Raw genomic sequence first — 72,089 nt, 5'->3', positions numbered from 1 at the left:
CATGGCATGGATAATGTCCACCTGAATAAATGCTGTTTTCACTCAGAATATCTGGCTTTGTCCTTTATGCCAATTGGACAGATCTCTGGCCTGTGCTGTTGCCCAAATTGTGCTGGGCACTGTTGAAGGGAGTTCAGGTTAATACAAGCTATAGCAGTGTCAAGGAGCCTGTAACCAATATGGACAATCACAAGCTAGTCATGATCCCATAGTGCCATGGCTCTGTTTCGTCTACCAGTGTAGACATATTCTTACAGTTTAGGCCCTGAGCTGGCATAGATGAGCTAATCCAATGGTTTCACACACATTTATGTTAGTCAAGGTTTTAGTCCACACTAGCAGAGATCGGTACAGGTTAGAGAAAAAGCTTTGTTCTACAGATTTGTTTTCATCATATCTTACCTGGGAGTAAGTAAGTCACACTGCCATTGCTCAGTGTCACATGCAAATGATTTGCATGTAACACTGACAGCAAAAACAACCCTCTAATGGGCTTCCCAGATGGCATTTTTCTCGTGGGGTCTGCTGGGGTTAGGACTGTTTTTTCATTATTCTAGATGTCATTAATCTGTTCCGCTCATTTCAGTCAATCTATTTCATGGTCCTGTTTGGTTTTATTGGGTGTCCTTTTTATGGATTGGGGCAGGAGAAGGAAGATGTACCACAGTTGTGGAGGATTACTGCTAGAAGGGGAATACTTCATGCATATGAGCTAGTCCAGATCAAATATAGTGTTATACCAGTGGGACACACTACTTAATGCCTAAATGTGGTATGTATGAACTTTAAAAAGACATAGCAAAAAATTATTTTTCCTGGGAAATTGTTTGTTTGGTGTTACCATTAGTAACACTGGAGATTATTGTAATTGAAAGGGATGGAAAAATTTTGGCTTGGGCATGTTTTCTCTGGGGACACATCCCTGGTCACTCCTTGTAGAACATTCCATATGAGACAGGGCATGGTCCTGCAGCAGTTGGAGTCTCTGGCTAAGCTCTCCTCAATGGCCTGAACTAATAATATTCAGCTTGTGTATGTCTTTCATATGGATTCTCATTCCCATAACAAGGAAAGAAAGAAGCCATAGCTAAATGTAAAAATTTGGCAGGAATCATCAGTGACTGTACTATCTAAAATTACTTTGAATTCGTTTCTGAAAACAAGTACATTTCAGGTTGACAGTGTCCCTTTAAAATTGTTATTTAGTGTGAACAAAAGCTATTTAGAGAAAAGAAGCAAAAGTCTCATGGATAATGGTATCAACATGGAATCATGGATGATGTCACACTATTGCATCTCTCTCTTGTGTGGTAAGGCTAGCCTTTATTGAATGGAAAACTGTAAATAATAAACATGTGGTAAGCCTCTACAAACAGCACCCTTTTTTTACACTAATCATTTTCAGTTTTCCATGATTTGCAGACTCCTCAAATTTTGTCAGTGGAAAATTCACACATACAGACTGCAGCCTGGTATATGGGCTAGAATGCCAGTCTGATGGCTAAAATTTAAATTAATATTTGAGTTTTATTTTAGTCTATGGTTATAACACAGTCATGTGAACATCCATTTTATGGGCCAAACTGCTTAAATCTTTTCTTCCATTAATAAGTCAGCTGCTGCCCAAAGAGTCTAACCAAATTCAGTGGATTCAGAGTCTATTCCTTAATCTAATTACTAATAAAGGTAGAATGGTCACAAGATTTTTTTACATTGCTCAATTTTACATAGTTTAACATAGTTTTACCAGCCAGATATATAAGTCAAAGGCTGAGAAATCTGCACTGGTTCCAGTGTCTGATACAACTAGGTTAACGGAATGAAGCCGCTGGAGCGCAGCGATGCAGGCAGACTGCTCTGTGCCCAGGAGTCAAATCCATGATCATGTTTGCCCTTGTTGTCAAAGAGAACGGCAGTGACAACAGTGGCTAGAAGGGCCTTTCTAGAAATAAAAACTGTCAGCCAAGCTGGCTCTGCTTTCACCAAGCCCAGAACCAGAAGTGATGTGGAGATGATGTGGAGATGGAAGGGAGGTATCTGGATATGATGCAGTTCAGGTCTGGAAGCAGCTTGTTTTCAGATGTCACTAAACCTAGTTTCACAACCCTTATCTCAGATACACTGCTCTGTGAATTCAGTCAGAATAATTTTGGACTTAAGCTGGCAAGTCTATATGGCTTGGGAACATCTCCATTAGCTTGGGAATCTCTGTAGTGCGACCCATTTCCTGGTACAGATATCCATTCTGACATCTCCCCTCCACACATGCATACCTCCACCAGCACTACAGGAATGAAGGTTGCAATAAGGACATTTAATTGTGGGGTGGGAAAGGAAGTGCTTCATTGTCTTTTAGCACACAGGCTTGGGCTCACCCCAAGTGACAAGAGCTAAAGCGGATTTCTAATGCTCTGCAGGCAGTCCCGCTCTCCTCTTGCCCACATGTAGCAGTGGAAAGAATCTGTCATTTGTAGAGTCATGAGAGTCTGTCATTGTAAAGAGATTTTCTTATGAAGGGCTCTTGAGTTACTGGAGATTTTTACTGTATCTTGAGTGCTTCCAGCAGTTCTGAGATACACATCTTTTAGAGATTTTATTGTAAAATGGAATTCAGACTATCAAAGATAAATACCAGTGGCATCTCATCACTCAACATCTGTCTTCTTTGAGGTTTCTTTCTGTCTGCCCTGGCCACCCTGCTGGAACTGCCCAGTGAACCCTGAAGATCAATAAAAGATCACGCAGTAATAATATACACACTCCCAGCTCAGTATCCTGACAAACAGCTTGTTTGGTCACTGTAGTCTAGATCTTAATATTGTGAATTTTCTGGTTCAAGGGTTGTAATGTGCATTGCACGTACATACATGGGTATTGATTTCACTAACCTGAAGCAGTGAAATCAGGTGTTTGAGATAACACTCTCTTGTAACAAGTGTGCTGTATAGTACTTGGAAAGGAACAAATTCCTCCAGTGGTGACTCAGAGCACCTATGACTTTGGAACGAGTCCAGAGAGATTAGTCTCCTAGCCCGGGTGTCTAAACTTTGGGAGTCTGACCACTCGCCTGCAAATCTGCTCGAAGAATCTCTGTTCCATGAGAGGCCAGAGAGTCCTTCTGGAGCACAGCCATATTCCTCTGGCACCACATCCCTAGTGTTGCAGGACAACCCTGTAAGGCAGACTGACAGAGTAGACAGGCAACCAGTGGACAAGGCCCTTACCGAAACAGCCTTACTGATACCCCATTTCTAGGCACTTGGCCCCTGAGCAGGGAATTCAAAGGAAGGGAAGCTCCTTTCTGCACAAGGGCTTTTTGCTGGACTGCAGTGCAAACGAATAAGGGCTGGTCCTAGTAAAATACTTAACTGTATGGAAACAGAAAAGAAAGCCGAGATGTAACCCAGGAAAAGCCCTAAAATTAGCCCAAAAAACAATGTGATGAATACAATGGAAAGGTTTCCTCCTAAAGCTATATCTGTACAAATTGTGAAAAATGTAAATAGCAATGTCTCTTTATTACAGACTACATAAATATTCTGCTACTGAGGATGCTGTTGAAAGTAGAGTTTACTCTTGGTAAACAAAGAGACCAGATTAGCAGAAGGATTCATAGCCTTTTAGATTTACTAACATATGCAGAAAAAAAGGCAACAGTTTTACAGCACTTCGAATCTTCATAGCACTGTGTAAACATTACCTAGTCATATACCTCAGAAATAGCAGTATCTTCACAATTCCCCAGCAAGACCTAGCTTTAATCAGGCACCTGCTCTGTGAGAAGGCTGGCTTCCCTATCTGTCCAGCCTTTGGCTCTACTACAAGGTGGCTGGATATGGCTGTGCTCTTCTGTCAGTCACACTAGGAGAGAAAGTCACAGCAGACAAACCACTATATAGCTGTTGGGCTGTTAACCACTATTATTTTTTCTAGGCTGGTGAAATGATCCAGAGCCCACATTCAGTTCCCTAAGCTATCTAATACCCTTTGCATAGCCATTGCAAAACTGGTCTCAAACTATACCATAAACTTCCACCATTATCACCCATTAAAATTCTTCCTTACTTAGAGAATGTTTAAACGTGTTATTATATCATGGCTGATATAATCATGGCTGACAATGTGGGTGGGGAAATGAATAAGACTTTTTTGGTCCATTTACTTCTTCCAGTGCCCAAAAGCTTTGCCAAAAATGCAAGAAAGGAAGCAATCACTCAAACAATCCAATAAATAATTTCTTCATGTGGGTGATCTCACAATACAGCAACCACAGAAACTATAATAGTTACTTAAAGGAACTTTTCCACCCCAGATAAATGATGTTATCCCACAAGAAATGTTTGTCTAGCAGAAACAGTCAGTAAGCTAAGACAGTTACATTAACTGCGGTTTATTAGATGGTATTATAAAGCTCCTTCAAGAACCAGGAATTTGAAGGCATTGGTCTACATACAAGAATATCATTAAAAGCCTGGACACAGTCCCCCCTACCACCCACCTAAGCTAGGAGTGTGGTCACCATAGGTTACTTCTCTAGTGATGTATACAGACCCCATGCAATGTGAATCACCCTGAGGGTGCCTATCTTTCTCCATTGACTAAAGAAGGCAGATAGCTAGGTCAGCTAAGCTCACCTAGAAGTCTTCAGAGGATTGCCTAAGATTAAAGAAAATTAGTTCTGTCCTATACCTGTTTGGTATATTCACTGTTCCCCTGGAAAATATAATGAAACTGCACATAGGTTTTTATACAATGAACTCAGCCCCCCCATTTTCATCCATTAATAACCTTCCTTTTTCTGTTTCAGGATCTTCTTTAAGACAAATCAGTCCCTTTAAACTTTTCACTGAGTGGAGACTTTTCCTCTATCCTGCCTGTGTACTACGGGCTGATGACTGATGCATCTGTCTCTTTTACCTATAAGTTAACACCACTAAGTTCTCTGGGCAAAAACAGTTTCTCTCTCATATGCTCAACACAGACTCCTGAAGAGTAAGCAGAACTGCTCTGAATGGAAGGAGAAGACTACAGCGTCCTTGTTTATACTAGTACAGATTTCTTTATACTGCTGTACTGCCTTATACAAAGTGTTCTCCAAACTTCAGCTGACTGTCTAAGGACAACAGGCAGTGAGATGCCGCAACAAGTAGTAAGATGCATTGTCCCTGTGGTTCCCCATGTGCACGTGAAAGAAGTGGATTACTGAGAGAGACATAAACAGATAGGGTAGGAACCGTGAAGATGAATCATGGCAGTCAGAAGAAGATACTTCTAAAAATATCATCTCCTTGGCCATCTCCACAGGCCAAAAAGAAAGGGCAAAAGAAGGGAATGGATATGAAAATGTGAGCTTTCTTACATGCTTGTGTGCTTTCTTATCCCCTGCAAACAACATTTGAACTAATGGCTCATATTCAGAGTAATAAGAGAGACTTGGATTTTGAGGAGTGCTGAGTATTTGCATTGCCCATGGACAGTAAGCTTTGAAAATCTGATAAATTTGATAAATCCTAGGTGAATAAACTGGCATCTGAATTAGTACTCCATGCACAGAACTTCTGGAGAACAGCTATGGGAGAAACTTCTGGACAAGCAGAAGTAACTAGTAAAACTTCTTTTCACATTCTTTGAGCAAAGGCAAGTGCTTAAAATTTTACATTTTGCTTCTTTCTTTGACAGCCCTGGAGTAAATTTTTTACAAGTTTTTAGGCCAAGTAATTTTTTTTGCTCTTTAGTTTTGCTTAAGGGTTTTTGCAGCTCTTATAGCTATAGCATTATCATTGAAAACAGTTGAAAAAGAACTATTTATGAGATGCAGAATACTGTCAATAGTGCGTATTCCAAAAATACTACACAGATCCATAAAATGCTATGCAGTAATAGCACATAGTAAATAGTCCCAGAAATGCCAACATGCACACGCACATACATGGCTATAAAGAACATATACATACAAAATGAAATTTAAAGTACTAGCAGCATTTGCTGAACAGATACACAGTAATGAATAATGTTGCCTTAGTGTTAAGATTAACACCTATTATATTATGAAAGTGACCGTCTTCCCAAGAGATCTGTTATTGCAGGCATTCTGTTTATAGAGCAAGCCTTTTTGTTTCCTTCCAACCATTAGCTTTTTGTCTGGACATTTCCAGGGACAGAATTCCAAAATTCCCTGCCTTACAGTACCCTGAGTACCAGCTGCGCTTGTTAGACAAGTCAGAGGGAGATCCAGCAGCTCTATGCTTTGGAAATTGGTGATACATTGTTTGTTTTACTTAATGACAGGTAATACCAGGAAAGCATCAAGATGTCCCTGGGTACATTAGACCTTTTGGTTTCATCTGCGAGACTGAGTGGCTTTTTAAAGTCTAGGGATTGCTCTCTTTCTTTCTTGCACTTCTCAGCAAATGCAATCTAGCTGTTCAGCAGTCACCCATCCTCGAGACATTTTGGGGTGGCTATAGCACACAGTGATAGTTGCTGTGGCTCCCATGCTCCTGCATTCTCCTAGGATACTGGACTTCCTATTGCAGAGCCTCCTTCCCACACAGTCCCTACATACTCAGCAAATCTGCTACTCTATCATTTTATGAGAAGAAATTAAATTAACTAGGAGGAGGGATATGAGAATTTAGACCACCTTCTCCCCTCTGCCAGAATGGAGAAGCCACACTGATACCAGCATTCCAGTGGTGGCAAAGGGGAAGCAAAGCAGAGGGCCAGTGCAACTAGGTAGGGTCGAGTCCCACCAGGGCAATCCTATGACATAATATAGAAGACATACATTTCAATCTTGTTCTCATGAACAAGACCTTCTTCATCTTGAAAGCAAGGATGTTTAAATTAAGCTGGGTTTCTTTAAACTTGTGAGCAGCTGGGCTTTGGTCTGTGCATCAAATAGTTTGAAGCTAAGAGTTACAATTAGCATCTTCAATAGTAGATATTTTCTCTTAACACATCTTCCATGGTGACTGATATGTTGCCTTTGTTTTTCTAGACAAACTTTCCCCATCAAATCAAACCAACATATTCAGAGAGGATATATCCACCTAGCTGTGTGCAGGATGATACCTATATATCACTAGAGCTCAGCTCCAGGCAGTAGCACTGCTGACTGCTAGTGTGGAGTTCTAGGTAGATTCACCAAGAGACCTTTGATAAATCACAGAAGTCTGATTGAGGCATATCAGAGCTGAGGACAAAAGCCATTAGATGTTTTGTCATCTACACAGTGCAGACTTCCAGAGCAAATTAATTTGGAGTATAACTGCTGTCAAAACAGCTTTTCTGTTTCATTAAGTTTTTTCCCACCACTAGTTAAGTAGCATTCACAAAGTCAGCCACATATTCTGACACAAACTCATAGTCAAACTGCTCCCACAAGCAGACAAAAGGGTGAGCTAAGTGTGCCTATGCTCCAGTCCAGCTCCTTTGCTCTTATGATCCTTGACCTTCTTTAACATCAGAGTTGCATCCTGAGAGAAATCAGAGAAGTATCACTAGATGTTTGCCCTGTTCTTACACTTACATCTGCTTTTGGCCACTGAATGAGACAGATATCAGGTAGATGGATCTTGGATATGGTCTAATACAACCATTCTTATAGTCTCTAATAAAAGAAGATTGAAGAGCAGCCAGGGATTCCAGGAGGTACCGCTGTTCTCAGAGAAGGCATTCAGACACTACAGCACTGGGAAGCCATCCAAAACTCTAAGGTAGATAGATGGCAATAAACTACAGAGATAAACAGATGGCTCCCAAGCAGAAAAAAAGGGTTTACAGCAACAAATACTAAGAGTCTTAAGCCATTTTATGAACTTCTCTCAAAATACCAGAACCAACTATTATATGTCTGGGCTTCTTAAACATTAGAACTATTTTTTTTAAGTTGATTTATACAAGCCAAAAAAAGTTATGCAATTTTCAGTTAAAACTTGCAGACCACAGAAATAGCATCCAAAATTTTTCCTAATAATCCTTTCTGGCTAAGGGATTTTTAGGCCAAGTTCCTGCCCTCAATACTTTTATATAGCCCAGTTATAGTTCTGCAACTCTTTCAGTGCAGTTGAGAGCAGCAGCTGAAGCCAAAGTGAATCAGGGCTGCTGTGGTCCTATCCTCTTCTCTTGTCCTGGAGGAGGGCAGCCACTTTGTTCTGTCCTCCTCTACCACCTTGGCACCGGCATTTGTGCAAGCAGGAGATGAGTTTCTTCAGGAAACTGATTTGGCTGAAGACTAAAAACTTCTTTCTCTTGCTGGGCTATTTTTCAGTCAGATCAGCTCCTTGAAATTCTCCAGGTAGTTTGGAGATGGGAAAGTGCAATCACATGATCAGGGACAGGAGGAAACTTTTGAAGCTTCAGTTTAGCTGCATATTAGCTGCCAAGGAAGTCTTTGATGCTAGCAAAAGTATAAGGAGACCCTGGTTCTGCAGGGCTTTAGAAGATGCAATTTGCAGGTTTAATTGAGACCTTTAATTTGATTCCTCAGCTCTCAGAAAAGGCCATCCTGGTACAAATGGATCAACCTGAAAACTGTCTGTTCCCAGGGATGGTTTACATTCTTTCAGTGATTTGCCCACTGTGAGAGAAACATTGAAGTTTTGTCTGGCCCATACCTTGGGGCAGAGTGTTCCTCCTCCTTTTAAGTCCCAGTGATGTTCTTTCTATGGTTCCTGTATAGGACTCTGCTTCCATTCATTGCTAATTTTTAACGGAAGTTCACATTTTTATCAAGCAGGATTTCTGAAGTCCGTCCCCACCCCCCCTGCCCTTGGTTCTCCCCATGCTGATAGTCAGAGATGGCATCTCTCAAGTAAAGAATACCTGACTCAGAATTCACTGGAAATCACTGTTTCCTAATATTCTCAGCACAGATAGAGACATCATACATGTAAGGTTACTTCCAATATGAGAGAAGGGATATTTTAACATTTCTTCCCTCACCACACCAGTAAAAGAAGCAGTGATAGCCTCAGCCTCAGGGAAGGGGGAAGGAAGGGTGTACAGCCTGCAAGCCACAACCACTGGCATCAGCCAATGTATATGGGACTTTAGCATCTCCTCTTAAGTCTACTCTTGTTTGCAGTTCTCAGAAATAGAAAGAGAATCAAATATCTTCTAGTAAAAATTATTTAAGTTCTATTCCTATGATCTACTTCTTAATGATTACTGTCTTAGATTGATAAAACAGGCATTTTTGCTGCTTGCTTGATAAATCAGCTACTAAACCCCACAACTACTGGATGAAAGGTTTTAATACAAATATCATTTAAACCTAATAAGCCCCTCTGATTTTCAATCAATTTTATGATAAAAAATATATATTGCAGGTAATTCAATGTGGCAAAACAAGAAATGTAATCTCCCATGGAGATCCAACAGCATTTTAAGTGTAGCTGCTTCCCAGAGTAAAACATTCTACTGTCATGACAAGCTGCAAAGGCAAAAAAAATGAAGATCATTTTTTCCTTCAGAAGAGTCTACACATAAAAGTTGCTATAATATTTACTGCTACTGCTCTATAGGTTTAATCCTTCCTCTTTGAAAACCAGTGGGTATGGGAATGGTCCTTGAAAGCAAATGTTTCCTCTGCCTTGTAAAGCTCACCATTTCATGAAGAACTTCATGTAATGGAAGTTGTCAGGGTTACTAACACAGGACCGCTTATGTGAATACTATGACAATTCCCAATAGGGCAGTGATATTGAGTGTATCCGAAAGGCTCTAGGCACTCCCCAGAAGCCAGAACTGTCTCACCGACCTCATAAAACTGATGCAAAGTTCTTTGCTTTCTTGGCAAATTTTTCACACCTGGCAGTCTGTCCTAAGATGCAAGGGCACAACATGATACTTGTTAGCACTCCTTTAAGCTTGACAACTGAAACATTTCCACTGTGCTTTAATGGATATGTGCCAATACAGCCTAACACTCCCATCACAGGAGGAACCAGGTAAACACCTGAGCATCACCCAAAACCCACCCCTGTCTCAAGTGTTACCCCCTCCAACTCAACAAGACCACAGAAGGCAACTACATTCTCTGTCCATAGGTGAACACAGATCAGTGTAGCCTCTCACTAAGTGGGCAAAGAGTATCTATAAATATGTATAAATTTGTAGGACTATCCAGCCATTGAGATCTTGAACGTACCTCTCCAGTTCAAATGGCATCCCAGTTGGCCTTGTTTGGATTGTGCTGATGTACTCTCTGTAGGGCACCAAAGGAGAGTCCTCTGACAATTCCTGTCCCTGCTTTGACATTGATGCTTCTTTATAAAAGCTGGTGATGAAAAGGGGAGAATTCACCTGTATGACCTCCATATCCCCTTACAAAACAGTGGCATGTACCCCTTGTACACCAGACTTTCCATATTCAGGTTGCTTAAACTGGTGCTAAGCTCTTCTGGTAGCCCTTACACCACCTGAAAGCTAGGTTAAAATTTGGAGCAAAGGGTGAGTCCTTACACTTTGTCCAGGATGTCAGGACAGATCAGTTGATTCACAAAGCCTGGGGACTGATTCATTATTGCTTGCCACAGAGCCACTTCCCTAAAACCCAGGCCTGAGTGCAGATTCTTGTACCTCTGTGGAGCAAACCCACTGATTACAGACCGTGAAAGATCTGGCTGAACAGATCAGTTTGCAATGTGAGGGCAACTGGAATTTCTTCAAGTCCATGATACTGAATCACCTCAACGTTATGTCCCATGAAGAGGAGTTTCCATTGACCAGCTTAGTTAAGCCTCCAGCTGGATGCCTGCACAAAGAAGGGGGTGTAGCTCTGCTCCTCTTGTACTCCCTCTGCTCTCCTTGTACTCAGGATGGTACAGAAAGGGACTGCAAATGCTCGAGTTTTTATAGCAGTTGTTACTGAGTGCTAGAATTTCTCAATAAAATTTTTAATATACTAGAACTCAAGCAAAAAAGGCAATTTGCTTATTAAGTACATATTTGCTGTGCTGTACTAGACACTTTGGTAGGACTGTGCATACTAGTGTTTTCAAATGAAACTTAAAATAGTGGGACCTGGGAACCAAATTCTCTTAAACCCCACTGAAAACCTCTGCCTCAGTGCTCTGAAGAACAGCTTTTATTGCATAGTTGTATTTTGAGTCAAAATTGTAGAATTTTAGGAGCTTGGGTGTCTGGCTTGAGACCTACCACAAATGAAACTGACCTCATCATAACCCTTAAAGAAGCCAACAGCCCAACAGTCTATGTGAGAAACTGCCACAAATATTTTGGCAACATGCACCAGTCTGAAAGTCAGCCTTTTAGGGCTGACCCAGCATGAAGACTGAACCACATGCCAAGCTGTAACTCCTCCTCTTCCTTCTAAAACTGCAACTAATTTTTTTTTTTTAAATCCACAATCCAGTGCCTTAAGTTCAGTACTCTATGTTAACAAAGTCTTGACCTACAGAGTGCTAATTTTCTCAGGGACCGCCAAAAGAGAAAACTTTTTCTAGAAAAGCCAGATCCAGTAAATCAAGAAGTTAGTCACTGCAGCACCTAGAATGGAATAAAAAGGGTCTGGAATGGAATTCAGAACCCTCTGTTAGGGCCTAGATCCTACCTACAGACTGAGGTAGCATAGAATGGAGAGAGCACAAATATAGTCCATTATGAAATGTTTTAGTCAGGTATGAAAAATCCCATCCTTCAGTGTCTTTGTCTTTTCTGGGTCCACAGTCCTGAATCTTCTGCTAAGCCAGATCTCTGCTCTGTTTTTCAAAGACTAGAAAGACTCTCTAATTTACAGTGTTATGCAGAAGAAACTGCAGTGGCATCTGCCCCCTTTTCTTTTGGAATTGCACAGAACAGAAGAGACTCAGAATGCCACATGAAAAGAACTGAATCAAATATTTTTTTTCCCAGCAGACTGCCCTGATACCACGATTTAAGTTACATTTTCTCTTCTCTCTCTACCCTACAGCGAAATTCTGCCACTGTACAGAAAAAAATGTAAGGAAGAGGTTAGAAATATCCCATAAGTGTCCTTAATCATTAGGACATTCATATGGGGCAATGGAGCCATCAACTCTCTTCCCTTGCTTCTCTTTGGGCTAGAGAACCAGACTCACACTCTTTCTTTCGCGCACACTCTGTTCTCACGGCTGAGACAGGAAAAATGATAGCCAAGTAGGTAGAACTCCATGAATAGAAAAGAGATTGAAATTTGAATCCAGGTGTGGCTTCATCAGGGAAATCGATGCTTTTGCTTCCTCTTCTTCTTCAGCACATGTACGATCTGACATAGCTTCATCCACACAGCTTTTCACAATGTCTTTATTCAGTTCGAGGCCACAACTATCACTCTCCTGCACTGTGTTCTCAGTTACTAAGACCAAAACCATTATGTGAGGGATGGGGGAGGAGGTTCTACTGCATTTGCTTCTACAAGGATGGAGGCCATAGCAGCTGGTGGTTGCAATTAGGTGGTGCTTAAGCTCAGCTCTGGTATGAGCTAAACTGGTTAGCCTTGTAAATTCTGGGCATGCTGCACTAGGCACACTGAAAATTTTAAATTAAAAATCTAAGCTGCCTTTGGAGGTTAGGCACCTCCTAATCAGCCACGGTGTTGAATCACAGATTTGAACACAGGCATTTAAATTCTCTTTACATCCTCCTTTAAGTACCTTAAGTCCTACTTTAGGTCTGGTCAGCAAGACCAGCAAGAGAACTCTCTAAGGAACAGGCATTAATTTCATGTTCCCAGTGTTAGTTTCATTAGTTTTTGACAAAAGAGTGGCTTATTTTTTTGGCTTCTTTGAAGATTTCTCCTGACACTTTTATGTCTAACAGTCTTTGTGATCACTGCTACTAAATGCTACTTAATGAAAGGCTTGAAATTTGGGGAAATTTAACCCAGGAATATTTTCACTATTATCCTTACCTTGAAACTGATATCATAGCCTCAAAAATACAAGAAAATAATTAAAACCTAACTGCTCTTTTCAACAGACCATACAGAAGATCTAATGTGAAGAACTGGTAACAGAGAAGTGCTAGGTAAAAGCAAGGACTTAACACCTCATTTATTAGAATCTCGGAAATGCCTGGAATTTATTGCAGAGAAGACTTCTTTTCACCATAATTATGTGAAAGACCAGAATAAAATTGAGTTAAATGAGGCAAATATATAAATAAGAGAGGCTAGAGTTTGTGGTAGCATTACTTACTATCTTAATTATATATTTCCTCTAGAATGCTTCTTTTTTCCCTCCCTGGGACAGATGGAGTAAATTAATCTTAAATGCAGCATAAAATCTATTCCAGATCCTCTCATATGCCAGTGCTTAAACGTAACTAACTAGAATAATAAAAGTCAGAGACGGAAAAGATGTATTAGCTGACCACCTAAAATTTTACATGCAGAAATGTATCAATTTAACTAAATCTATTTCTAAATATCTAAGGAGGTCTGGTTATATCTTAAATCAGTTCAACAGTGGCTAAACTCAATTTATTTGACTTTGAGATCACACTTAAAAGTGAGTGGGAGTGACTTCCTTTTAAACAGAGTTGCACTGATTAAATAAGTGCATGTGTGTAGACTAAGAATCAGAGAGACAGCAGGGTCATTCAATGCTGGTACTACAGAATACTGAATATCTCCTTTGAGGGGGTTCAGTATCCTCCATAGACATTATAGTTGTTTGAGAGCAAATATTTAGCTGTTCCCAGAACAGAGGCCCAAGCTGGGAATCAAGATATACTGAATCCTTGTCTCAGTATTGCCATTCTCTTGCCTTGGGCAAATCACTTAACACACAGTGTCTGAAAATATGTTAAGGCCTCTTACCTGAAAGCGGTGATTCAAATATTAAGAAATTGAGGACCAGATTCTGCCACAGTTATTCTCACAGTCTGGCACAGCACCTTGGTCCCAACCCTAAAAGAAATTGTATGCATTTAATTTTGCACATATGAATAAATTGATTTAGATGGTATCGTCTACCAGTCAGCAATGACGGAAGAGTTTGTTTTTGTAATTTCTGAACACATGCCGGTACAGGACTGATGTGTATCAAGTGCTTTTTATAGCATTTTGTCCAAACTAGCATTTAGTAACTTGCTAAAGGAAAGTGGTAAAAGGGGTTCCAATTAAGGGGGCTTATTCCATACCTAGAGCCTTATTTTTATTGGAATATTTATGTTAAGTGCTCAACATAAACATATATTGCTTTTAAAATGACATGTGTGCAAATCAAGCTGGATATTCAAAATACATTAAACACTAAGCTCCCCATACACCACTAGGATTTTTTCTGATACTTGATGAATAGATAAAGGAACTAGAAAATTTCTTCTGAATATCACTGGATACACACAGTGGACTGACCTTCTGTGATACCAAGAGGCCCCAGGGTTGCACATGAGTCCAGCATCCCTCCCATGGTGGGACAATGGGAATTCGCTGCTTTATCAACTTACCAGTTTCATAATGGGCATTTCTGGTTTTGATGTACACTCCTTGTACCTTCTGTGTGCTAACAAGACCCTTGTAGCTGTTCCCAAGTTGCTCTCTTTCTCTTTAATTTTACAGTGTTCCTACCTACATATAGTTTATTTTAGAGAGCCAACACCATACACTACTAGAGACATCAGTGGCATGAACTACACTCAGCTTGAGCCTGCTAAACAATGTTAGTTGTTGCTATTAATTTGTGTTAGTGTATGCCTATATGTGGCTTACTCTGCCACTAGCAGTATTTAAATGAAGGATATCAATGTCAGACTATGTAGACAGCTAAACCAGCTCAGCAATTCTTTTGACAATGTAAGATTGTCTTGTACAGTGTATTTCTACATTGTGGTCTGGTCTAGTATTTTAGGTTTTAAATACTGAGATTTTCACCATTTGCTTTCTTTCCTGTGAGGTACAAATGAAAAAGGAGGAATAAAATAATTATTTAACTTTTCTTGCTTATGATCACATTCTGGAAGTGGCTGTCTCCTGCAGCTGACAGAAATTAGGTAGTTTTTGGTGATTTTTCAAGAGAAATTCCAATTCCTCAAAGCTGAAATTTTCCACAAAACATTTGTGGAAGAGGCTCCCCAGTTTCCAGGGTAGATTATTCTTCTTTTTTTTTAAATCATCCCATAACATCTCGATTGCAGGGAACACAGGAATACCAGCTTTCAGTTTTATGCTTGGACCTGATTTGGGAGACACATGAATATTGGTCTCAGCTTGGAGACAAGAGCTAACAAATCAGTTCTGCCCCCTTCCCTTAGGATCTGCTAGGGCCCGAATGACTGCATGGATTAACGAATGACTGATGTTTTGGCTGAATGTGGTCTAGGTTCACATCCCTGTGTTGGTGAATATTTATACCAAATGCGAGCGACTGAGAAAACAAGAAGTGCCCACCATCAAATACAAAACAGGTTGGTGTGCAGGAGACGTGCAGAATACAGGAGCCCATCTGCTGCTTTTTACTTCACTCCCTTCTTTTTGAACACAATTGCCCCACCAGTGGTTAAGTCTTGCTACATCAGTATTTCTTCCCTGGAAGCATTCACAAAGCTCTTTTTGCCTCAGGGGAGAATATTTTTTTTCTTCATTATTACAGAAATTCTCACAGGGCTGGAAAGCCATTCCCTGTCCACTTCTGCATGTAATTTCAAAATAATTACATTTAATATAATGAGTAAGTGCCAGGTGATAGGGAGACTACAGAAAGCTCAGCACAGCCCAAGACTTCAAATAAAAAACAGTAACAGCACATATTCCAAAAATGAAAATAGATGGATAGCGAGGACTAGGCACCATGCCTCTTAGCCCTTTTTTCTACTGGAAAGATAACAGTGATATAATGACGTTGCTACTTCCTAAAATGCAATGATACACGAGGAGTTTCTAACATACGACTGGAACAGGGCGCTCCATCAACACGTGTGAGCGAAACAAGGGTGCCCCGAGGTATTTTGCTGGCGAGATGGGGGCATTTGGGGGCCCCCGCGAGGCCGACACTCCCCGTCCCGCCGAGGGCCCCCTCACGGCTCCTAGCGCACCACGCGCGCGACCGCCGCGGCCGTTAACGGCTGGAGGGCGGGGCGCGCGCCACCGCCCTGCCCCGCCCCGCCCCGCCCCGCAGCAGGGCGGCGCGGGGGGCGGGGCGGAGCGTGGCGGGGCGGAGCGGAGCGGGGGGGCGGGCTCGGCGTCGCGGCGGCCGCGCGGGAGAGGCAGCGCCGGCAGCGGCCGCAGGCGGGCATGGAGCCCTGATGCCGCCGCCATGGACAAGAAGGCCGGCGGCGAGGATGACTGCGTGGACTCGGGAGCCGAGACGGGCGGGTGAGTGAGTGCGTCGCCGGGTGGCCGGCGCCCCCCGCGCTGGGCTGCCCCTCGCCTTCCCCTCCCCTGCGGCCGCAGGCTGCACTTGTTGCTGGCGCCCTCCGCCGAGCGGCCCCGCGACGGGGCCGGGCCGGGCCGGGCCGGGGGTGGGGGTGTTGCCTCGCAGGCTTTGTGCCCCGGCGCACAGCGGCCGGCGGTGGGATTTCCCTCCCTGCCTGCCGACCGGGCAGCACCCCTCGCGTTTAGCTTTCTTTCACCCCCCCCCCCCGGCCCATCCAGCCCCTCCGGGGCGGCCGCCGCCTGGGCCCGCGCGATCCCCTGCGGAACAGGGAGGGCTCCTGCCCCGGAGGATCACTGTGCTTGAGAGGCCCCGGCGGTCCGTCCTCTGCTGCGGTCGAGACAGGGAAAAGCTCCCCGTCATCCTCGTTTTACACGTGGGGAGCAAGATGCGAAGGTGCCACGGGTCCTGTGTTTCGAGCATGAGCCCCAAGCCACCTCCCGTGGCCTCACCAGTGCAGCCCGGCACTGTGCTTCGTGGGCTGCTGGCAGGTCCCAGAGCACCATGTGCGGGTCTTGATTCTGCCCCATCCCTCCGTGTCCCTGGATAACTTGTGTTAAGGATGGCTGGAAACGTGCCTGCTCCAGCCTGCCACCATCTTCCATCCGCCCTTGTGGCAGAAACGCCTGGCCAGCATCAAGCAGCCAGGCTGAGTCCTTGGAAGCACTATCAGAGAGCCACAGAGGCAGGTTAGGTTTGTAGTACCCCAAAACTGGATTGCTGCTCTCATGATTCTCACCACAGTGACCTACAAAGTGCCATAAGCTTTGCTGGTATTTTTCTGACCTGTAAGTGATATATAAGAGGCAGGGAGAGTGACAGTTCAACCTGCAAGTGTCATACAAGAGTCAAGGAGAGTTTTATCTGGCTCCAGCTGCCAGAGGTACAGTGTGTTTGTAAGTTGGATGACTTGCCCTAAGATCACAGGGCTGCAAGGATGAGCCATGGGATCCCCAGTTCTGGCCAACTGCAGGTCCCACTTCCAGCCTGTGTCTGTGGTGGAGAGAGGGGAGCTCTTTCCAGCCCATTTTACATGCAGCTGCCACATTGTCCTGTCAGGAACAGCAGTGAGTCTTTGCTCATTCTCCAGTTCCAGAGGGACAAAAGGAGATTGCCTGTTCCCTTTACTGCGTTCTCTCCTAGGTCTTCGTTCTCCATCCCGGCTTTCCCAGCTGTCGTCCTCCTGGCTCCTCGCCTGGTCTTTCTCCCTTGGTCTGCAGTCTGACTGCCCCATGGGCACAAGGGTGTAACATATAGACAGGGTCAGACAGCATTCCTATTCTTTCTTTGACCCCGTCTACCTTGCTACTGTAACAGCACATGCTGAGATTCAGGGTAAAGGGAGTACCCTTATCTCAAACTGATACAAGTAAATAAAAGTACCTACTGTTTGTCAGGGTACTGTGCTCGAGTATGAGACTGAGAGCAAAATAGAACTGTAAAGTTAATTCTTGGTTGCAAAGTGGTGGCACTGTACCCAAACTAAAGTAGCAATGTTATAATCTTTTTTGAAGTTTTATATGAAAATGGAATATTACAGTCTTTTTCATACATCCAGCCATTCGTTCTAATCAAAAAAGTTTTTAAACTGTTCTGTCATCTGCAAAGCTGTGGACCTTTTTTCCTTTCACTGTAAATTATTGCAGTATTGTGGACACACCTAGTGATGAAAGTTTTAAAATGTTTTATGTGACATCAGCATAAAGGAAAAAATCCAGGTCTTTCTAGTCCTTGGGACAACAGTTTTTTAGTTCATCTTTGGGGAATGTGGATAAAATAATCAGTGAATTCATGGCTGGTTGAAAGCTCAAAAAATCCTTGATGGGTCAAGTCACTCTTAATTTGCTGAGTTTATCTGGAATAGAAAAACCTGCATTTTGTTGGGAGGGGCACTTGGAAGGATTTGACCCAGATGGTGACATTAGCCTTTAGACCTTAGTGACCTGCAAGACAGCTGCTTATGTCTGGTGCTGATGAGGTGTTAGAGCTGATGATTTTATGAAGCATCTTTGTCACAGGCTTGACACTAAAAGGTGTAGTTTAGCAGAAGAGGCTGTTTGAGGAATTTTAATCATGACATATGGTAATTAATAACTGCAGTGCTTTTCACTGAAGTTTATTTTGAAGAAAAAAAAAAAACCACCTCTACATTTCAATTATTATTTTTCGTTCTGTTTAGCAGCTATTTTAGTCTGATAAACATAATGCTTATGTCTCTTTCACAATGTTTATATTTCAGTTTTCTCACCAAACCAACTGTTCACAGCACTTGCTTTTTCTTCTTAGTGAAGATCTGCCTTTTATTTAAGTCCAGTAATAACTATTGCTGAACCGAACTGTTTTTCTTGTTCTCCAATTACCCAATGGTTTAAAAAAAAAAAAAAAAAAGAAGAATCGAATGTTCTGAAGTTCAGCCATCATCCAATGAATGTCCTTTGTATTAGGAGAGACAACTGTCAAGGTAATTCAGTAACAGTTTTACATCAAGTGGTCTCTTTCTGTCACTCAATGAACAGTAGCGTATAGTGACTATATAGTAAATCCAGCCACTGCAAGCCATTGTCATCTTGATAATGGTATATAATGATGTGTGAGCTCTTATATGAAATCTGTAGCACTGAAACTGTTTATAGCAACTAGAAAATCTAATACATTAAATGCTCTAAATGGCATATGTCTCTTAAGGTTTTGCTGTGGCTTCCAGCTACAGAGCAGGCAAAACTGTGCTACAGAAAAGATCAGTTACAGTTTTAAACCCTCATTTTATCAATCCATTAGAAGATATCTTCATATTACTGCATTTGCCTCAGTAGATAGGAATGACAAAGAGGCTGCAGAACAAAAATAGTGTATTTTAAGTTACAGAATCCAATAAGAATGGATTGAGGTGTTGTTGTCAAGTACCTAAATAAAGGGAATAACACATATAAGCTAAATAGTTTATATTGACTGTTTATTAATGAGATTTGAAAGAGTTTCACTATCCTTGGTCTTAGAGATTTTGGCTGTACACAGTATATTTTCTTGGGAAATTTATTTTGGGGCTTTTTAGTATAAAAACTTAATTTCATTTGTTACTAAAATCTTATAGCCCAGAACTATGGGCCACAGACAACTTCCTGTGGTAATAATTTAATCAGTGATTTCGTACCATAAAACCTGAACTTCTAGAAAGAAGAATTTGGTCTTTTCTTTTTTCTTTGATTAGAAAGCAAACAGGGAAAAACATGGAAGAAAGAATTTTAAGGGAGGAGGAATATATGTTTAAAGAATTGTAGATAAATTATAATGAAAAAATGCTAGAAATTTAATATTAAACTGCTTAAGAGAATGAGTTGTAGAAATGTGCATTTTCAAGTTTTCTTCTTTTACAAACCATGCAAATTTTATTTCACTATCCGTACTCCAAATAGCAAAACAGTTTTGTGTGTCATTCCTTATCTCTGAGGTGAAATACTCAAACTGACATAAACTAAAAAAAATTTTAGAAGTTGTTAGGCATATAATTTTGAAGCATGGGACAGATTCTTGCTGTCACTGATGTCAGTGGTGAAGTGTGAGTTGAACTCATTGTATTCGCAATTGAGATCCAGAGTGAAGCATAATGAATGTCGAAATCATGTAGTTTCTAAGACATAAAGCCTTACATTTTGATTCCTAAACTGTGTTTGGGTCCAGCTGCCTGTGTTTCAGGATTTTTTCTATAGGAATGCTCTCTGCTATTTATCAAATGTATATGCCTTAACTAAGTGCAACACTTCAGTGAGGTAGCTGTCGTTAATGAAGACTTTGATACATGTGACAATTCCCAGCAGAACCTCACTTGTTCCCTTATAGAGGTATAAAAAACAATGCCTTTAAGAGTTAACGCTTTAATAATTAGCTTACTAGTAATGCCAAAGTTTACCAAGCATCTAATTTTTCCCTTCCTTCCTTAATTGTTTGAAATTATTAAAAGCTAACTTCTAGCTTTCTCTTAAATTATTTGAAATAGCAACTTAAAGAGCTTTTCCACTTGTATTTCAAACAATTCATTAATTTTTTTAGAAGAAGTGGGGAGACACTATTGAAGTACTTTTTTTTTTTTTTCCTGTGTAAGTTAAAACCTCTATATTTAAGTTTCTGTTTGCTGAGTATTTGCCAAATTTTAGGAAGAAGGCAAATTGTAGTATTTATTTGGTAGCCCACAACTGCCAAGGAATAGCTCAACTATATATAGAGATCCATTTCAAAATGAAGGATCAAAAGGTATTTCATGCTTAGGACTCTGTGCACTGTACAGCAGTTAATTTTTAACATATATTAAGCAAATTCCATTTCTGTTTGTTTGTGGTTATTATTTGGGGGGTTTGTTCCATCCCTTTCCCTTCCCCCTGTGGTTATAAATTCCCTAAGTTAATTTCTACAGAGCTTATGTTGATTTCTTGACTGTGCAATAGCTGCCAGTGAGACCCTGGATAAATCACCACAACTATTTCAGCCTGTGCTCACTTATCAGTTAAAAAGGTAAAAAATCCTTTCTTTGTTGCAGTTCTGTAAACTGTGAGATTCTAAAACAGAAAAATACAGTTGTTAATTGAAGTCAAAGTAGCCTATAGAAAAGAGGGTGTATCCACTTAAAAGTATTTAGAGTATTCTAATTCATGTATGTCCTCAGTCAGAATGGGCAGTTTAAAATATCAAACAGCTTTTTTGTTTTGTTGTTGTTTTCTTGCCTTTGTTTCATCCTTCTAGCTGGAAGGGATTCAACGTTTATGACTTTGTCATCTGTGTGATATTCTCTCAGTATGAGACGTCAGTCTCTTGTCACATATTGCATCCATTTATGTGAAACACGGGAATACAAATCACTGCTGCTGAAACCTATTTTAAGGGCTTTTTTTTTTTTTGTAACCTTAGGGTTTCTTCTTTTTTTCTGGGACATTAACTTTCCATATATCCATCACTCTGGACATGTCAAGATATACAAATTGTCTGTGATTTGACAACCAAATAATATAAAATTGAGCTTTTTGTCACAAATTGAGGTTGAGGCACCATTTCTAATCAGATGTAATTGGCAGAGTGTAACTATTTGATTGAACCTCTGGCAGAAGACCTGGTAGTGTGTTGCACTGGGGTTAGTCACTGAAAGCAACATGTAAGTAGGCTTTAAAGCACATTCTGCTGGCCAGGAGATCTGTGCTGATATCTGTGGTGGCTTGGTTCCAGCAGGGAACGAGCTTCACCTCTGCTAGCTGTGGGAAAGTCAGGCATTTGGTATCAGTGAATCATTTAGGCAGCTTCTGCTCTTAATTAAGAGCTCCAGGGCTCTCAGAGGATAGCGAGGGTTGCCAAATATTTTGGATGCCCTGGTGTGTGTTAGCTGAGTCCTGATGCATCCTTCTGGACAATGATGTGTGGCCGAGTAGTGAATGAGGCGCAAAGGCAAGTATACTAACGCATATACCTGCCTGATACATTTGAAAGATTGTAAATGACAATTTAGCATGATGTGATGATGCCGGTGATGATGTCTCTTGCTTGGGGCCTCAAACACTGTTGTTGCTAATAAGCTCCCCAGTATGGTAGCTACAATTGAGGCATGGGAGTCCATTCTCTGATTTAGCTCACTCACTCTACTAGAAATCCAGAACAGCTCATTTTGAGACAAGTTGCTCTAAGTTATTCCATTGCAGTAGTCTTGATTGCAGAAGTAGAAGTGTGATGAAGGTAATGGATTTGCTTTGGATTTATATCAGTGAAACAGATTGTAATCCAACCCACAGGAATATGGTGAGAAGAAACCAGTGACAGAACTACAAACTTAAATCTCCTGACTCACACACTGTGCTTTAACTGCTATAAAACCCTCCCATGTGCCCTGTAGAACACTTTCTTGGGGAGGGAAGGCAAAGAAGCTGTTAAATGCATTATTTCCTAGGTAGAGAAGGCAGGTAAAAAGTGTGACTCCAACAGGTGCCATACCATCAATCCTAGGCAAGCTAAGGATGCAGACAACAGAAAAGCTAGTGAACCATATAGAATTTCATTTTTCTAGGGGATTAAGGAGTTCTGGCAGTGGGGACCTTGGGCATATTGTTGTGGAGTATTGTGTTAGAAATAACTTGAGACATATGTTCATTTTACACAGCAGTGTGCCTTGTGGAGATGTTGTTTTGCTCAGAAACTCTAGTTGTATCTATATCAGTACATTAAACAGCACTTGGAAGAGTTCCTGACCACTGAAACAGAGTTGTCCCTATTGTTGAACACTCGAATGGTTCATGGCATCAGTTTGGGCAGGCCCACCAGCCCTCTCCCACATAATTCCTGGATGTGTTTTACCATGGGCCAGGGACTGTTCCCAGGAGGCTGTTCGGACGCAGCCAGTCTCTTTAGGAAGTCAGGAGGTTTTAATGGCACAGGCTGTTTCATGGCAGTTGGCCTCAGTCCCAGACAATTCTCTTTGGCACATTCATTTATTAGCATAGATGTCACCAGTATAGCCATGTTAACGTGATACTGGGCCGTGATTGATCAGCAGGCCTAAGTAACCCAAGCACAGAACCACCCTGATGTAGCTATATTGCTTCTGTGATTCAAAGAGATGTAAGATAGTAGTGTTTCTTGACCAAAGAAGCAGGGGTTTATGGTATTTTTAGGTATCTTATTAAATAACTGCAAGTTGTGCTAGCAGCTACTTGCTAGTACTCAGTGAGGTATTTTCCTTTTTGGGTATTTTGAGGTTCTGTATTGCTAATTGGCAGTGAGTAGGGCATGATGATCTTGGAGAACTGCTCTGGTTCTTTTGTGCTCATAAGGTCTAACGCCCTACGATAATGTACCACCCTGATCCTTCAACTCCAGTGGGAGCCTAGGTCCCACATTTCTCTCAAACTTCTACATTCCTGTTTTAATGTTTCTTGACATGTTCACAACTCGTCCTTGCTGGTGGGCTGACCATTCAGCGTGAATTCTTTGCAGACTGAAGTATCTTTTGACTGAGCAATGAGCCCTCCTTTCAATACCTCCTGCTGCTTTGATACTCTTTTTGATCATATCTTTCCTCATTATGTGCCTATAAAGGGAAATAGCTTGCTGCAAAACCTCCTAATTGCCCTGGAACTTCTGAGCAGTATGGCCCCGGTCTTTAACCATTAAAGTCATCGAGTGCTTTGCTGTTTAATTATCCTAATGAGAGAATCATCTCCCAAGGGAACTGATAGAAGTATGTACTTGGGCTGTTTAAAAGAGAGATGGAAAGAATTGGAAGGAACAGAAATGCTTGATGTCCAGAGGCCTACATGATGTTGGAGATGTTTATTTCTATATTTAATTTTTCTAATGCATGACCATGTCAAATGTAATATTTATTGGGTACAGTAGTCTGAAAAGCTTAAAAGACTTTGGAACTTAAGATTCCAATATCCTAAACAATTGACTATGAGAAAAAAGTAAAAAATGTACTTTTTTCTGTTTTGTAGGCAACTTACCAGTGCAGGTCATGAATCTGAATGATTAATGGCTAATATTTTGAAAATGCAAGGATTTTATTATTAACACTGTCAGTTTTGCTCTAAGGACTAGATTCAACTCAAATAAAATTCAAGAAGAGAAAGGAATCGGAGGACTAAAAGTGATTCAGGTTGCCACTGAGAGTACATAGAGAGATGCATATTCATGCCATTCAATTTTAGGCATGTAGCCGAGGGTCCCAGATTAGGAGTGTACTTTCTGTAGGTTTCCTCTTCAGACAACAGGGAGAGAGAGAGAGAGAGAGGCGCTTCATACCTCCCTTGTTATTGACTGTAGAGGGAGCTTAGGGAGAGTACAGTCCTCATTTACGCATCCGAGGTTAACGTAAGCCTTTGAGCTTAATTATCTTTTTTTTTTAATTCTGTATGTGTCAGTTATGCAACAAACATGAATTAAATATTAGCTTGAACCATATTAGAATTACAAAAAAAAAACAAAACTAAAGCCTATTAAAATGTGTCTGTGTAATTAGTCTCTGAGCACACCATTGTCTCCTCCTTCCTCATGCCCCATCTTTTTATTTTTCCTCTTGTACTGCTTGTATGTAGAATGTCAGTTCCTTGGTTCAGGACTCATTAATTCTCAGTGTCCTATAATGCGCCTGCAGCATTCTGGGATAATAAAGTAACAGCGTGAAGTAATAGAAGGCTGCTTCTGCTCACAGTAAGCAAAAGACAAAATGTTGTCTTGCTCGTGTCTAAAATATAAGCAATGTGGATTTGTATTAAATTAGCCACCAACTGCTGAACACAGATACATTGAAGGACAGCCTTAGGCTTTTTCCAAACAGAAGAGCAGACTAACTGAATCCTTGCTTGGGATGCTCGGAGGCAGCTGGATGTATATTGCTTGCCTGTGGGCTTGTGAAGACTGACATGTTACGCAGTTGTAATACCATCCCAAATATACGGGGTGCCAAATGATACCAGCATGACTAGCTGATGGAAATACCATGCAGTTTTATGGTCCACGCAGCAGTAGCTAGCCAGCCCACAGCGTCTCTTCCCCTTGGACCGTGCCCAGAGCTGGACTGGGTCAGTGTACATGGCCTTTCATCCTGGCAGAAGTGGGAAGGAGAGGGCTGAAGACAAGGGATGCTCTCCCTTCCTGCTCTTTCCCAGCTGTGCAAGGGTCCTGGGGGACGTGTGGTTAAGGGGTAACGTTTTATTCAGGGAGAAGGTTCTGTGTAGCAGGTATATACAGGTCGAATGAGAGGGACTCCTAACCACCTGATTCTGTAGTTTCTGCCATGTGTGACGTAGAGATATTTCTTGGCTCCCTGACATTATCAGTGATTGGGGGTTTAGTAAAGGGTAGAGAACAAGACTGAGTTGCAAGTTCCCATCAGCAGCTCTTCTCCCCAGCACTGCACAGACCTCTTTCAAAAGCTTCAGTAGCCTCATGGTACTTGGTGGTATTGGTGGATATCTTTTGCTGTTAGTGGTGTTAAAAATTCAAATTGTGCCACCTCTGACTGGTCAAGCTGGATGGGCAAGAAGAGTTGGAGGTAATGCCTTGTTCTTTTTCTCACCTGAACAAGCAGTCTTTAGCATCTGACCCGCAGGAGACTGCATGCCAAATGGAGGGTTATGAAATACAGGGATGACAGCAAGTGCTTTTCTCCTCCTGCAGAGATACATCCATATTAAAACCTAAAGTAGTCACGATGAATACATGGGGTTGATGGCCTTTATTCCCTTGGATGCCAGAGAGCATGAAGTATGAAGGTATCCTGGGAATATGCCTGGATGGTATCTGTTTCCAGACAAATACCTTAGGAGTCCAGGTTCACATGTTTTTTTCATTTAAAGCAATATTGCAAACTTGTTGTGATTGTTTATATAAAACAAGCATTTAAGTTTGAATCCAAGCACTGTGTTATGGCTCCCTGAACAGCTTGCCTGTTCTGTTCAGGGCATTCCAGGGCATACATGCAAGAAGCTAATCACGGCAAAGAGCTCTGGAGAGAGGGGTCTATCTGGGGGACCCAGAGAATAGTGGAGTTGATGGTGTGTGGCTGTGAACTCCAACACCAAGATACGTAGGGCCTCACAAATGGAAATGGATAAAAAAATACAGTCTGTGTTGGCATATTTTTTTACTTTAGTATTTCTGAATCTTTAGGGCATAAATGGGCCATATTTGTGAGTTTTAATCAGCCCAGAACTGGGTTTTCAAAAGTTTGGAGTTATATGCAGCTGCAAAATAAAGTGCAGTACTGCTCAAAATACTTAGCATTGTCATGGATAATCCAGTATGCACTGAAGTAGAATCTTTGGCCTATGGTTTTGCTGAGTGATGACGTGAAGAGGAAAAGGATTTCTTTAAGCAAAATTCTTCATAATCTAAATAATAACCTAAATAATGTAAATGTTCTTTTTTCAGTACTCATTTTTGTTTTCCCTATCAGTTGTGTCCAAAGGACAATAAAAATCCTATGCTTTATATAGAGTTGTCTTAAAAAAGATTAGCTGCAAAGCAGCTTTTAGAGGATATAAGATGAGGAAGATGGAGAAGGGGGTCAAAATCTGGCAGACTTCAGCTCTAAACCTGTGTCTGAAGCAGCCTGTTTCTTTTCTTACAGAGAGCCTTTTGAGCTCTAATTTTTTGTCCAAAGTTGGGTGATATAAATAGCCTCCCCCATCCCTAGTTAAAACCTGCTTGCTTTACTTAGTCTATGTAGATGCTTTTATCATTTCTGCAAGATGCCAGTTTTTCTGAGGCCATTTTCAAAACCTGTTCCAGTTATTATCTTAGTATAAAAATAATACTAAATGGGCTTTAAACTATTTTAATGTGATGTAAATTAGATTTGATACATTTTTATTATCTGTTTTAGATACCTAGCCCTGTTTAACCAAAATCTTTGTCTTGCAGGTCTGAGTACAGCCGTATGTCTTCTACCAGCAGTGAGTATAATTTTGAGAATTTAAAAAATGGAATTTCACCTTTTTTTTTTCCATTGCTACTATTTATTAACATCAGCCTAATGTTAATGGGAGAAAACTACAGGTTTTGTTATGGGGATAAGTCCTGGGTCCTTTTATCTTTCTGTTTATTACCAACTGTTGTATGTTTAAAGAGTGAGGCAGAAGAAGTAAAGAAAGTCAATAGCTGTTCCATGAATGGTAGCATTTATGAAGTATTTTTCTGTTGTTTGCTCCTGTGTGGATTCTGTAATGTTTAACAATATGATAGGCTTTCCCTCAATGGGAGACACACATTTCTGTCTGTCTTTTTTACACAGTTGTTTGTTTTCATGAAGTTCATGGAAGACTCGTCATCTTTGAAATCTTTACCCTTCTGTCAGTTTTGTTGAAGTTGGCAAACAGTTCAAAAGTTACTTGGTTGGGGAAGAGAAGGCAATGACAGAGAGTATGATTGCTTGAGCCTGTTTCCTTAAGAAAATATCAGCTTAGGAGAGACTTGTCAGCCAAAGATTTCAAAACCCTTTCAGCTAATCATTTTTAACTGAAATTAGTTTTTTAGTTAGAAAATTAGTTCTTAGGTGCAAAAACACTGGCACTGCTGTAATGACTCCTGTTGAGGTGATTTTGTCCTCATCTCTGTCGTGGATTTCATGGAGAATGCAAAGGAAATCAATGAGATGAGTCTCCTATTTCCAAGCAATAAAGAAATGGACACTATATTTCTTTATGGATCTAGTCCCTTTCCAGGCCTATGAGGATTTCTGCAGGATGGGCCAGATGGGCAGAAGGGAGGGGAAGGACCAAATTAACTCCCAAAAGAGCAGTCCGAAGGGAAGGGGGGGGGAAGCATTAGAAATGCCTATGGGGGAAGACTCTTATCTTAGGGATATGTCTAAATAGCATAAGTCAGTGCTGTGCAGTGATAAGCCAACTCATGAAGTTCAGGATCAGAAATGGTATGGTTGCACTGGCACAGGATTTCACTTCCAGCTGTACTGCCTCCTGTCACCTTTTAACAAAAAGATCCTGAGTTCTCATTGAGACAGTAAAGCTCTTCTCATTGACAAATTCCTGCTCTTCCTGGAACTATGTCTAGAAACAATATATAAATTAAACTGATTGGATGTTCATGGCCAAGTTAAGAGCCATGTGTAAAGTCAAATATTAGTGTTTTAAGAATACAAGACAAAATGAGAAAAAAATTCATAAACATGGTTTGGCCAGTGTGAAAGGGTCTTTCCAACCCAATGAATCTGTAATGATGAATGTCATTACAGCTGGGGCTGCAGAAATGATTGAACTCTTCCTGTAAGCTGATGCCGAGGAAGCACTTGAGAGCTCATTCTTTGAGGCATTTCTTTGATTTTAAAGATAGTAGATGCTCTAGTGAGTGTCTAACCTTTCTAGATGTTTATCATAAACCAGTTGAGTTTCAAGTTAACCGACTGATAAAAGATGAAACCTACTAGCTGCGTTATTTTTTCTTTCTTTCTTGCTAGTGCAAAATGACTTTTTTTCATTTCTATCAATAGGAATTTCACAACGTGCGTTTTCAGTCCTCTGTCTCCCCGGTCCAACCATTTTCATAATGCTTATTTAAGCACAATTACTAGCAACTCTCTTGTAAAGGTGCAGAGTGATGTCTGTCTCCCTGATTCACACATAAGCATGAGCTTTATTTATTCCAAGCAAACGGGTCAAAAATTCAGAGATGACGAATCATATTTTATAATCTGGATCTTTAATCACCATGAAAATCAGAGGAAAAGCAAGCTGTACTTTCTCTTTGTTCACACATTCTGGCTGAAACAGAGATGACGAATCATATTTTATAATCTGGATCTTTAATCACCATGAAAATCAGAGGAAAAGCAAGCTGTACTTTCTCTTTGTTCACACATTCTGGCTGAAACAGAGAGGTTATTTTCCATCTCCCATAGTCTTCAGTGGAGGACTTTTATTGATTTCAACAAGAGTTGGATCAGACAGTATTCTTAATGTCTGCCTCCTGAGCTGATGTGACTAGCAGGGAGCTTGCTGTCTATTTTCTGCTTTGTGTGTGCGTATGTGTGTTCGAGAAAGAAAAAAGCTGCACTGAATTCTCTCTAAATTTTGTCATTTAAATATTTCTGGTTTCCTGCTGGCAGGTATAATTCTTGAAATAATTGGGAGGCAAAATCCATTCAACCAATTTTTTCCATGATAGTAAAAGGATTTTGAATTTGATTGGTTACCCAATGTGTGTACCTCCATCCTCCCAGCTCACAGTTTTTGGTGATGGGTAGGTGAATATGCTGCCAGCTTCTCTCACTTTCTGGGCAGTGACTCATAATTATTTGCCCAGTAAGAGCAATTATTTGGCAAACATGTCCACAAGACAAGGCTTAAGGTCAAGTATTTCTCATCTAAAAGTTAGGTTTTGATCTATTACCAACCTTGTGTGACTGCTGTGTTTTTTATAAATGTAACAAATCAAATTTGTAAGTCTTCATTTTTATTAAATTAGCTGTTTGTACAAGAAATTTTTAGTTGTATGCCAGCTACAGTCTGTCATGTTACTTCTGGTCACCTTACTGTCTTACTGACCAAAGGTGTTGAGAACATATGGGGATTACAATTACATTTCAACACCAGTAATTTGTCAGTACAAAGATGCATCATCATTCCAGCAAAGACACAAAAGTTCAGGAGACAGGACTGTCTCTTTCTTTCTCTTTTCTGCTTCCAAGACAAATTATATTGATGCAGCTTCACAAGTAGCAGTATTTAATTTTGTGGTTTGTGTGGTCAATTTGGTCAGACAGTGCAAGAGCAACAATAACAGTTACATAAAAGAATTTAAGTAAAATAGAATTACTTTCATCTCAGAGGCTGGCAATTAGGGGGTATAATGTATTTGAAAGCATTTGAAGAAAATATAATTGAGGAAGAGATATTAAAGAACCCCATTGTTTGGCCATTTTAAGTTCTTTGGGGAAAAGATTCGGAAAGTGATATCATTTGTAGTACAGAAAGCGTTCCAGTCAATGGTTCTTTTAGGTCCAAATGTAATATAAAATAAGTTATCATAAATGAAAAGGCAAAGAATCCCCATTATCTACAGCTGCCTCATCTGAAGCCCCTGTTCTTATGAAGTGGAGTTATCTAAACCAGAAGGATTATAGGCTAATTTGGTTTTGCAGAGGTTTTGTTCTGAGGTACCAATGAGGCTCAGGTTTTCGTGTTTAATAAATGAATAACCCATTCTGGCTGGTAAATTTCTGGATGAACTCCCCCGGACGAAGGTTTTCCACGGGCATGCCAAAGAAAAGGCGAGGAAAGATTTGGCAGGTGAATTAAGTACAGATGCCTACATCACTCACCGTGGGGACAGCAGCTGAACAAACTGCAGGATTTTGCACCAGTGCAAAAGTATATAGGAACCCTTGACCTGGGGGAGGAGGAGCCCCCCCCCCCCCCAAGGTCAGAAGCAAAATCTCATAGGCTGCTATATGGCAATCCATGCACGCTTTATTTCTAGTACTTTTTTCACTAAGCAAATGGCACCGGTTATTGTGGGAGAAGTAATGCCTCACCAGTTCAAAGGCCTGGCTGGCGGGTTTGTTGGGCCTTTGGTCTTAAGCCGCATCTCAGTTCTCTTATTCTTTCCTCTTATGTCCCAGCTTTGGGTAACCAAGAACGCTTTTTGGCAGCAGCATTCGTCTCACGTTTGCGGGTTCATATAGCAAGTACTTCAGAAAAGAGTACCAAAGTTTGCAGAGTATATCTCTTTGTATATCTCTAAGAAAATGCTGCTGTTCATCTGCCATGCCTGCTCTGGCTGTTGCTAAGGCAACAGTGTGCCACTACTTCTTTCCGTGTTGAGCAGAGTAAATAGGCCAAGCAAATCTGTCTACAAGATGCTTTCGTTTTAGGTATTACAGCTTTGAAAGGTTCAGCAATGTAGTGTCATGGAAGAGAAGTGCTAGATTAATTTGACTTTTTTTTTTCTTCCCAATTACGTGTATAGCCCACTTCTCCATTGTTCTTTACCAGAACGTGTGCTTCTTAATAGGATGTTTTGCTCTTTGGTCTGCCATGCATTAATCAAGAAATGTAATAAGCTTCTTTTTATTCATATTTTCATCTACTGCTTTCAATTACCATTAGGGATCTCTAATCACATATGAGAGGCAATTGCGCTAGACCCTTTACATACATAGAAGAGACTTTACCCAAAGTACATAATATCTATTATAAAATCTAAAGACCAGAGGAGGCATTTGGATAAAGACATTTTGAATCACAAAGAAATAACTAGTATTGGTCAACACAATAGGCAACAGTCTCTGCACACCGTCATTTTAATTATCTTCAAGTTGTTTTGAGCTCTGTTTTTCAGGGATGATTTTCAAAGAGAGAGGACAAGTTTTGATGGAAAATGCTTATTTCCTCTTCTGCATAGCCGTTGCATTTGTAATAATGGGTATTCAGAAAGACTCGAACTGAAGTGAGAGTTTTGAAGCAAGATTTTTGTCATTTGTAATGTTTGAAATATCTGTCAGATCTGGAGCCAATTTTACCAGGTTGTGTTAGAAATAACTGTGAAAGTAAGTGATTATTATTATTTTTTTTTTTTACTCCTGACATTTTTCAGCTATGCAATCACTAGGGAGCTGCCTGGATACACTTTTTTACTCTTTCAGCTAAGTCAGTAGATGAAGAGCAAAGCTAGCCTTATGGGATAAGATGTAGGTTTGTGACAAACTGTAGAGCATTTGAGATAGTAAAACAGTGGAGCACATTGTGGTTCATGCTGCACTTCTCAATGAAGGAAAAGGCTTGTCATTCACCTGCTTTGCAGGTGAATAGCTGATAATTCACTTTCCCCAGCTCCCCTGCCTTTCATTTAGCAGCTGGGAAATGATTCAGAGCTTCCCCAGTGTTTTTAAATTGTTTGTATTCTTTGACTACAAACCTGAGAGGTGGGATATTAAAATTTTATTTCTGTGTTGCATATACTTCCTAACCCGTGGAATTTCACCCATGTTCTGGTTTTAAAAATTAAGTACAGGACAGTTTCTCTTGGCAGGTTTACAACTATGTAGGTTACCAAGCACGTTTCAAACAAAATTTACCATACAGTTATTTTCTGTTTTATATTCTTTTCCTGTGTTAGCATAAATTCAGATCTTCGTTTTGCAATTTGGTCAGTGTTTTATCAGTGCTATCTGTATCAGCTCACTTGAACTGTTTTCGGACTCTGTTTTCTCAGCAATGAGTGGAGACAGTCCTCTTCTGTAAAAATGCAGAGATAGTAAGGGCAAGGTTGCTATTATTCTTGATTCCAGAGGCAGAGTGAGTTGCTAAGGCTGTATCTTACCTCCACTTGTAAGCTGTAGATTGAAATAGGCTGGTGATCGTTTGGAAAGTGCATTTTATTTCCTGAGTGATTTGTTTGCCTGAGAGGATATGCCAGTCCTTATACTCCTTCCTGCCCTTGTTGCTGTTTTCACATTATTGGTCTAAAATGTTATGGATGAACAGGGCTACAGCAAATGAGTAACGTTCTCCAAAGTTACTCTCTCCATTTTCTTCACTTCTGAATCCTTGTACTTGATCTCGTCATGAGGAACTGGAAATTACCAGCACTACAGTAATAGCTGTTTATGAAAAGAGCCTTGAAACCTTGTGTGTGTGTGCATGCACCGTTAACTTGTCCAAGATGTCATACGCTCATTAACGTTCTTTTTCTTTCAGATTTATTCCCAGTCTTATTTGGACCCCTAGCAATTCTCATTAAAGACAATTAGTCAGGTGATGATATTCAAATAGGAAAAAATTGTGGCCCAAAAGATAGATTAAATTTGAGGTAAACCATTGTGGTTTCTTGAAGCTGTATTATACTTCTTTGCTGACTCAGTTCTGTACTTGTCTGCTTTCATTTTGAGCAATTCTTTTTACTTTGAACCCTGCTGTGAGGTCAGGTAGCTGCTGCATCCAGTGTTAACACTGGAAGTAGAAATTTAGTATTTGCATGCACTTGCGTTTTGAGGACCCAGCAAAAGCTGCTCAGTTTTAGCTGTAGTCCATCAGATAGACTGCGAGGAGTCAGTATTAGGCCATCTTTCCATCAATGCTCAGAGCTTTTCAGGGTGCGGTTATACAATAGTTTTCACACCATGTGTGTGCAACAACACACTCCCTTTCCCTTTTGCCCCTTCTGTTTTCTCTTTTTTTTTTTCTTTTTTCTCCTGACATGGCCTCTAGCTCTTGATGTTACCTGGCAAGAATCTTATTCTTCCCTATTCCAGTCCTTATATTGTAACCATTGTTGGAAGGAAATGTGAAGAGAAAAAGTATCCTTGAATAAAAGAAAATGTAAGTTCCAGCCTGAGAACTAGACATTTTGTACAAGAAAGCAATGTGGGTATCTCCACAAATTTTCCTATATCTAATTCTTAAGTATTTTTATTACCAAGCACTCGGACTGAGCAATCACATTTGTCAAAATGGGCACTGCAGAATAATTTCCAGTGGGTTCTTTTTTTCTTTATTTTCTAGTAATGGAGTTTTTCACTAAAGACAATAGACTTGGCCTTCCTGGTTGCAGGGATAAGGGGACCTACAGGAGCTTAAGCAGCTACAATAATACACAGATTTATAGGCAGCCTCTAACAATAGCATATGGAGAAATAGCCTCCCTTTACTCATGTGTCATTTCAAAATCTGGTTGCCTTCATTTAACAGTTAAAGGTGATCAAAACTAACCAGGAGCAGAAAGGGGTTGGGTTAGACTTTTGACTTTAAAAATCTGTTACAGAAGAAAAGTTTTGTAATACAGTTGTTCACTTTATGCTTGGTTAGTTCAAACCAGTTCTGTCCCAGGCACTGCTGGACTAAGGATATTCTAAGTCTATTTCTTCAATCAACATCATTTAATAAATGTAAAGGTATAATTATATTCTTTTACTGCAACACAAAAGCACATCATAGCAAATTGGTTCTTATTTCCACAGAGAACTGAGATGCTTTTACAATGGCTGGCAAGAGGCTGTAGTAAATACAACTGTAAAACCAATTTACAGTGGGCTTGCCAGCATCATGTTGCATTTCCAGAAGGTATTATAAAAAGAAGACTAATTAAAATGTAAAAAATGGAAGAGGAAATGGGGCCCAAATCATCTAGAACTCTCAGCCTGCAGCGTCTGTCAGTGTTACAGAGTCAGGTGTTTTATACTGGGGTGAAATTGGAGATGTCAGCTCCTGAAAATACAGTGAGCATCTTCTGCATGTCTTGCCCTTTACCACTAGCACCATGACAATAGCCAGGCAATGCTGTCTCCCACTGCAGCTGTGTGAAGAAGGAAAACGTCATTGCCACATGCTGCCAGCAGTATTCAGCTGTGAGAAATGTGTTTATGTAACTGCTTGTCATCAAATTCCACTGTGATGAAGGAGCATATGCTTGACACAGGATAAAATGTCTAGTAGTGAGTCACAAAATAGTTGGGTTTGAAAGGGACCTCTGGAGATCATTTGGTCCAACCTCCTTGCTCAAGTAGGGTCAGCTAGAGCAGGTTGCTCAGGACCCTGTCCAGTTGGATTTTGAATATCTCCAAGGACAGAGACTCCCCAACCTCTCTGGGTGACCTGCTCCAGTGTTCAACCACCCTCACAGTAAAAAAGCTTTTACTTATTTTTAAAAGGAATTTCCCGTATTTCAGTTTGAATCATCTGCCCTGAGCAACATCAGCAGGCCCTGTTGCTCTTCAGTCCCTTACTTGCCCTCTCAGCTGCATAATTTTTAATCAACCTCTTCCTGTTTTGCTATGGTATTTGACCATACAGCACCATTATCCTCCCAGGCTCACCTACATCCCAGCCTTGCCCACAAGCATATACAGATGATGATTCCTGATTTTTCAGGAGGTACACATGGAGCCTTGCTTATGTCAGATACTCCATGGAGTTACCACTACTGCTGAGTACCATTGCCTGGAAACCATGATTAAATTATTTGCACTTCTGTCTTTTTAGAAGCTGAGGTTAGGACTCTCCCATAGTAGGGAGATAGCATGTTGAGAATGGTCTTACTTTATGTGGTTATTCAGAAGTGTAAAGATTAGAGAGGAAACAAATATCCTTAAAGACATGATTAAAGATGGCCAGTGGCCAGAAAAAGAAGATAAAGAGAAGACAGAAAAGAGCTGATGCACAGACACATATAATGACATACAAACAAATTATGACTGTGCTTGAAATCAAATCTAGATTTAATTATTGCATGTCAAGTGTGTGGCCTTAATCACAAGCGTATCCTTCCCCTTGTCAAGATTGAAGTTCCTGTTTAAATGCATTTAGCTTGGAGTAACCCAGCATCTCTTGTTCTATGTTAAAATAAGAGTTTCACAAGGATTATTTAGCACACATTGAACTGTGTGTTGCATGGTTAAATTACTTCCTACTAGCTTATTGCTTTCTTGGGATTTCTGTATCAACAGGGTGTAAGTGTACCCTAAACAGTTATTGGACCAGAGTTATCAAAACTCCATATTCGTTGTTCCTTACGTGATAATTGTATATAGTTTTCTGACCATGGCTGGTCAGTTCTTTATCTGCTGTGTCCATATGACAGGAAAAACACTGGACTAGTTATATGGAAAAGAACTTCAGGTATGAGTAACAACCTGAATTTTTTTCTAGCTCCTGTTTTAAGCACACGTAATGAAAACTAGATAAGCAAAAGAGCTCATCTTTCTCATTACCAAGCATGATTCAGAAGTACGGGAAACCTTTGATAAACACTGAGCTATTGAGTGCCATGCAATTCTAGTAAAAATTTACTGAAAAGATTTCAAAGAAAATTAAATTGGATTAGTGGGTGATGTGGATTGTATTTTCCTTTGTGGAAGTGTTACTGCTGCTGTCACAGAAAAACATGAGGATCTAGGCAGGAATTTAGTGGGTTGTCATCCTGCCCAAAGATTTACAGGAAAGATTTTGATGTGCCAAGTTCAGCTGGAACAGTGATGAGAATGATCTGAAAATCTGAGAATTGTTGAGACATCTGCCCAAAGAGAGGAGCAAAAAAAAAAAAAAAAAAGAAAGTCCGTCCCATGGCAATTTCTGCCTCAGAGGCGCAAGTTATGATAGAACAATTGAAAGGCTGTTTGATTCATGGAGTCAAATGACAAAACACTTGTGAAGGCAGAAGCTCTTCAAACAGTTTTTACTAAATACATCCTGTGTTGACAATGCCAGCAATTAGTTTCCTCGTTTTAGCACTGCAGTGCATTTTTGTGGTGTATTTCTTTGATTTGAACTCCTTTAAATAAATGAATAAATAAAATCTTATGGAAGCTATTATTGGGTGATGGGGAACTGGGCCACTTGGTAATTTGTGCATGCTACTTCTAGAGCATGTCCAGTGCCTGCCTCATTTTTGTTGGTACGGTGTATTTGCTGATAAACAGCTTGGGAAAACATCTTACTTCTGTAATTTCTAAGAAATTCATAAAATGTTTGCCAGGTGACTCCTGGCTGCCACCATGTGGGATCAGAATGAAACCTCTGACCACAAACCATGCTTCCTGTTATTGCGTCCTTTCTCCATCAGGGTAGGTCTTTTGAATGGCACACTACTATCAGCCAGAAGTCTTATGAGATCCAAAATAGTTTTCTGCTGTCGTCGTGTCTAAACGGTTCCTCTGCTGTGATAATAATATTGTTGATTGCCTAGAGAGAAGCAAACATGCTAATACTTGACCATGTCCCAGCGTTTGATTCCGTTTTCTCCTTAGTCCAGCTTGAGTGTAGATGCCTTGGAATGGCTCCTGCCTTCCCTCTGGCAGCTTCCCTGTCTCCTCCTTGTGATACCTGGATGGTTTGCGCAAAAGCACAAACTGATTTAAAAAAAGTGCTCTGCCTGAAAATTAGTATTTTTAGCCAGATTAGTTCTCTGACTGCAACCAAAAGGTGCAGTCATGATTACTCTTTGTCTTTTCGGTCTGCTCAGCAAGCTGTTTCAACTTGCACGTAGAGCTGACACATGGGAAGCAGTAGAAACGCTTAGCTGGGGGGGAGGGTGCCAGCAGTGAGGTCTTAAATTGCCTTAAGTCAATCATAAAATCACACTCTCAGTTAACTAGAGTACATTGTGTGAGGTATGGAGCTCGTTGTTGGACCAAATTCATCAGCTGCTCAAGTATACAAGCTTTTTTTTTCCTTTTTTTTTTTTTTGAGGCAATGTTCTTTCTACCCTTTTATAAAAACCATATTTTTGTGAATCTTGGCTTTACGCAGAGTTCCGATTTTAGGAAAATACCGTTCTTGCAATCAAAGGACTTTGAGCAGTGTGTTGTTGGACAAAGTTTGAATGCTGACATGCATTGTTCAGCTTTTGATTTTATTGGTGGATTATTAATGGGAATTTTATTAAATTACTACACCTTGCTACTCTGTATAGACATCTGAAATTAATACCAAAGATCAGTATCTGGGTTTTTGTCAAGTACAACAATCCATGTCTTTATTTAGAAAAATTTTATGACTGGAAAAGACTTATATCTTTACAAAGCTTAAATCTTCTAAAATGGAAATCTGGAGTTGTTTGGAATACAGCTCTTGTGCTTCAATTTTAAGTCATCTTTTTCCCCCCCTCCACTAAAAGTTAGGCAACTTTGCTCAATTCTGCGTACAATATAAAATAGACATAAAAAAAATTAGTGTAATAGTTGAACATGATTAATTAATGCTCCTTTCCTGTATTTTTCTACTGGATTGAGTTCAGCAGCAGCATAGGTGGCTACTTAAAGCCCTGTACTTTACCCAGATGATGCAGACTCATTTCACAGAATCACAGAATCACTGAGGTTGGAAGGGACCTCTGGAGATCATCTAGTCCAACCCCCCTGCTCCACCAGGGTCACCTAGAGCACATTGCACAGGATTGCATCCAGGCGGCTTTTGAATATCTCCAGAGAAGGAGACTCCACCACCTCTCGGGGCAACCTGTTCCAGTGCTCTGTCACCCTCACAGTGAAAAAGTTTTTCCTCATGTTAAGATGGAAGTGTCTGTGTTTCAGTTTGTGCCCATTGCCTCGCGTCCTGTCGCTCGGCACCACTGAAAAGAGTCTGGCCCCATCCTCTCGACACCCTCCCTTCAGATACTTGTACACATTGATAAGATCCCCTCTCAGCCTTCTCTTCTCCAGGCTAAACAGGCCCAGCTCTCTCAGTCTTTCCTCATAAGAGAGATGCTCCAGTCCCCTAATCATCTTTGTAGCCCTTTGCTGGACTTGTTCCAGTAGTGCCACATCCCTCTTGTACTGGGGAGCCCAGAACTGGACGCAGTACTCCAGATGTGGCCTCACCAGGGCTGAGGAGAGGGGGAGAATCACCTCCCTCCACCTGCTGGCAACACTCTTCCTGATGCACCCCAGGATACCATTGGCCTTCTTGGCCACAAGGGCACATTGCTGCCTCATGCTTAACTTGGTGTCCACCAGCACTCCCAGGTCCTTCTCAGCAGAGCTGCTTTCCAGCAGGTCAACCCCCAACCTGTACTGCTGCATGGGGTTATTCCTCCCCAGGTGCAGGACCCTGCACTTCCCTTTGTTGAATTTCATGAGGTTCCTCTCTGCCCACCTCTCCAGCCTGTCCAAGTCTCTTTGAATGGCAGCACAGCCCTCTGGCGTATCGGCCACTCCTCCCAGTTTTGTATCATCAGCAAACTTGCTGAGTGTGCACTCTGTGCCTTCATCCAGGTCATTGATGAAGAAGTTGAACAAGACTGGACCCAGTACTGACCCCTGGGGGACACCGCTAGCTACAGGCCTCCAACTAGACTCTGTACCACTGATCACAACTCTCTGAGCTCTGCCATTCAGCCAGGTCTCAATCCACCTCACTGTCCACTCATCTAACCCACACTTCCTGAGCTTGTCTATGAGGATGCTATGGGAGACAGTGTCAAAAGCCTTGCTGAAGTCTAGGTAGACAACATCCACTGCTCTCCCCTCATCTACCCAGCCAGTCATTCCATCATAGAAGGCTATCAGATTGGTTAGGCATGATTTCCCCTTGGTGAAGCCATGCTGACTACTCCTGATCACCTTCTTTTCCTCCACATGCGTGGAGATGGCTTCCAGGATGAGCTGCTCCATCACCTTTCCAGGGATGGAGGTGAGGCTGACTGGCCTGTAGTTCCCTGGGTCCTCCTTCTTGCCCTTTTTGAAGACTGGGGTGACATTGGCTTTCTTCCAGTCCTCGGGCACCTCTCCTGTTCTCCATGACCTTTCAAAGATGATGGAGAGTGGCTTAGCAATAACATCCGCCAGCTCCCTCAGCACTCGTGGGTGCATCCCATCAGGGCCCATGGATTTGTGGGTGTCAAGTTTGCTTAAATGATCTCTAACCCACTCCTCCTCCACCAAGGGAAAGTCTTCCTCTCTCCAGACTTTCTCTCTTGCCTCCAGGGTCTGGGGCTCCTGAGGGCTGGCCTGACCAGTAAAGACTGAAGCAAAGAAGGCATTCAGTAACTCTGCCTTCTCTGCATCCTTCGTCACCAGGGCACCCACTCCATTCAGCAAAGGGCCCACATTTTCCCTAGTCTTCCTCTTGCTGCTGATGTATTTGAAGAAGCCCTTCTTGTTGTCCTTGACATCTCTAGCCAGATTTAATTCCAAACGGGCCTTAGCCTTCCTCGTCGCATCCCTGCATACTCTGACAACATTCCTATATTCCTCCCAAGTGGCCTGTCCCCCTTTCCACTTTCTGTATACTTCCTTCTTCTGGTTGAGTTTTGCCAGGAGCTCCTTGCTCATCCATGCAGGTCTCCTGCCTCCTTTGCTTGACTTCCTACTCATAGGGATGCACCGCTCTTGAGCCTGGAGGAAGTGATGTTTGAATATTAACCAACTCTCTTGAACACTCCTTCAGAGTATGCAGGGATGCGACGAGGAAGGCTAAGGCCCGTTTGGAATTTGCGCCAGTAGTGTCATTGATCTCACTGGGACAAATCTTGTGAACAGCAGCTCACCGTTATGATTGAGAGTTCCCCGTGCAGGATTTTCTGATTGCTCTTTTTTCTTGCATGTTTCTGAAAGATACAGAAATATAATTGACAACTGTCCTGTCCACAGATCAGGAATACTTTTCAGGGAAATAGAAAAAAAAATCTCCTTATTGTTTCTCCCATGGACTTCAGGTCTCCTATGAGAACTCTCCTCTGTGTGATGGAACCATTTGAGTCCCTAGATGGGGAAATCAAGGTAGATTTTTGGCTTTTGAGTGAAGAGAGCTACTGAAGATGCCAAATCATGTGAATCTGTTTTGTGGTATGGACACATGTGCAATGCAAACTGGACTGAGACTCCAAGACAGCTCGCAAATTGCGGTAAACTTTATGTGGGAGGGAAGAGGGGAAATTCCAACCATTGGCCTCAGGGGGAAATGGCTCAAAATTCCTATAACAATACTTTATGCTAAACTTCTCCATTCTAGCTTACACAGCTTTTTGGTGAACAGTTGCTCCACACTGCTTTGCATGTGCTGAGCTAAAAACAAGTAACATTTGTAGAAACTCAGGATCTCAAACGCATCCCTTCAAGGTATTTTTCTCTTAAATGGTGCCTGTTGCCTGCAAGCTCTTAAATGTTTTTTGTTCATTGTGAGTATGTATAGCAAGTTAGGAAGTGAGCTATGGAGTAAAGGATGAGCATGAATTTGATGTAAATGAGGTTGAAAAGCTGGTATCTCTGATCAGAATGAGGGTCCTGTGCCAGATTTGGATTCATTGTGTAGTGTACATGAGTGTGTCCAGAAACGCAAAATGCCACCTTGCTCCATGTATGAGCAACAGGTAGAAGTTTAGGGTGAGTACCAGAGGTTGGACTCTAAATGTGCTCTAAAAAAATCAATTAAAAGCCCCTGGCACCATCATGATAGATGGAAGCACAAGCAAACAGAGCTAAATGTTGCCTATTTCTGCCGTTTTATCAGTAGTCTTACCATAATGGTGAATTTTCTTAAATCTTCATCCCTGAAGCTGTGTGCCATTCTTGCTTTCCAGCAAGTTTGTAGGTAAAGTTGTAGTTGATAAGAGCACTAAAATAAGACTCTCTTACAGGCTCATATATAGGCTTTCTTATAGGCTCTTTCATAAGGCTCTCCAGAGAGTAAATAATAAGGAAATTTTTAAAAAATTGAAACTCTGGCTATTTGTAACATTGCAGTTATCAATATAGGGTATAGCATCAGCAGCATATTTGGGGGGAGGAGAATGCCAGGTTGCACAAACACCATGCAGTATGAAGAGCAAAGAGCTTATGGAGAAGACCACAATGTTGGTGAAAAATCCTTATCCTTGGAGGCATTTATGAAGGATTGCCAAACAGTTTGCTTGCTTGCTTGTAACCATGGTGTGAAAGCACCTGCTGTGGATTCCTACTGTTTGTGTGAAGATCCCATATACCTTCTTTGGGGGGTTGGAGACCTTTTGTGCTAGGTGCTTAGTATACAGTAAAGCACAACCTCTGCTTTGACATGCCTACAGGCTGCGTAAAGCCCAAATAGAGCACATGGGTGTTGCAAAGAGAAGGCAGCAGTGTCACGGACACAGGATTACAAAGCACAGCTAGAAACACAATGTGGCACTCGAGTCTCCTTTTTAGCCTGTTTTTGAAGGGACACATGATATGATTATGCCAGCTGTCTTCACATTTTTCAGCCCTTTGCTCGTGTTCAGGGAACTTTGATAGAGAAATGAAGATCTCAGAGATGTTAAGTTCCCACAGGTTTCACCAAAATCAGCCACTGGATGAAAGACAGAGGGACAAATTTTTGTCTCTGTGGAGAAAGAAGACTGTGATATGAGCGCAAGTTACCTGTTCTTCCAGCATACAGCTGGGCAATCAACACACAGGCAACACATACATATGTTTATACCAAGTGTAAACTGCTTCTTGTCTGCTAGGTGGTTTAGGGGATATGTGAGAAAGCTGAAGTGCTGTAAGTAAGGAGATGGGGGAAAGAGGGAACAGGGACTGAGGGTTTATTCATGATCTAAGCAGCCCCTGACTGCTTGAGTTGCTGTGATCAGTTAGCAGCTTGACTGTAAAAGAATCAAAGAAGTTTGTTTCAAGGATGTAATGGAAGACATGGCAGTCACATAATTCAAGAGCATTTCTTTCATAATGGTCATTATGGAAGCATGTCTCATTTGTTGACAAAGTGGTACAGCAAGATAAGTTAGCAGAATGAGAATGATCTTAAAGATAAGCATGCTGGCCCACAACTATTCCTTCTAATTTTAGTTGCGTGGCTGAGGTGCCCAAGATGGCAGTGTAATCACCCTTGACTCCCACTGTAGGCAATGGAAAGTGATGGGCCCCATCACAGATTTGATTGTCTCTCACCATTGACTACAAAAGGAGCGCCAGACAGACAGCCTCTGAATGGAGGACATCTCTTAGGTGCCTAATTTTCCACTGGATGACTTTGGGCCACAATGTTTGTGTTTCCTATGGGTACGAAGGGAGTAGTATGATTCTGAAGACAGGGTGAGACGGTGGTCTGGGCGCTGTTGACTGGGCATGTCTGCAAACAGGCGACTGAGTGTCATGATGCAGTTTCAGGATCAGCTTGAGCTGCATAGCTGCATGAGTACTTAGGCCAACATGAAGGAGTAGGCAGGAGTGCATGGAGAGGTGAGGGATGAGAGAGAGATGGCTCCTTTCAGCAGCAGCTTAAGTTGATCATGAAGTTTTACCCTTTGGTAAGTCAGAGCAATGGAGCAGGTGAGGGACTGGAATTCCCCGAGAGCTGTAGCACTGTGGAGAGTTTCAGCAGAGACTTCATGCAACCAAGGAAAGCTGCAATTGCTAAACCCTCTAACAGCAAAGGTATCAGGTGATAACAACTGCCATTGCCTTTAGTGGATCATGCAGTGCCTGTGTGGGCATTAAGTATCACTTTTTGGTAAGATTCACTGCTGCAGGGTTGCTTGCATGCTGTACACTAAGGGTAATGACATCTCCTTGAAAGACTGTTCATTTTAATGTTTCAGAGAAAGCTTTTTATCTCCAGTGGGCAGATAATGAGCTTCATTTTTCCAGCGTTATTCCTGCTCATTATGGTTTTTTGGGGTTCAGGAGTGACTGGATAACAACACAGAGCACCTGTTTCATGTGCCTCTCTGGAGAAGCAGACTGAACATGTTGCATTACATGTCGGTATGCTGGTCTGCTACACATTGTCTATTCTACCTTAGTAAGGATGGAGGAGGGAGCACCATGGCACCGTTATCTCCAACAGAACGCCCAGCTGCAGCTCCCCAGGAAAATGCTGCTCTGATGGGAGCATGAAAGTGGTTTCTTTTTTTGCAGCTGTGCCATGCAGAACATCCCCTTCCTCCTTGCTTCTGAATATCCTTCATGAGTTTGAGGTGGTGCACAAAGCACGGCATGCTGCAAAACACATTATCCTGCAGTCCTGCATTTATCAGATGCTGTTAAACTCAGGGGAAAGAGAATGGAGTCTCTGGTGAATCTGTCACATCCTGCTTGTTCAAAAGATTATTGATGCTGCATAATTCATCAAAGCATGACCTGCCAGTGGGTTCTGCTGCCAGAGGTGGTCAGTAACCACTTCTATCACAACTGCCTATAAAATGATGTTGCTTGTTTATGAAAATAGCCTCTCTTTTTGTGCCTGCCTATGAGCCTTTCAGTTACCACACCAAAAAGGGTCAGTCTTGCATTAGAGTCACGTAAAATGTGAAGGTCCTGTTCAAGTAGAAATGCAAGCATTTCAGCATTTGTTTGTGTTTTGGAATGGGATTAAAATAGGGAAATATTGAAATTCCCTATGCAACAGAAATCTTGAGAAGTCTCAATTAGGAAATACTATAATGTTTTGTTCTGACATTATTTATACAATTAAAATTCTTCTGCATTCCCACAGTTGAAATATTTTCATTTGTTAACAATAAACAAAATATCTTATAATGATCTGTAATGATTTGTTTTGAATTATTTTATTATTTCTCGATAACAATGTACTGCCTGTTGGGAGCTGTAATTCAGGAACTTGGTGTGCTCGTTCTGATCCTTTCTCCCTTCCCGGTTTACATCCCTTATAGAGTATCGCACAATTTGGTCAGAATGAAATCTGAAATCTTACTGCCTCATGTAGCAATAAGGGAATCTAATGTGTAGGGGAGCAGAGAAGTTCAGACTTTGGTTCCCATCAAACAGTATGCCACAACGGGAAACTGCAAGTTAGTGTTCTAGTGTTCACAATGCAATGTTGCGGGTCAGCTCAAACAATGATTTATGTCAAATATTTGTAGGTTGAATATTTTTTCTCAGTTTCCTTGATAGAAAATTGAAAATGTAGGTGCCTGGAAATTTGAAATTATCTAACAGTTTGCAAATGCATTTTCCCATGCAGAAACTGGGGCTGGGATCCAGTCTGTCTAAAATCTCTTTGCTTCAGACTACATCCGAACTCACATACTTTCCAGGTTTGCCTAACCCTGTAGGTTATTCAGTTCATTAAGTATCTCCCTGGTGAGTCTGAAGGATCTTTGGGTCTATATCCTGATTCACCAACACAAGCTTAGGAGAGATGTTTTAGAGAGACAAGTGGTTATCTCCTCCCTAAGCTCTGCCATGGTCTGAATTTAGGTAGACAACCAGTCCTGGCTAAGTCCACTGGAGAAGCCTGGAAAATGGGATGTCATTAAGACTTCCAATGGGGGTGAGGTTTTCTGAAATAGAGGAGTGGTTATAGCACTCCCCCAAGAAAGGAAGAGCCGTGGGCTGTTCATGGATGACAGCTTCAGGGAACGTGTATCTGTGCCTCCCACATTGTAAAAAAGGGACCAGACTGCCAGGCCACAGCCTGATAACTGGGGTGACCATTCTCCACCTCCTAGAGCCAGGTACACAGAGTCCAGGGGCCAAAAGGCAGATGCAAGAGAGACACTTCTCTAATCTGGTGGTGGGGAAACCTCTACTCCTTTCTTCTGGGGACATTTTGCCTCTGGTATGGTCTAATGTATAAAATACATATATATTCCATGGAGAAGGGGCTGCAATTTCAGTCTTGCCTACTTCCAGCTGAGCCTAGCTCCTAGGACTACTGGCTTAAAGTTATGCTTGCTTGTGCTTGCTTCGGCAGGAGGAATCCTGCATTCCTGGCCAGCTTCAACAAGAGTGGTGTTACCCAGATACCAGAGAGGCTGAGCTTTACAGCATACCCCCCCTCCAAAGGAAGCAGAGCACTTAACTCATTGCTTCCCACTTTGTGCATGGATGTTGGTGTCACTAAATCCCACTGCTGCCACAGCCATTCCACTAGGCACCTCTTGTCAGGGGTGGACTGGGTGGTCTCTGGATGCAGAGGGGTTCATCCTGTGGAGGCATGTCTCTTCTCGACAGAGAGTGAGGGGAGAAGAAAGAAATTAGGCAGGCAGGATCAGCCTCTGTGGGTTTTTTCAAAGGCAGCAGCCTCTCTCCAGGTACTGAGCAGGGAATGAAGACAACTAGTCTAGACAGACTGGTCCCTGTCATGTCCATCCCCAAGACAAGGCAACTAGAATTGCGCTGAAGTAGTATACAAAAGAGGCAGCTAGCACAGGCTGATTTGACAGCACCTGCTGCTTTCTGTCAGAATATCTTTCTGACAAATAAATCCTGATACCTGGGCAGGGAAAGCGGAGGAGGAAGAACGGAGGGCAAAATAACAGTTCTGCTTTGCAGAACTTTCCTTTTCTCGGCTCAGGAAGTCAAAAAAGTGTGTAGTTAAATATTGCATCAGCAACAAAATAACACATAAAGACCCATCCAAGACTTAATCATAAATAGGCAGGTCACTTTCAGCTCCCAGCTTTAGGACGTGAAGTGCAACAGCCCCTCAGCATTTGGGCTGTCTTGTTTGCCATCAGGTCTGTGCTTTAGCCTCTCAGGGTTGCTAACACTAGCTAATAGATGAGTAAAAAGTTTATAATTATAAAATGCTCTCAATCTTCATGGTATTTACCTCTTAGCAATGTTAGTGCTTTGCCAACCCAGAAAGAACTAATTCCCTTCTGTCATAGGAAAAAAAAATTGTAATAGCTGTAAGAACTGTAGAGCTTATTTTCAAATAGATGCCTCAGCATTTTGATATTTTCTGTGGGATTAACTAGTAACACAGGAAGGCTAATACATATGCAGAGCTTTCATTTGCTTCCGTGACAATTTGCCAGAGGGCAGATTGAACTCTGTCATGAGAAAGGGTGCCATTTCCCCCCTCCCCTGTGAGCTGAAGCAAAAAGACTTGTTAGTAAAATAGAAACAATTTGCAGCTTTTCATCAGCTCAGGGGAAGTTTCTCTCAGCTTCTTGTCTCGTATTTCTGCTTTTCTTGTATTTCTGTTTTCCTTTTCTAAATGAAAAGGCTGCCTTTTTATAAGCACAGAAGCCACATAATGAGAGGTGTAGAATTGGCACCCATTTACAGTAAGAGTATCTTTGCTAACATACAATAGGTACTGCAGCTCTTTCTCTACTGATCTGTTACACTTTTTTCCCTTCAGCATAGTTACTTCTAGTTCAAAAAAGGGTGTTTTTCTCTACTGTGTGTATCACCTTAGCTCCTAACGATGGTTTTGTGCAGAGCTTTGGTGGCCTTCCAGGGCTGACTGTTCTGGTGTCTGGTGCTGATGGGCACAGTCAGTGATAGCTGCAGAATACTAATACTGGCGCTGGCTCCCCCGAAGGCTTCGCTTCACTTTTGAAAAATGCTTAGACCATTCAGTGTCCATGCACCATGCTGAGCAACAGGAGGGCAGAAAAGCCATCCTCAGGGTTTTTTTTCAATGCAAAACAAGCAGCCCACAGGAACGATGGCTCTTTGCTTCGCATTGTTGAGCCCAGGCTTCTTTCAAAGCTACAGTCATTTATATGCATAAATATCGAGCCTGTCTCTTGTTGCAGACTTTGATAGCATTTGTGTGACAAAAGAAATGGCGGGAGAAGAGAGCTGAACATCTTCTATACCAATCTTAGAAAACGAATGACTGTGTAGCTATGGTGATTGTTTTCTTTCTAGTTTTATTAGATCGCTGTCCCCACAATTTGTTTTCCTTCCTGTCCTGCTGCCCCATGCACAGGACCATGAGACATCTACCCCCACACACACACCCCTTGTCTTTCTCCCACACTGTGACTATCTGCAGGGGATATCTAAAAATTACCTACTAGTAACAGGTGTTACAGCAGCGCCTCCTATGATATACTGACAGATTTTTTTTGCTTCAAGTTTTGTTTTTTTTCCATTAACCATGTGACAAAGTCACTCCGCATCACCCATTTCATGTGGAGATACAGGAACTTTGCTGTAATTGTATTTTTGATTATCTGTTTGTTTTTTTCCAAATCTACTCGAGGCAAAATGCATTCTTGCTATTTCCTCTGCATACTGTGTATTTCAGGAGCTCCTAAATTGAGACTGGAGGTATGTTCACTGGTCACCTTTGGAAAGCTACACAGTTGCATTTAGCTTCTCTCCATGTCTTGTGGCTATTCTGCATTAAAGGCAACTAAAATACACTGCTTGTGTAATACTGCTTTTCCATTAAAGCAATTGCTGAAGTATCACAGGAATGTTATTCTGATGCCAGAGGGGAGGAGGGAGAAGTTCATACGATTGCCAACAGGAGGGGAAGCAGTCAGTGAGACAATCCCTCTATTAAATGTGGTCTACACAATGAAAAGCTGGGGAAGTCTTTCTGATTCTTCACATGTTTAGGCTTTGTGCCCAGGCTTGGGTCTCATACATGCAAGTAGTTTCAGAACACCAAATAGAGGGAGCCATTTCAGCAACAATATCCAGACTACCTGAACGGTGTACAGTATTAAGCTGTCTTGGATCTTTTATGTGCACCTTTTTTGGCATGCAACTCCAGCAGAACAGTAATAACAGTTTCTCCCCTGCCCTCTAACCAGCCATTGCTCTGCTGCTGAGCTGTCAGGTAGCTTTTAGGGGCCAGGGCATATATAGAGCCCCTTTGAACATTCCCAGTACTAACTAGAGATTTCTTTTTTCCCTTGAGTGAGTGTAATTTTTTGTGCTTCCTGCTTTTACCAGTCTTCCTTAATCTTATAAAATCCTTGAAGCAGTAGTATTGTTGTAGGTCTAAATGATGGTCTGAAGATATAAACAGTGCAGGATTTGTATGGAGAGGTAATATCTTTTCCTGAAGAAGGGCTTGTGTGCCTGAAGGCTTGTCTGTTTTTTTTCCCTAGCTCTATCAGTTGGTCTAATAAAAGATATTACCTCTCCCTACAAACTTTGCCTTGCTTATTAAAACAGTTGCCTTCAGGACACAGAGCACTCTTAACTTGATGGAAGACTCCAGTGGCAAGGTGGTAGAGTGGAGTTCAGTGGTGTAATTTCCATGCCCCAAGCCAGATGGCACAAATTAAAACAAGATGGGATGAACACTGTCCACCGCAATCATTCTGCACATTATTAGTGCCCCTTCCATCCCCACTCTGTATCAATGTTTTTGTCATTCCTACCTATCAGCTGTTTGGGCAGTTCTTGTCTAGCACAGAAATTCACATTGGGTAGCGTCTTTGGAGGCTGCCTCAGTAGAAACAATAACTGTTGTGGTATGCGTGATAAAGCTACTCTGTCTTCCTGGTTATTTTGTTTGTTGCTATATCTCTGCACCTTGTTTTTAGATTATTGTAGGTGAGGTTGAGAGAGAGGAAAACAAAGCCCGGTTGGACTGAGTAGTCTGTTTCTCCTTTAAGGATCACCTAAATCTTTACAACAGTCAAGGAAATTAGTAGGTTTAAAATCCTAATGGATGTTTTTCTTTTTATACTATCAGGTGAACTTTCTGTGGAAGACGTACAGGACCCATTCCTTGTTAGTGTACATATTATCACAGACCCAGGAGAATCTAAGATTCTCCAGCAAGCCATCGATTATCTTCTAGCCTGGATCCATCCAGACCTCCAGCTGTTTCGAGTCTCAGAGAGACGAGCATCACAAAAGCACAGGAAGCAAGGTAAAGTTGGTGTTTCTCAGCCAGCCCTTGCCATCATTCTGTTTCTGCAGGAGGAATATGGAGAAGAACCGATCTTGCAACTCCATGAAACCTTTCAGCGGCCACCTTGGCATTACCACCACACAGAGCAAGTGCATGGGAAGTTCCTGCCTTACATGCCATGCAGCCAGGACTTCTACACTTTGGCTCCAGGGACTCCTCTGTGGGCCATTCGCCCAGTGCATTATGGAAAAGAAATTATCCGCTTCACTATATACTGCAGGAGTGAAAACTTTGTTGACATTTTGAAATTGTATGAGTTAATCCTGAAAAGACCAGTATGTCAGAAAAAAGCGGACTTTTGTGTTTTCCCAATTTATTCTAACATGGACATAGACATTCAATTTTCTTTAAAAAAACTCCCGAAGGGCCAGATTCCAGCCCCAACTGAGTCAGCAGTGCTGGAGTTCAGAGTAAAAGATGTTGGACAGCTTGTTCCTCTCTTGCCCAACTCTTGCAGCCCAATCAGTGAAGGCAGGTGGCAAACTGAAGACCATGATGGAAATAGGATCCTTTTGCAGGTAAGTTTAGTATACAGGAAAACAGAAGCATATTTATTGATTTTGTACAGAAAAGCTTAACCTAAGACAGCAGCCAGGAAGGGAGGCTTTTCTAGTGCTCTGTCCTAGCTGGAAGAGCCAGGACATTACTGCTAAAGAAAGAACTCAAAACCCCTTACTATGTGTGTATAACTAATCAGGAAAGCAGTTGGTGATACTGTGCAGATATCAGTCAGCTTCAGTTTACACAAAGAATGATTTGAGATGAGGTAGTTGTTTAAAAGAATGAGGGGAGAAGGAATTACAAACCCAAGTGGAGAAATGCTGACTAATGGGTATAGTTTTATGAGAAATATGGGCACTGACAGAGTTTTATAAAATAGCTCTCAATTAGCAGATTTTTATGAAAGACAACTGGAATTCCTGATGGTACACAATATTTTCTTGAATCGGTTTGAAAAAATGGGATGACAAACTGCACCTCTCTTCTGCACAGTGATTATCATTATGGGGGAAAGGTGGTGAAGGAAAAGAAATGCACCTTAAAGAGCAACCTAGCAGGCACACTCCCATAGACTCTCCTTTAGAGCTTATATCAGGTGCTCATAATCAGATCCTAAAAGAGAATTTATTTATGAGGACATCTGCAGTCATCATATCTGCACATTGTATCAGCACGCCTCACCACACTGCATCCAAGAAAGTTAAATGGCATAACAAGCAGCAAGCTTTTAATAGCTCCCCTACTCTGCAGAAGGGTATATGTGGCAGTCTAGAGAGAGGTTAATGTGCATTCCTTCACTGCAAAGGTATTTATTGCTGCTAAGCATGTGAATCAAAGAGCGCAGACCCTCACCTTTAGAAGACTGCTGCTTAGGCTTTAGAGTGGGGTATATTTTAGAGTGAATTTCATTCATAAAGCTTGCCAAATTGTCTGGCTTTATTTCTGCAGAAGAAGCATTGTGGGTGTGATCCTTCCACTGCATGGACCTCTTGCAGAGCTGGGTACATACATGCCCACTGCAGCATAGTGCCTCTGGGTACGTAGCTGCATAACTAAAAATCCACATATACAGGGCCTCTGCACTCTGGGGAGTCACATCCAGGTGGTGGCCAAACCCTTTGATGCCTTCTGGCAGATGATGCCTGCAGAGATGCCTCATGTCAGAACTGAACAGCACACATGCAGGGCTCAGGAGGCAATTCGGCTTCCCTACCCCTCTGCCAAGTTAGTCACCAATTTGTCAAGATGATTGCTGGCACTGTAGGCATATCTGTGTTAGGCTGAGATAACTTGCAGACTTAAGTTTACAAGAGCCATCACAATGCTTTTACACAGTAACCACTCATAGCTACAACCATTTTTCTGTTTTTCTGTGGATCTCTTCTATGTGATATAACTTTGGTTTGTGTGATCTTGCACTGGTTTTGAGTAAATTAAAGGGAAGGAAAAAACCGAGAGGGCTTGTAAAGAAGGCTTTCATTTCAAAACAGCAAATCTTGAGAAATAACAGGAGGCAGGCAGTACAGAGGAAAAGCGAGGCTTGCCAACCACCAGGCTGAGGTAAACCTTGCAGAGAGAATTAAAACAAGATTTTAGCCATATACTCAAAAAAGAAGAAGAAAAGACTGTTAAGAATGGTCCCCAAATTAAATTATTTTTTTCTGCTTTCAATGAGGTTGATTATGCTGAACAGGAGGGCAAAATTGCAAATGGACATGAAGTTATGGAAATGGAAATTATCACATTAGAAGTGTGGTGAAGCAAAAGAAGTTTAATATATACAAAATAGAGGAAAACAGAGACTTTGGGTCTGAATTATGAAATTATAATGTCATGAAGCCTAGGTCCTGGTTTACAGGTTTTAAACAAGTCCATAGAATCAGAAGTGGAGCTGTCTAACTATACAAGAGGAAATATATGACCTATTTGTGCTCAGGTGCTTCAAGTTACCAGTGCAGCATGGCCTTGAAAAGAGAAATGCAGTCCTGAGCATATATGAGACGTAGTATCCACTATGGAGTGTGGGAAGTGCTTGTGCCATTGCAAAAGACACTGCTGGCCTCACCCATGTGCAGTTCTGGGCCCCAGAAAGGTGACGTCAGACAGGAGTGGTACAGGGAGGGATCACACCTTGTGTGCAGGGATGGAGAGACTGTCTTACAAATAGAAACTGAAAGAGTTGGGCGACCTGAGCCTAGCCAAAGTAAGTTTGAGGGGAGCTCTGACTATTCTCTAAAAATATATCAGAAGGTAAACAGCAGGGATGGAAAAAGGCTATTTCGCTTAAGTGACTCTTTTGGCACAGGAAAAAAAAACTGGCAATAAACAGATTTACGCTGGCAGTTATTCATATTGATGGCCAACTTTGTAACAGCTTCCCAGTAGGTGCAAACAAGTTAATACCTTAATTTAAGACAGGATGATCATCAGTTCCATCAGTTCAGGAAAAGGGATTATATGATGGAGCATGGGCTATAGGAAGCACTGAATTTGGTGCTACATGGAGTCTTTGTATTGTTTTAATTCATTCTGAGTTAAAAACAAATTACAATATCTACTTTTTAAAAGTGAGGTACAGGAGTTCTCACAAAGTGTATCTATTAATAATAATAACTTTCATCTCTTCCCAAATATGTGAATCCAAACAATGACATCGTAATATTTTTCAGCCTGCACATTAGTTGGTATTCAGTAATCGACAGAATATTTTTAATTGCTGCATATTGATGCTATGCCTCTCTACAGATGAAAATTAGCAATTATGCCTAAAATGATAGATTTACATCTCCTTTTAATAACGGACGGTGTTTAATGTTTGAAATTTGAGTATACTTCCATGATTAGACTAACAAGATGTGACTTCTGTGTTTTTCTTGGTGTGCTTACAGGGACTGGGATACTTGACAGCAAGATTGATCCATGTTCTTAACCATTTTGCAAATGCAATTATCAAGGGGCTTAGATAAAGTCAGTGCAAGAGAAAATAAAGTTATTCGTGGGCAGGACAAGTCTGTTTAATATCAGAGTCCCTATTCCTTCATTTGCAAGAAATCCCTTCAAAATTATTTTGTCACAGTATCTTTTCCATATCAGCAAGTTAACACTGAGGATCTATATGTACCTATATACCAAATGAAGCGAAGGGATGCACCTCAGTTGATTTTAGCAGGAGCATGGCTTAAGAACATGTCTGCATCCTGGAAGAAGACACCCACATTGCTTCACCATTGCTAAGCCCAGAAGCAGGGGCTCTGGGGAGCTGCTGTAAGAGCAGTGGGAAAAATATGTGAACAGAGTAGCTAAGAATATACCATGTACTGCTGGTTTTATAGGTCTTGTCCAAATTCCTGGCTGCCTGTGGGCATAATCCCCGCAGAGACAGCTGAAGTGCTAATGAATTTGCACAGCAGGCAGTGCAATGTGGGAAGCAGGAAAGGTTAATAACTGATGAGTTAGCTTGGCCATGCATGTTTGGGAAGCAAGGGGTAATGACCAGAGAGAAGAAAGAAAGTGCACAGATGGCCTCCTTAAATTAGAAGGATGTCTTTGGACAGGGTAGGAAAGGTACAAAAAAATAGCATTTTGGCAGTATTTTCTAGATGCTCTGTGTGTGTGTGCACATGCACATGCAGACATACTTGGGGGGTGGGGAGAAAGGCAAATGAATATCTCACCTAAGTAGTGGCTCAGTGCCTAAGCATAGGATGTACTGCCATTTTAGATGCCTGAGGGTACCTGGGACACCCAAAAGAGGTCTGGCAGGCTAGACCCAGGACCCACAGGAGAGCTGTGCCCTCCTGGAATGCCAGCAGGCAACCCTAGGGGATATCAAATAGTACCTAGCACCTGCCTTCAGGCACCTAATTGACTCCTGTAACAACCAATTTCATGCTGAAATCCTTCCTCCTCCACCATTTCCAGCAGCAAGGAGTGGACAACATTGCTGGAAAGCCAAGAGAAATAAAAATCCTGGGTTCTTTGCCATTAAAGATTATACTGATGACCCTATACTGTTTATGGTGTGGATATTTTCTGTCTAGTGTTGCTTTATAGAATATCATTGAAATAATAACACAAAAGTTAACTGCCTGCAGGTTTTAATTAGAGGGATTTTTAGCTGAGTTGCTGAGGGAGTCAGGCAACCTTCTGATTACATATACTGGGGAACTGTATTCTTGAGTTCAGATGCAGTATAATCATGTTCAGAAAACATGGTTTATTAACTGAAGCTTTGGTTTTGAGAAAACATTGCCTGTGGACCTAGCCATTAAGTCTCATTAATCTGCTGCTGTGCTACCTGCAAGCTCAGGTCTCTACTACCTTGGAGATTTCTCCAACGTTTGGTGTACGGAATGAGTATCCTACATCTATGGTCAGGCAGTATTCATCCACTCATGGTTTCATGAGGTGAACTACAGTCATTTATGTATTAGCTCAGTATATAATTGTTGAATATGTCTGGCATAGAGACGTACAAAAAATACAAAATACAAAAATCTGTGGTGGCAGATGTATGCCATCTGTATGCATAAGAGCATTCTGTGATAAGAATTTGCAGTGCAAAAGACTTGAAGATGGGAAGTAGCATGAAGGTTATAAGCCCAAGTGGACGTCAGCAAATGTGTTATACAGAAAAAGGAATAAAAAATTTATAGCTGAATACCTCTTTGTTTATTCAGTGTAATATATACAGGTGGCTATGAGATTCATGCTCTTCTCTTCATCCCCTTTTGTCTGGGGCCATGAAGAGAACGTAGTTGCCTTTATTTCCCTCAGCTTACTTAAAACATATACATATCTACATGAAAAGTATAATCGTTGTCAAACCTCACACCCGCAATAGCTGAAAGCAAAAATCAGGAGCAAATTATTTTTCCATGGTGCCCAACTGGCCGAATGTATTTTAGGCTGAGAGAAGGGAATGGGGATTGTGTCTTCTTACAAAGTACTGGAGACTGACCTAGCTGAAGCAAGGAGCTGGGACAAGAGGACTCAGAAAATGCAGAGAACACCCTGTCTTAGATATATGGGCAGCAGGAGTAGGTGTTACGTAGCTGCTGAGGGTCAAACTAATTACTGTACCTGAGGTCAGGATAAAACTCTAACTTTTCAGCTCCCAACCCCAACTCAGACTGAGGGAAACATTTTACCTTCCTCTGCAGCATGAGGAAAGCTTTGCATCCCAGGCTTATCTTGGCCAAGGAGAGCCAAATCCTGCAGGCTGAGGGGCCACTTCCAGACATTTAGGGGACAGATCAACATGGTCATGGTTGCATTTACTTCAGTTGACCTAATAAATGCTGTCAGACCTCTCCTGAGTCTGCATTTCCTTTCTCTCACACAAAGCAATATTTCCTCTCCTCCCCTCAGCCTCCAGTTGGGTCATCCAGCATTCGTATGATTTTGATAAAACATGTAGATAGTCTAGGAGCATTAGTCAATCTTCAACTGTTATAGAAGCCTGGGGCTTTGAGGCACCTAAGTGTCCTGTGTGCCCTGCCTGAAGCATACAGCAATTTAGTCTCAAGAAAACTGAAATGCTTTTGTCTAGCTAAAGGGTCAGTGGGCTTAGTAAAAGAATGACTTAATGATTTGTGAAGTGATAAGCAGAAGATCAGACTAGATGATATAATAGACCTGTCTGATCTTAAATTCAGTTAAATTACATAGTCCCTGTTACTCGAAAGCATCACCAGCTACAGACTCTGGGAAATAAATGAAAGAAAGCACAGTTCCACTGTTGTAGTCTTGAGTCACTACAGTTAAGAGCAAATATAAGAGAGGAGGAGGAGCAAGTAAACCAGGAAGCAGAAGAGGCAAAGAGGAAAGACAAAGACGGGAAAAGAAAGTGCACTGTTACAGGGAACAGTTTGGTCTGTGAGAAGAAAAATGGAGATGAGAAAAGAGTTGCAAGTTTGCTTAAATTAATAGTTCAGATAGAGCAGATTTGAACCCAAAGAGAAAAGAAAGGCAGGAAGAGCATAAAGGACAGAGAAGAATGTGTAGGAGGAGCCTTTACAGACATTACTTTTAATTTCTGTTGAAACTGGTGAAAATGACAGATTTTGGGGATAAAAATTGACTCAGTCAAGGCAGGTGCCTAAAAATGAATTAATTAATCCAAAAGTCTAATACTAGTCTCCTGTCTTTAAAAATCTTGCACTCTCAGCATTTTTCCTTTCCTTTTAGTGCCTTAGGAGTTTGATTCTTCTTATTGCTAATGGTTGTTTTTGGTGGGGACACAAAATCCTGAGCTGAAGTCATAGTAGCTATCTCAAACAGGAAGGGATTTTTCAATTGTTTTTCTTCATCGCAAGATACTTTCTCTATGTCTTTTCTTTTAGGCAATTATCTTTCATGGCATAGCAAGATCTCTGATGACTCGACCTAAAATACATCCAACAAAAACTATTGACATATATAGTGCTACAAGACACCCACCCATTTTAGTTTTGTAAACATAGTACATGCCACTTTTAAAAATATATTCAGTTCAATTTTAAGTTGAATTTGTACATTTTGTCTTTTGATATTCTGCCCTTCTGAATACATTTTGCCTTTTGAGTAAGACCTGTTAAGGGGGCTTCATTATTTTGTGTTCTTTTGAGGTATGTGACCTCAGTTTTGTCAGGAATCTGTGACTGTGATTTCTCAAATCTGAGAAACTGTGATTTCATCAACTGTATTTAGAGCTGGAGAGGAGCAGAATTCAGGATTCCTGACATCTGGTCTCTCAGCTGTTGATAACTGTTGTCTTACATTCTTTGCCTGTGTATAGACAAATCAGTAAGTCTTCTCTGGAAGATAAATAAAAAGAAATTAATGTCTTGTCAGTTTTTCACTAGGAAAAAATTATATTGAAGACTAAACTCTGCCACTTTTTCTCAAATTGAATTGTTTTTTATTTATGGATCAGTCCCAGTGGTTTAAAGCTGTTAAGCAAACGTCATCAAACTCCTGTTGAACAAGGCTGGCAAAATCTGATGGTGATGTCATTGCTGTAATGACTGTCTGACTGGGTTCTGATCTCAGCTGAGGCCTGTTGGCAATGCTTAATGCAGATAATGTACAATAAGATCGGTATCTGCTTTCTTTAAAAGCAAATAACTTAAAATAGACTACACAAGCATTCATGAATTTTTCTCATCAGGTATGGGCAGCCCAAGGGAAACTGAAAGTACATTTCTGTGAAATTCTCCCCAGGTTGTTTATTGAATTTCTGCATATTTGTCATGAAATTTTTCCACAGTATATTGTAATGTACAAAGACTCTAAATCCCTCCAGGCTTCACAAAAATTTTTGCAGAGATTATAAATGAATATCAGATTAGCACTAGATGAAAAAAATTGTTCTAGTAGAGAACTAATCTGTTCAATCAATAGCCATTTTTGCCATGCATATTTATGCAAAGGTCTGACATATCTCTCCCTGTATTTTGAATTTCAGTTCAGATCAGTTTTTCAGATGTGGTAGAAGCTTGTGTCAGTGGTACATCAGTTTGTATCGAGTCTTTGTTCTGTCAGATGGCTGGTCCCCTTTCCAGCATCTCTACCACTCTCATTTCTGACAGGCAGCACAGCTATACCAGGCAGTGCTTTCTCAGGCTGCATTGAGGTAATGGCCAATGCAGAAAACAAACTATGAGGAGGCTGAAGATAAAGACTTATAAGAAGAAGAATTAAGAAAAATTAAAGCTGATAGAACTGCTTCCAAAGTCAAAGGAAGACTCACAGAGGGGAAAAAAGCCATTCTGCTAAAAAGAGTAACTGAGTGTGCATGATAGTCTTTAACACACAGAATCCTGTTTTGCTATTTTCAGCACCCCAAGACCCAAGCAGCAGTGGAAGATCAGCATTTTCCATTTGTTTGTCATTGTTTCTCCTGTGAACAGTCACACAGGGAAATGCTGTTTGGTTCTTAAACTTCATAGAATTGTAATGCACAGTATGATCAAAATAAAGAGGAGCAATAACGAGAACGTGCACACTGTGTGCTGCTCTCCATGTACAGTTTGAGGGTAATATGAAGGAGCACAACCTATGGCCTTGGCACAGGACTAGAGGCTGGTTTTATATGAGTTTTAATTCTGGCTAAAACACTGAATCCTCTCTGTGATCTCTGACAAGCCACAGAATGTAGATATAGAGAAGTCTTATTAGTCCACATAATCCAGTTCTGCAGAATATAGGATTAGCCTGTAATCTCCATTCATTAGTCTATCCTCCAGTCTTTCTTGTGAGATGGAGCTTCTGACACTCTACCTGTAGCACAGTTGTGCAGTCCAGCATCCTCACAGTCAGGAAGACTTTCAGTTACATTGCTTTAAGGCTAAACACCTCCCCCTATTATTTCAAGCATGCATTCACCCTTTCCACCCATATCATGAAGAGCAGCATTGGAAAACAGGTCTTCTAAATCATAACTTTTTTAAACAAAAAATGATCAAGGTAAGCAATTCCTGCCATAAACAGAGCTGTTCAGAAATAAACTGCATTAGTGACATCTCCCAGCCTCTCCTGCCAGGCCAACTGGACTGTGACTCAGTAGCAGGAACAACAGCAAATACCTTGTACAAAATAAAATGCTCTTATCTGTCCACAGAAATGTGAAAATAGCTAAGAAAAAAGTGTTAAAAGTAACCAAAACCTAAAACATCTGCCTTATCTAAAGTAGACTTTTCTTCTCAGTTTAAGTATATTCCAGTTAGGCCATGTGCTTAGAGCTATTCAGCTGCATGGGGCAGGGTGCCTCTTCCAAGTGCTGCCACTTAGAACTGCATTTCCCCTCTCCTTTGAGTCTCTACTTTTTATCTGCATCTTGGTTAGAAAGTTCCTATTTAAGAGCCTTCAGGGTTTCTAGCAGAGGTGATCTGTCTCACCTTATCCATGTATCCTGGCACTGACCTGCCCTCTGCTCCACTTCGCTGCAGGCAATGCCTCAGGTAAGCATCCTTCTGAGTCCTGGTAACTTGGTCCTTCCTGTAGTCATTGTGTTGCGTATCTACACCAAAACTAACACAAGCTCATTTAACTTGGAGGATCTTTCAATATTAGAAAGAGCTTAAAACACCTATTCTTATGTCTGTGCTTTATTCACACATGAGTTAAGAGTTTATCTCTGTTAATAAATCACATGCCCAGGGACATTCCTGGGCACTGAAGTCCCTGACATGGAACGGCACATGGGTGTGCTTGCATGCCAGACGGGATATTTCAAACAAACACCTACGATTAGGCAACTGTATCAGACCCAGTATTTCTCAGTAGCTTTTGAGAGACCAAATTAATTACTTGTTCTTTGGAACACGTCAATAAAAAGTTATGTCAATAAATAAGAACAATAAATTAATACCATCACTTAAATGCATGAGACTTATACCAGTGTCCAAAATATCTTTGCATAAACCAAATCAAAATAAACCTATTGGAGTTATTTCTGTAGGACTTGGGTTCAGCTCCAAATTGTAGTCACCTAAAGTGGTGTCTAACTGCAGATATTTTTGTGTGACCTACACTGTGGCTCACATTGTAGTCAATGGATATCTGGTCAGTACAGTCCAAGGATCTAGAGAGCAGTTCAGCTAACGAGATACAGGGGTCTCCTTTAGGGAGAGCTGAATTGCTCTCCAGACTCCCTTAGCTACGTTAACTAAACAACTAAATCCTACCTATGATGTCTGTGGGCTGTTTTACATATACAGACAGACAGTGTGGTCTGTTCAAGATAAAGGAGAGGCTTTCGCACTGCCCCTGAACTATTCCTCCTGCAAGCGTCTGATCTGTCCCAAAAGTTCTGTGTTTTCTGGTACAGCTTTGTCTGAGCTCCTGCCAGTGCTTTTGACCCCAAAGGCCTTACCTTTGCAAGGGAGTTCAGAAACAAGAAGACTGCACTTGCTTGGAGTATTGGGTTCTTTAGGTGCTTGATGGGCTGAATTATCAATTACATATGCTTAAACGCAAGACGATAGCATAAAAACAAGCCATGGCCAGGCAATCCACAATCCTCTCTCTGATAGCTAGAAGTATATAGTACTTTTATCAGTTGATCAAGTGTAGTGATTGATCCCATGTAGTTTATCTGCTATCAGAGCTACTACACAGAAGAGATAAGAACTCTTGCTTAGTGCAAAGAGCAATATAATAAGGAATGATTTCTTGTACAAACACACCAAAAGAATGGGGTGGCTTGTTTGTCTACTTCCAGCATATAATACTCTTTTGGGTTATCCAAAAATGTCTTTGGTTATGAAACAGCTGGTATTTTCTTCAGGGACACAAGTCTCTTATTTTGCTGAGGAATTTCTAAAACAAATCAACTCACCTATTGCATAAATAAAATAATGTTGCGCATAGAGGTCTAAATTCGTTTATAGTAATGTTTCATTAAGAATTTGACTCATTTTATTTGACTCTTGCACTCTTGATTCTTTGTCAGTTAATGAAACTGCTACAGTACTGTTGTTAATTTTACTCATGAATTCATTTAATTCTTTATGGCATTAAGGAAAGCAACTTATTGTATTATGCAAAAATAGATTATAAGTTAACATACCTCATTAAGGACACATTGGAATATATTTATCTACAATGCCTAAGTGAAGTCCTAGGTTTTGGCTGTCCTATCAATCACCTCTAGCCGGCAATCACAAAGGAGCAAAAATTTTTTACAGATGGTGAAAATTCTTTTTTGCCTATAAAATCAGTGCAATAAGAAAAAAGGATAAATATGACAGATCTGTGTCACTAAGACAATGCAACGTGCACTAGCAGGATGCCATCAGCAGCAATGTAGGAAACTCTTTAGAGACGGGATTAGAAAAAACCTCCTAGGTTGCCGGGTTTCATCCCTTTCTGTCACATCATATAATCTCCTGTGTAAACTGATAAAGCTCCATCTTTATCTGCTGCTTCCAGCAGAAGGTTTTTGCACTTCTGTTGTGATTATAAACCTTTTTTTCTTTTGCAGTTTTAAGTTTTTTAATGGATAATTCATTCATTCTTATTTTTTTCTGTGCCTACAACTTTTTCAGTTTGAATTTATTCTTTTTTTTAATATGGGTGACTCGCATCATGTGCAGCATTCCAGATGAGACCTTACTGGTGTCCTACATACTGCATTAATACTTACTTAAATCACTTGAGATTGCCTGGAATCATGTTTCTCACAGCCTTGTCACTTCCATAGCACGTAGTGACTAAGATACCTTATTCTTTCTCATCTGTTGTTTCCGACTGACAAGTTTTTCTCCATGGTTGAGATTATAGTTAATTCTCAAGGGCATGATCTTGCACTTTGTCCCATTACTTCCCTTCCTGTTTGGAACAAAAATCTAGAATTTTGTATCATGAGAAATTCCAGCAAGAGGAATTTTAAATGAATTTTTTAAAATGCAAACTCCTGAAAGCCTCGCAGAGATATTTGAGATGGAGAAAAAGGTCATGCTTACTTGAACACTAGGGGCTCATTTGAGTTGCCCACACAGCCATGTATAATGCCGTGTGAAATACTCAAGGCCATCTGGCCCTCTGCTGCTGAGGGCATTGGCTCCCCATTTGTCACAGCTGCTAGCTTTGCGCAGCTTCTGAAACATCTGGCTTGTAGACAACTGAATCTTGCCCTGGGAGTGAGATTCAGGTCCAGATTCCGATCGTGACTGTCAGGTCTCTTTAGTCTAGGTATCTACACACAAATTAGATGTCTAAATCTCTCCTTTTAGTCATTGGGAGCTAGTTAACACAGCAAGTGGGTTCTAGAGCACCATTCAGCTAACCAGATGTGAAGGAGAAAATGTGAAAGAGGTAGTTGAAAGGAATGATGAGTTCCTGTTGAGGTGAGGGAGAATGAGGTTGCTATGCTAAAGGCTTTTTGATCTTTCAGAGGAAAAAATAAAATCATTTGCACCACAGTAAAAAAGAAATGAGAAAGAATAATATATAACATACATTTCTAGTCTCTTCATTTTTGTTCTTTAGCTTCCACTAATACAGTAATGTTGGAAGACAGAATATGAATGAATCAGAATAAATCCATAGTGAGTGAGAATTCCAAGCTAGTGTAATTCAGCCTGCAAGGCAGGGCTTCTCTACCATTTATTCTTGTTGTCTTCAAGGCTCCTTATGTAAATATTTGGGATGTTGGCAGGGTGCTTTCTCTTTGTTATTGAAGTGAAACATTTGCTGTGAGCATACTGAATGAAGTCTGCTTCGTAGTTATTTGCAGTAACAACTCTGCAGTGGAGACTTATGGTTGTAAGACTGCCAATTCTGCACTGATATGATCTTTCTTCTTTTCTCCCCCTCCCTGCTGCAGCAAGCACATAGTTGGTATAGGAAGTCTGCAAAGCAGAACAAGCTACTGTATCCATCTGTGTCAACAGGTTCCCGCTTCACCCCTTTGCCAGCCTATCTTCCTCAGAGCCACCAATCTGTCCCTGAGCAACCAAAAGAAATGGGTCAAAACAAGGTGCATCATGCAAATGGCCTTGGTCATTATCTTGGTTTCTCTCAGCAGGACTTGAGACACAGTGATCAAGGGGACTTCACACGCAGATCCAGCAGTGCCTTCAGCATTTCCTGGTCATTTCAACGAAGCAAGTCTCTGTTCTGCTTGCCCACAATGAGCTCCTCTTCAGCCTCAGAGACTTTTCATTTCAGTGAACCGTTTCACTTTTTAAGTACTGGGTCACCTGCAACCAGGTTAAAAACATGGAGATGCAGCCCTAGGCCTAACATCGATGACTTAGAGGGTGCACAGGAGACTGATGTAGACACAGGGAGGAAACTGTCCTTCTCAGATCTGTCTGTGGTCTCTGCATACTCTGCCCTTAATGGATTTTGCAGTGACTTGGAAGCCTCTCTTCCCCCACAGAGGCAAAATATCACTAAGACTAAACAGGCTGCTACTAGTGGAAGACCTGTATCCGTCATGTGCAATACCTTTGAGCCAGTGGGTGGTTCATCGCCTTCTCTTTCTGAACGGTCTTCTAGCTTATTCGTGTCATCTTCAGTTTCACCTTCAGCATCTCTCTCCAAGGAGCCCAAAGAGTACTTGAGATCAACCCGTTGTTCTCTGGATGATCATGGTAGTGTTTGCCAAGCTTCACCAACTAATGAAGAAGAATTTTACATCTGAGGTTTCTCTACCTTACAACTTCCAGGTTAAATGTGTTCTGTTTGTGAATGACAGCAATGGACCCACCTTGAGCTTGCAGAAAGTTCCTCGCTGAGGAGAAGGTGATGCAGCAAAGCATGCTAAATATTTGAAGAAAGCACTTAGATCCCTCAGAGATGGGTGTCCCTGAAAATGTACAGTAAGGCAGTCTGAGGTGGGGCCAGTACCTTTGTACTGGAGAAGAAGATCTGCACAGAGGCTTGTCCATGGCAGTGCATGATAGATAGCTTCCATAACCAACCTTTGGACAGATGGTGAAGGGAATGCAAGGAAAGGCACATAATAATCCAGTTTTCCATTGCAGAAACTGAAGAGGGATTTGTGACACCAAACTGCTTTAACTTTTCTGAGAAATTCCCTCAACTCAGAAATGATGGGAGTAGAAAGGGGCCTTCTTTCCCCTTTACAAGTTCCAAAGGCAGCCCTAAGCAGAGCAGGTCCCAGTAGCATGGATCCAGTAAAGTCAGACAAGAAGACACCTTCTTGAAAGATTTCTTCTTGAAAACCTTCGTGTGAAGACACACATGCTTTCAGCTAACCTCAGAGTTTACAGTGCTGAGGGAGAAAAAACCTTCATTCCTTCCGCAGGGAAGAGGGTACTCTACTGTATCTCTTACTTTGACAGTCCAGGTTGTGGAAAGTGCCAAGAGGGACACCTTGTAGAACATTTTCTACCCATTCCCTCAAAAAGCCCAGCCTTTCCAATGGGAAGGGAACAATCTGGCCTCTTGTTTGAACCACTTGTGTAGTCAATGATAAACACAAGTAAATGATGTTTACTACTTTTAGCTCAGGCACCACAGAGTTTACCTATTTGGAATACAAAACAAGTAAGATAATCCACTGTTTTTATATATCAGTACAGCACCAGTTTCAAATATACGGCAACTCCCTATTTTTAGGGAGTTGTTATTTTACTGTTAAAAATATTTCATGCAGAAATTTGTTCTTCATATTTCCAGCCCAAGGTCACTTGTTTCTGGGCAAAACACATTTCTACTCAAATATATCTATCCAAAGGGAAAATAGGTCAAATTTTATGGGCTCTGGCTTTTTAAGTTATATTTTTAAAATTTGCATTCTTGATAGCCTGTTTTGCTCCAATTAATTTTGTATTTTAAAAAAAGCAGGTAAAGAGCTGTTAGTATGACAAATAGCTAAGTACCTTCAACACGATTTAAGTCAGAGTGCATCATGCATGTCCTAAAAACTTAATTTTGTGCCAGACAGATGTGACACTGATTGCAGCTGTGGTCTAGGCAGTAAGAAAATTATGATATTAAAAGGTGTGTGTACAAAGCTGTATGTAATCTATATACAGATGCAGATGTTGAAGACATGATACACATCTGGGGAGAAAAATGTCTGTTGTATTACCAGGGAGTTTTACTCAGAAGAATTGCTACTTTAGAAAAAGCACATACATACTCTAAATAATAGTTAGAGAAAGTAGAACAGCTCTGCAGGCCCATTCTAATCTTCTAAGTAGATGCACAGTTTTTACAAACAGTTCTGCAAAAAAGTCTGAAGGAAATTGCATACAGGCTTATTGGGGAGGAGGGCGAGTCCCATTAAAGGTGTATCCCAAATCCAGAAGAGGCCAGAGGGATTGTCAGGGTCAGGATAATATTCCTTCAGGTTTTTTCCTTTTGCTTTTGTTTTCTCCACTTAGAGAATGAGGTATCATGAGGTAGGCCTTGTTTTTCTGTAATAAATACAAAATAAAAGTAGGAAATTTTATTCAAGCTCTAAGAGCACAGGATATTATCAGCCTTCTCCTGCCCTCAGAACTGTTTAGTTTTACTGCAGTTTTTGGTAAACTGTGCAGTTAAGAGAGGACTGGAAGCAGAAGTATCACCAGTGAAGGATTTGTCATGGTATGCGTGTGTTTATCTGCTTCATAGTCCTTCTAAGTCAATGGAGTCTTTCCTCCGACTTTAGTTGCCTTTAGATCAAATCCCCTTAGAACCTACTGGACCTAATTTATCCAAGGTTGTGTTCCATATTATTGTTTGTACCCTGGCAAAATATGTGTAAAACACTGTCAGGTCAGACCAGCAGTATTTTCCATCTACCTGTAAATGACTGTGCAAGCAGCAACACCTAGGACAATCAGGCTCCACAGGTTTAAATTTATGATTCAGGATTTTTCTTTCATGTTTGTGGTAGTACAAAAATAAATGAAGAAATAGCATTGTGTATCCATTGGGCAGCCGTTTTATCAACACAGCTGCTTCCAGATGTGACAATCAACAGGATACAGCTGGTTCAAACCTGTCAAAAAGTTTTATTATTCATTATTTGAAAGAGAAAAAAAAAGCCTTTTCAAAATATTTTTATTAATACAGATAACATTTGATCTGAAAAGTAAATCAAAAATTCTTCAGAGAACTGGTTTCAGCTGATATGCCTATTAGATCCTGGAATCATGCCAACATTCAAACTCTTGACAAAAGCTGATTGGGGCTATTAATGGAGAGGAGTCTTTGAAATATCTTTCAGCCTAGAGCGTGCCTCTGCAATAAGTAGTTCAGCTCATCTGGGGACCATATCATGACACGGCAGGACGCACTGATATTGGAAGCCTACAAGCAAGCACAAGATAGCTCAAGTATCAGTCATGAGGCTCATGTGCGGTATTAACCTGCAAATGTGCAAACGTCTAAACTCAAGATTTTACTGCATTTATACTAACGGGAAGAAAGCCAAATTAACTTCCACAGACTCTGAATTTGTATTGTCTCCATTGGTTGTCTCCCCAGTATTTCTGTTCTGTTTACTGATACTTGCCTAGAAATGAAAATTTTAATTGTTTACATTCATGGTGCTTGTAACCAAATTTTGGAATAACTGAGTGTTCTGCTTTGGGGAAAAACAGTGATGATAGTGTACCGAAAACGTTTTGTCTGTAACAATGGAAGTCAGATCTTGAAGAGTGTTTTGTTGAAAGTAGGATTCATTAATACTCTTTCCATTATTTAAGAAGGGGCTGGTCCGTTCAGAGTTGAATACGCGCAAGTTTCATGGCACTTACTTATGTATCATGTTTTGTGGTTAAATTATGAACAATGTCATTAGAAAACTGCAGGTTTTCCTTGAACTTGCTCTCCTCCTCACCCAGAATGTGTTGCTTTTGTTAAATTAAATAGTGACAAAAGGTCAATTGTGCTTAACCCTCCGTGTGTTTATTTATGAGGTATTGCAGACTCGCTGACTATTTTAAGTAGGCTTTGCCTGACTTCAAAATGAATGCAGTGACACAGGCTCTCCAGTTCTTGGCAGTGCATGTCAGTGGGATAATTACAAAATAAACACAACAGAAGTATTTTTATGTTAGACTCAGCTTTGCCTCTGCAAAACGGATCTTTTGTTTCTCACTGTATTATGGTAAATCATTTGCTCCAGTAAAACTGAATGATGAAATAAGAGCTGTGACAAATACTGGTAATCCTGCATGTTTAAATCCCATTTTGGTTCGTTTCACATAAATTGGCCTTCATGGTAGTGCTTGCCTCATATTTCCATCAGCATGGTGTTATCTATTATATTTTTTTATCCCCCCCCCCATGGGATTTGTCTGTATATCAACATTACATGGTACATGGAAAGGTATGGAAGTTTGGCTTTGTTTAGTTTTTATGGTTTTATGGTTTAACAGTGTGGTTTTATATGTTTATGCGGTAGTTATAGAATCATAGAAACATCAAGAGTTGGAAGAGCCCTCTAGTCCAAATTGTTTGCTCAAAGCAGACTCATAGCTGCTCAGAGCTTCAAAATTAGGTCAGGTTGTTCAGGCCTTTGTCCAGCCAAGTTTGAAACATCTCCAAAGGTGGCAATTCCACAGCCTCTCTGGGCAACCTGTTCTAGTGCTTAACCGCTGTCAGGGTGAAGAATTATTTCCTAATGTCCAGTCAGAATTTCCTGTGTTCAGGCTTGTGACTTTTGCCTCTTGTTTCACTGTGTACCTCTGAGCAGAGTCTAGTTCTGTCTTCTCTGTAATCCCCCTTTAGGTAATGGAAGAACTGCATTTGCTCCCACAGCTTCCCCTTGTGCATCATATGCTCTAGCTCCCTAACTGTCTTAATGGCTCAAGCTCCTCTGAGCTCTTTCCAGTTTGTTGTTCTACTGGGGAGCTCAAAACTGGACACAGTACTCTAGAGGTGGTTTCAGGAGCACTGAGTAGAGGGAAAGAATCATTTCCATCAACCTGCTGGCAACTTTCTTGCTTATGCTACCCAATATGCTGTTGGCCTTATGACTGCAAGGGTGCACTGCTCACTCATGTTCAGCTAGTTATTTGGTGGGACCCCAAGATCTTCTGAAGAGTTGCTCCCAAGCCAGTAGGTATGCTGTTGTCTGGGGTTAGTCCATGCCAGGTGCAGGACCTGCATTTGTCTTTACTGAGCTTCATGAAGGTCTTGTCGGCCCCTTCCTCCAGCTTGTCAAGATCTCTACGAATGGCAGCCCTGCCCTTAAGTGTATCCCCCCAACTGGTTGTCATCTGCAAACCTGCTGAGGGTGCATTACATCACCTTATGTGAGTCGTAGATGAAGATGTTAAACAGCATTGGCCCCAGTGTTGACCCTTGAGGAATGCCACTTGTAACTGGCTGCTAGGTAGACTTTGAACTTCTGGCCAGTTCCCTTTGAGCCTGACAATCCAGCCAGTTATTCACCCAGCTTGTTTGTGACCCTTGTTATTCATGCCAACAGTTTGTGGCAATGAACTGCACTGAATTCATGCACTACATGAAAAGACATTTTCTCCTGTTTCTTTGAAACTTTCACCCTGATAATTTCATTTAGTGCTTCCTATTCCAAGTGAAGTTAATGTATTGTGCTAGGTAACGTTACTTCAGTAGCTTAAATGGATTCTGCCACCCTGAGCCCAGGAAAGAATGGATTATGAGATAACCAGGAGGAGAAGTCCTGCACATAGACATGTGAGTAAGGAATCTGACTGTTGTATGTTGGAAGTCCTGTAAGGCATTGTAAATTTACATGAAATGTATAGTTGGGTAGATTGACACTGGTAAAAAGAAGAGGGTCAGGGAGAAGGTTCAGACACTGGATTCCTTATCATTTGCTCACTTGTTGGCTTTGGTTTGAACCTCCTCAAGCAGCTTTCTCCAAGACGGTACCTGGTGTCATTCACCCCAAGGACTGTTCCCACTGTGGAAGGGGCTACATCTAGTCTGCAGCCCTTTAGCCTCCATCCCTGTCCCATCAGACTTTGTCCCCTCATGTCCTCCCATATGCCCTTGGGCATCCCACAGGCCATGAAACATAGCCCTTCAGGGTCATACTGTAAAAACACCCCTCTGTTCAGCTGTGACACAGCCCTCACATTATTTCAGATAACAATCTACACCTCAAGATGTGATAATTGTGTCCTAGAGCCATAAGGATCCTGAAGCAGGCCAAGAGGAAACGTGGGCCAAAAGCACTGTGGTATGGTTGTGGCCGATGGGATAGCTCTGAAGGATGTGGACACAAGTCAAACAGTGTTGTTCCGGCCTTGGAGCCAGAGGTCAGCCTTTGGCCCTCTTTTGTTTAGCAAGTTATACATAGACTGTGGTGTGTCAAGTTTGGCCACAGAAAGGGCAGCTGGAGTCCTAAAGAGCTTCACAATTGAGCAGGCCCACTCTGTCTCTGTTTTGAGCGAGCCTTTTGAATTAAACGTGGTTCATTTTAGAATCAGCTGTCTTTTTAATCACTTTTCTCCTGAATATATAAGGCATAAAATACAAAATTAGCTTGGTACATGGAGGCCATTAATCTAATCTGTCTATCATAAATAAAACCTGCTGACCATTACAGTGTAATGAAATGGCAATTGAAATGGATTTAGCCAAAGCGAACCAGGCAGTGTAGTCCTGGTAACAGTAAGAGAAATACCCCAACCAACTGTAGGACTGAAGGTAACTCTGGGAGTTCATGTGTCTCAGTGACTGCAGAATATCTGTGTATTTTGTGATGAGATCACAGCAATGTAGCATGCTACTTATCCTGCCTTTTTTAACATGCTAGGAAACCACTGGCCTGCAAAAGTTGTTAGTGCCATCTCGTGGTTTTACTGGACACAAGTGTCCAAGCGGGAAGCAGCTTTTCCCTGTGAGCCTGAGTGAGCGACATCCTCACAAGGACATGGCAGTGGGACCCTGCGAGACCCCCACACCCAGCCCTCTGCACCCTGGCAGGGGCTGCCTGACAGTGGCTATAGATGTGCCCAGTTCCTGAAAGTCCGTCAGGCTCTTTGTAGAAAGCGTCCCCAAAGAGGAAGGCTTCATGAATGTAGTGACACTCATTTCACAGCGCAATAGAAAGTGAGCCTTGCTTCAGCGACCTGCTAACTCACCCTGACTGCCCTCGTGCTGTGCGTGTGCTGCATTTCATTCGTATTTGCTGACAGTGTTTGTGCCGGCCTTCCATCCTCTCTGTGGGTTTTATTGTGCTCCCTTCAGTCACGGAGCTGGTGAGCGGAATAACTGAATTGCCTGATGACCCAAACAGGTCTGCCATGTCGTGTTGTTTCGCTGGTGCTGAGAGCGGTGGCACCCGTGTGTCGCGTGCTAGGAGGTGCGTGCAGCCCATAGGGTGACTGTTCAGAGCTGCGTCTGGGATCGAGCCGAGCATCTGCTGTGAACAAACCCTGGAGCGCAGCACTGTAAGCTGGCTGGTCATCACAAATTCCACTATTACTTTGATAAAAGTTTTAGCCCTACTGGTACAGCAATAATCTGCTAAGTATGACCCAGCTCCAGCCAAGACAACGCTTCTTGTTAGGCCTGAACTTCCAGCAATACCACCAGAGCATTCCTGCTCCTTAAGCGTAATGCACATAGTGACAGGGCCTCTAGAAACTGAGACAGTTTAAGAACGCAATACATGCTTCAGTACCAATTTTATAATTCGCTCTACTTTGGCAAATTAAATAGATTTTATGGTGTTGAAAACAAGGTAAGAACACCACTGTATTTGCACTTCACATGCACTATTACAAGGCAGACTTTTTTGAACAGAATAGTGATTTTTTTTTACATGGTTTGCCATTACACAGCTATGACTTTCTTGTTTTTTTCTACACCCTTTTTTTGTCACAAGAAAAAAAAGCTTTAATTAATTACTCTGTGGTTTTACTTATGGATTTTGACTGGTTGCCAGCCTTCCCTTGTTGTGCCACATAAATCCACAGAAATGCAGCCTTTTCCCCTAAATTTCTCTCCTTGCCAGTTTGCTGCCCTGCTTTCTTTTAATAGTTGTGCCTTGATTTCCCCACAAGGAGGGGTAAGGATGCTTGTCACCACCCTCCCACATTTACAAGGGCTGTGTGGAAATTTCTAAGAAAGGAGTTTCAGGGCTGCCTGTGGCAGCAATGGAGACTGCCAGGGCTGCCTCTCCCTCCCACCTGGGTACGTGCTGGGGAGGTGAGAGCCAGCATTGAGGTCAGGAGTGTGCTGGGCAAAGCAAAAGGATGGGAGAGGAGTAGAAAGATGGGATTTGGCTGTAACCTTCCTCCCCTTTTCTGGACCCTAATGGTGCACCAGCTCTGGGCATGGGGGCCATGCAAGGCTTTCCCCTTCAAGATGTGGAGTGAGAAAGAAAGGCAGTCCAGGGCAGCTGTCAGCCTGGGCACCACGGATGCTGAAGCTGTCAGGTTGCCAACAGAGCCCAAGTGCACAGAGTGTTTTCCACAGGTTTCCAGGACAACCTTTGCTCTGAGCTGATGGGCTGGTTTGCCCCTTCTTCCCCTTCCTTTGCAGATGAGATCTGCATGCTCTCACAGACCCTCTTCTTTGGTTCCCACAGCCCCTCCTCTTTCCCGTCCTTACCTTTCTCTCCTCAGTTCTCCCTTTTCTTTGTCTTCCCATTCTGCTCATCCCTTTCCTCTAACCCCAGCCTCATAAACTCACACTCAGAACAGCACTAAAGCCTCCTTGGGCCAGCAAGACCCCCTTGCTTAGCATCTTCTTATTATATCAATGGGATTTGCTACATACCTTGGCTCTAGCATGCTGCAGGGTACAAAACTTTGCTTTCAGCATCGCTGGGAATTGCTCAGTGACGTCCCTGAGGATGCAGCTGCAGATGTGCCTCGTTCTTCTCTGCTCATGGATGGCTTGTTGTCTGTCAGATATACCAAGTCACAAAATGTGTCTTTTCTGATGCATGCCAGTTTTCTACTTCTGGGACAGTTGCTTGACTTTGGAAGCTGTGATTTTTGGTAGATGGTCCAAAGAAAACCTGGCTGCTCTCTGCAGTGACAGCTAGCCCTTAGCCTGACAAGAATGAATAGCATAGCAGGATTGAACAGATTTTTGCCCCAGGCCATCTCTGCTGATGTGTTAAGTTTGGTAGCATCATTTGGTGAAGAAGTGAATTAATCTTATTGGAGTTGTGTGCAAAAGACACTGCGAAAAAAAAAAAGAGAGAGAGAAAGAGAGAGAGAGAGAGAGAGGATGTGTGAATCCATGTTGACTATTTTGAAGCCATAAACAAGTGGCATCAGAAAAGAATCTGACAACCATATGGACTTTCAGAAGTGTGAAATCTTCTGAAATGATATGCAATGACATAAAGACAGGAATGAGAGAAAGACTCGAGATATAGGGAGGGATGAGAGGTATAGACAGGGGACTGCAATGCATGATACAGAAGTTAAGATTTTGGGTATATAAAAAGAATGCTAGATAGAAAACAGTATATAAAGTAAGTTAAATTAAAAGAAGTTACATAAAAGAATTACCCCACAGGTGACAGGAAAAACATTGTAAGCCCTATTTCTTATCGCTGGTTCCAGAACTAGACTCTTTAGGAAACTATAGTCTTAGGAATTGAGTCTGCAACAACTTTTCTGTGAAAATAGTTGTGCTTTTCATGGGAAGCTTCACTAAAGATGCCTTATGCAATCTGAGTTTTGCACTGGGCAAAAACTACAGGTACAAGAAACCAGGACCCTACTGAAGCTAATCAAGCTCTTTCCACTGAGTTCAGTAACTTTAATGCACCAGTGGTATGTTTGACCTCTGACTTTCACCAAGTGCACACTTCCCATCCCAGATTTTAGGAGGTATTAGCTTTGCCACTGAGAGGCAAGTGGGACAACAAGAAAGCAGATTCACAAATTTTGCAACTTCAGTATAGTACATTTCCATATGTACTATGCTTCCACATGGCAGGGCACATCACTACAGGTCACAGGCCTAACAGCTGAAGGCGAATAACATGAAGTCCTGCATATGCTGGGTCCACCAGGGGTCTGGCCGCACATGCTTTTCCAGCTCAAATGGTGCAGCAGCCTTCTCCCTGTCCCAGAGTGTGTGGGCACCAGGGAAAAGCCAAGCAAAGGGTATTGAGCTTTGGGGTTTGTGTATCTGGGTCCAGTTAGAAGTGGAAAGGCTAACCAGAATGATGAAGAGGGAGGAAGAGATTGTCCTGAAGGTGTTTGTGGAGTGAGGGAGATGGGAAGATGGAAGGCATTGGTCATTTTTATCTTGTTCAGTGATCAGGGTGAGACTC

The 72,089-nt window shown here is 41.5% G+C and overlaps 1 protein-coding gene across 1 annotated transcript; it reads left to right on the top strand.

Annotated features, from left to right (window-relative positions):
* Positions 1-16,206: 16,206 nt before the first annotated feature.
* Positions 16,207-53,361, top strand: FAM124A (family with sequence similarity 124 member A). The gene is made up of 4 exons (XM_067289672.1): positions 16,207-16,303; positions 26,757-26,788; positions 48,677-49,416; positions 52,288-53,361. The coding sequence occupies exons 1-4, from the start codon at positions 16,245-16,247 to the stop codon at positions 52,363-52,365; spliced, it is 909 nt and encodes a 302-aa protein (XP_067145773.1). The 5' UTR covers positions 16,207-16,244; the 3' UTR covers positions 52,366-53,361.
* Positions 53,362-72,089: the final 18,728 nt, after the last annotated feature.

The sequence above is a fragment of the Apteryx mantelli genome, chromosome 1, assembly GCF_036417845.1.
Source record: "Apteryx mantelli isolate bAptMan1 chromosome 1, bAptMan1.hap1, whole genome shotgun sequence".
Taxonomy (NCBI): domain Eukaryota; kingdom Metazoa; phylum Chordata; class Aves; order Apterygiformes; family Apterygidae; genus Apteryx; species Apteryx mantelli.
The sequence above is the reverse complement of the archived record's forward strand: the minus strand, read 5'-3'. Positions and strand labels throughout refer to the sequence as shown.

Coding starts and splice junctions, on each gene's coding strand:
- FAM124A (XM_067289672.1), top strand. CDS start 16,245: ATGGACAAGAAGGCCGGCGGCGAGGATGACTGCGTGGACTCGGGAGCC. Junction 16,304..26,756: donor TCGGGAGCCGAGACGGGCGG/GTGAGTGAGTGC, acceptor TTTGTCTTGCAG/GTCTGAGTACAGCCGTATGT. Junction 26,789..48,676: donor CCGTATGTCTTCTACCAGCA/GTGAGTATAATT, acceptor TTATACTATCAG/GTGAACTTTCTGTGGAAGAC.